Here is a 71,379-nt window from a genome sequence, read left to right on the forward strand (position 1 = left end):
TATCACAGCTGACTTGCAAACCCAGAGGTTAAGAGAATGATCTTGTTTTGTGGAGGGCACTGTAGTGATCACAGAGGGTGATTTCTGAAGGGCCTGCCTATCCTAAAGCACCTGCAAGTCCTCTTGTGGCTCTGCTGGAAGACCCATAGGCGATGGCTCCTTAGAGAGACAGAGCACATACTCTCTGCCATTGGAATGCTATGGGAGATAACTGGCCATTATTTTAGTAATGGGGTCTCAGCTCAGTTATTTAGACAGTGACTTCTCACATCTGATTCTTCCCCACACGCAGAGCCCGCTTTGCAGCAATTAGGAATCTGGCATTAGCGTTCTGACATTAGGAGGTGAGGGTGCAGAGTGACAGAAGTCCTTCACTCTGGACTCCCCAGTAGCTGTTGTGACAACCCATAGAAACAGCCAGCTGCCTACAGTGTGGCAACAGAAATTAGGGCTACCGAGCTATCTGGCTTTGAGGAGCAGGAACATGAAGATTCTCAAGGCAAAAAGAATCCTCCAACAACTCTAACCAAGCAGTTCAAGACTTCCCTATCATTGGCCATTTCGATAAATATTCTCCCATAGAAACCACCCACAACCTTCTCTTTGGCAACACGTGCTTGTTACAGCAAAAGAACAGGAGAGTTTGCAAAAGACAAAAGGTAAAATCAACTTGCTGAAATGCAGTTGGTTTGGCTGCTGGTTTCCAGCTGCTGTATCTGTACTTTCCCCCTCGCTGCTGGGAGTACTTTAAGTTCAGCAACAGTAAATCTCTCCAACGCTTTCTTGTGTCTCAAGAGAGCTTTATTAGTGGTATTATGGTAGCAGCTGGAGGGCCTTGTGATGGACCTGGGCCCCACTGTGCTTGGCACAGAAAAGTCTCTGCTCCAACGAGCTTACAGTCGAGTGAATTTGTTCCCCTTGTACTTTCAGTCATGGCATCATCTGAAAACTGGAGGCCTGTTGAAACTGCAAAAAAGCCACCATGGAAGGATGCTGATTTGCTTTGTTTAAAATCCAGTTGGTCTAAAGCTTCTGGCTAGCCACAGAGTCCTTACCTGGGGCTACGACAAACAGGAAACATCACGGCTTTATGACCAGTAAAGGCTTCACCATTGTAACAGTATAAAGTGCTGTCCTCACCTTTACAGCTGCAAAAACTGTGGAGATCAAAAAGCATGTACAATTAGCAGCAGCTCAGGCAATGGCTGTTGTAGAGCCTCAGCCTGTTTGAGGAACAAGCTTGAGTAGGAGTCGGGACTTGCACATGTTAACAAGCCACAGAAACTTGAGTGGGGGGAGAGCTTTCAGTATGTGTTAGACCAAGCAAGGACCTGCCCACCCTTACTTTCTGAAACCAGAACGAGCAAGGTCTTTACAACACACTCACCTCTGAAATTTCTTTACAAATGATGTGGTCTTTTTGTCTTCAGAACCGCATGCATGAGTCTCTGCATCTGTTCAACAGTATATGCAACCACAAGTTCTTTGCTGCCACCTCCATTATTCTGTTCCTCAACAAGAAGGACCTCTTTGAGGAAAAGATCAAGAAAGTCCACCTCAGCATTTGCTTCCCAGATTACGATGGTGAGTTGGTCTAAAAACTTTACCTCCCCCTTCCCCACTTTGTGCTAGTGTTTAGGCCGAGTCTAAAAACAAAACAAAACAAAAAAATCAAATCAGAGTAACGGGTGGGAAGAAGTGTGTAGCACAAAAGCCACGAAGGAATAAAAAATGGTTGTCTTGGGAAAAGTCATTAGGATCAAGCTAGGCCTCTGCAGCTAGGAAAAGGAGAGGATCTGTATTAAGCATTACCACCTTGGGATGATTTGGTAGGAACAAAGAGGTTTTGACTCAAGGCTGAACCACCCCAAGAGAAGGTCTGCTTGCTCTTCACCTCTTGTGTAGAAAGCACGTCACTGCCCAGGGCAGTCACTCCAATCCTGTTCTTTGCCATGTTTTGGGAGAATTAAATGCACATTAAAGGATCACATTTCCTCTGCTGGCCACAGATCCAGCCAAATCACAATGGGCTTTGAGGAGTTTCTAATTAGTGCAGTCTACCTAATCAGCAGCACTTAGCAGCAGTTATTTCCTTCCCCAAAATAGGTCCCAATACATTTGAAGATGCAGGAAATTACATCAAGAATCAGTTCCTTGATCTCAACATGCGAAAAGATGTGAAAGAAATCTACAGTCATATGACCTGCGCCACAGACACACAGAACGTTAAATTTGTGTTTGACGCAGTCACGGATGTCATCATCAAAGAGAACCTCAAGGACTGTGGTCTCTTCTAGAACTCCAACTTTTGCAGGTACTGTAACTTCAAGCAGAGAACTAAATACCTATTGTAAGTCACAATTTAGCCACTTTAGTAGTAAACGGGCATTGTGAGGGATAGAAGACAACTGGTCTGACTCCTCACCGATAGTTAGGGCCCTTTCAAATTCACAGCTGTGAAAAACAGGTCACGGACCGTGAAATCGGATCTCCCCTGTGGAATCTGGCTATTGTAGAGGGGACCAGATTTCACAGCACAGGGTGGCTGGAGAGCAGCGGCTGCTGGCCAAGAGCCCAGCTTTGAAGGCAGAGCTGCCACCACCACCAGAGCTGGGCGCCTGACCAAAAGCTGCCCTCCAGCTGCCCAGCTCTGAAGGCAGCAGCACAGAAGGGTGTCAATATCGTGACCCCCCTACAGTAGTCGTGTGACATCCCCCCCCGCCCCCCACGACCCCGTTTTGGGTCAGGACCCCTGAGTTACAATACTGTGAAATTTCGGATTTAAATATCTGAAACTGAAATTTATTATTTTTAAAATCCTATGACCATGAAATTGACCAAAATGGATTGTGAATTTGATAGGGCCCTACTGATAGAGCAGATTTTCCAGAGTGCTCGGTGCACTTTTTGCCCTTGTAAGCAGCTATATTACCACTAAACCACTGGTTCTTAACCTTTTCCCCTCCCCTGTCTTGGCAGTATCCTCCTCCTCCTCCATAGAATGGGAAGGGCTGGGTGATTGCAAGCACTAGCCACCCTCTTGAAGAGCCCATGAAACAAACTACTTAAACCCTGCCAGCCCCAGCAGTGGTTGATTTCCCTACTCAGTGTGTAGAAGGGGTTTTTAGCTGAATCTGGTATGCCAAAGTGGGCTAGAGGGTCCATTTGGGTAGTAAAGTATTGTTTTAAGGCACTATATTACAAAACTGTTCAGCCTTGTCCGTGGAGATATGGTGCCTATTGTAATACAGACCTGGCCCTGTGAGTCAGGCAAGATCAGGGCATTACACTGTCACAACACAGTATCCTTGCTAGTCTGAGGCAGTCTTATAACCTAGTCCATAAATTATCACTGCTCAGGGAAACTGGTCCCGAATCCTGCTCGCACTAGAGCTTAAACAGAACCTAGCATGAGTAGCGTGCTAGTGTGGGCAGGACCCAGGAGATGAGTTATGCGGTGTTCTGCTTTAGACAGCCTTTTAGCTATAGCCACCATGCTGTTTTTAACAAACATGAACGTTATTTTCAGTTTGTACCAACTGCCCAGAAAATCTCTGAGTGATTCTCTGCCCATCTCCTACCTCCAAAACATCCAGCCAGCATCCTCCAACAGTTTGTTTCCTGGGGAGCAAAATGAGCGGTCTTGGAGCTTTCACTCTCCATGCACATGCATAAGAAAGCAGGGAAATTAAAGGCAACCAGCCAGCTTCTCTGCAGGCACAAAATAGCTTGCAGAAGGGCCGAGGGACAAAAACCACTTTGATTTCACCTCTGCATTGTTCGCTGCAAAACAAAACAACTTTCCAATCAGAGCACACAGCAGTCTGTGAATGCAGGAACGCTCACTTTAAGCATAAAGGAAGATATTGTGTCATGACAGTAGCTTGGAGGGTTTAGCACTGTACTGGCGTTACAAGCACCAATGAACACAGCTCTTCTAGTAGCGGTTGATTAGATGAAGAATAATTCTTGTAAACTTTACCACCATTGTATTTTCACACTTTGTTTGCTACGGAGTCAGATTCTCATTTAGATCAAGGCATGTTTATACAGCTCTGGCGTTTGCATAAATCAGAATCTGGCCCCTCAATACTGATATTCAGCAGGGAATTATGCAATAGATTTATGCATTGCATTTTAATTCTTAAAATGTCCTCCTAATTTTAAAGTTGTAAAAGTATTTAACTTCCTTTTCTCTCCCCTGATACCTCCCTCAAGAAAAGAAAATGACTTCCACTTAGCATCACTGTTCTGCAGAGCAGAGCCAGAGGACTAAGCAAAAATTACTCAGAGTCCACACTCTTAACACCTGCCCAGCACACGGCTGCACATCTCCAAGAACAAGCCATCCAGCGAGGCTAAACTTACTGCAGCCCAGCTGTCTTCCAGGGTAATTTCCTCATTTTTAATAAAATAGTTTCTTTGCAGTCTGTGTGCGCTTTAAAACTGCTGCTTACAAGAGATTCAATGTGATCGGAACCCAAAGAGTCATCAGGACACCAAATGGATAACTGATACTGAAGTTTCACATCTCTGCACAGCTGCATGTAAAAAACGTATTACAAACCTACATGGAAAAAGGTGAAAGCAATGTTTTGTGGAATTCTAGAGAAAACAACCCCTCCATTATATTTTGTGGAAATCAAAACAATTCCGTAAGTGGTGTGAACTGAAAGGTATTGCTGAAAGCGGACAATGGAACTGATTTAATTTTAACTCAAACGTAACTAATCCCTCTTTCCTTATGTTTTAGAAACTAACCAATTACCAGTTGTAAATAAGCCCTCAAGAATTGTGAAATTTTCAAACCTTCCATTGGAAAAAATAACATTTGCAGTTCCCTGCAACTGGTGCAATTTGTCCCCACAGCCTTAAGTGGCCGATTGACTATTTCTGGTATCCAACTTTCTCTCTGTATTAGATAGCCTGGAAGGCTTATGAGTCTAGACCTGTTCTCTCTATCCATAAGTGTAGCAGTACTGATCCCAGCTCACTGGGTACCTGCAGCTGCTGAGACTTTTGCACATGCTGTCTCATTGATGCCTACTGTAGAAGATCACAGGACAGTGAGACAGCGTTGAATTTATTAGAGTTTGGCAAACATTTCACATCTGGGGCGGGGGAGAGAACAGGTCAGATACGAAGAGGAAATGGTTACTTGAAAAGATTCTCATTCTGCTATTTAGAGCTGTATCTGCTCTCATTTGTAAATAAGTCTATGCTATTACTGTAGACAAGAAGGTTTCTTGTATCTTCTCAATGTTTACTGCAGAGAATCACGTATATGGCTTCAATTAAACTGTAGTAAAACCAAAATAAAGAAATGTGCATGGAATGGCTGGCTGTCATTTGTTCTGGGCTAGCTCGTTTTAAAATGATGATTCCTCAAAGCACGAAAACATGAACCATAGAGCTCAGAAGCAGCAGCCATACTGGCCCTTGTCCTGTAGCAGCTGCACACACAGACCTCCTACTGCAGCCAACAAGCGCTCCATGTGCACAGTGGCCACAGAGTCAAGCCAAGTGACTAGTCTGGCCATGCTTCCAGTCAGTCTGGCCACTTCCAGTCAGTGCTGTCTTGGCTGGTTGCATGGGTGCCATTTGCAGTCAAGTTCCCCCCGACCTCACTTCACCTGTAATAGTCTGAGGCTGCAAAGTGCTGAGCATCCTTGGTCTCACTTAAAGAAGAAATAAGCATTTATAGGCACAGCCCCTTGCAGGATCAGGCCCTAACGCCAGCTTCGGCAGTTCCTTCAGGTGGCACAATGTTGGCATACAATGTTACTGGAGGGGTCAGCATGCACGTATGCTTTAAGAACGGAGTGAGCTACTCCTGGCATCACTGTGAAGCTGTAATGATTCCTACAAGGTTTGGTTAAAAGGAAAGTGTGAGATATACACTGACAGTTGAAGGGGATTTCCAGGTGAAAACAAGTTGTTTACAGCTACTGAATGCTGCCACTTGTTGGGAATGTTATGCAAGGCATAGAGTATGGGGTAATGACAACTTGGACCAGCTGAGGTTTTTCCCCCAGAGTCTGAAGTGCTAGCAGGGTAGTGGTGCTGTACTTCCAGGCAAACATTCTTCAAGCTGACATGTATCCACCTATTGTAACAGGCTGGCTTTGGACATTTTTTCCATTGCATTCAAGTGAGGAACTAGGACTCTAGCAAGAGACTTGCCACCAGATGTGATGAGCGACATAGGATGTCTGCTGATCTCTATCCAAGCCACTGGCAGCAGAAGACAGCACTGTACAAGACACCAGTAGGTCTAGAGGTCCTGTAGTCAAGCGTTAGTAGATCTCTGCTTAGTCCCACCTTATTCGTTACTAGCTGCGCATCTTATTTGTGCAAACAGACCGATGTGGACAGACCACATAATATGGGAGCACATTTCCAGAAATAGTTGGAATAAACTAGAGAAAAAGGCTAAACCGTTTACTCACCATTTTAATACTGCCAACAACTATAACAGGTTGAAACTGTACACATGACAAATTGGGAAAAGTCTCATAATGCAATAGTTTCAGCAAAGGAATGCACTGACTTGTTAAGAATATTACTACAGTAAAAACAAATGGCAAACAGGAATTTGGCACCACATTTACAAAGTAAAGGCATGCTGTCAATACAGTTTAGAAGTCTCTGAACAGAAAAGGCCATGGTAAAATGCAGAACAAGGTGCATCTTTTACAAGATTCCCCACTGCTTTAGACCAAGAAAAAAACAAACATACAAGGATCTAAGTGGTTGATTTAGTAGCTTTGTAGCAGCATGTATGCTCCATCCAGTTTGGAATTTAGCAATTTGTCCCTTCAGATGGAAGCATTCCTAGGTAAATTGTCACCCAGGAAGCTGTCTTTAAAGCTTACTACCCCAGTACAAATCTCAGTAATCTGGTGACCAGCATAGCCCAGGTAAACCCCAACCACAAGTTAAGACGTGTTATCCTGCTGCAGAAACCTCCACTACCTCTTTTAAAAGCCTTAAGGTATTTGTAGCAGGATGGTAACAAGTTACACATCAGAAGAAACTGAAGCTATAGTCATAAGAATTCTATGGATCTTTTAAATAGTTGCAGAAATATTAAACTCTGACCATACCAAGCATTAAAAACAAAGAGTTCCTACTAAGAGGAATACTTTCTGCATGATCTGGTCACATCATGTGCATAGTTAAGTGATTTTTTGTTTTTTAAAACAAGATTCATTTGCAAATAAAGAAATAAAATTTAGTAAAGTTATATAGTTTTCTTGATGGAAAAAATCTTAAAAACAGACTAGTGGTGGCTTGTTAATCAAAGAAAGAGAAAAGCTACATACTGAAGTTCTGGAATCCAGCACCTCAGTTTCACAACAGCTGTACACACTTGAGATTATGCAATCTGACTGCTGCCTGAATGATCAAATCACACTTAACAGTTGTTCCATTTTGAGATCTTTAACTTCAACATCCCAGATCAATAAAAAGGTCCTAATAAAAGAAGATTGTGCTAAGGAATGCAAGAATTTTGCATGCTGTTTTCATTCCCCTGGTCCTGTTCATGCTTGCAGCTGTCCGTGAGGCAGCAAAGAAACAGTCTGCTTCTCAAAACGCCACATCTTAAAAACTGAAAGAAGAACACCAAGTGTTAGCGAAAGCACATTCCAGCCCCACTCTGAGTTGTCAGTGTAATACTAGAACTCAAAGCAGTTAGATAGCTCAGTGTTACCTTCCTCCTTAATAGAGTCCACATTCCTTCAGGTTGTTTTTAATGATAACATCTGTAACGGCATCAAACACAAACTGCACGTTCTTTGTGTCAGTGGCACAGGTGAAGTGGGTGTAGATCTCCTTGGTGTCTTTTCTTCGGTTCAGATCTTCAAACTGACACTGAATGTATGCAGCTGCCTCCTCGTATGTATTAGAGCCTGGAAAATAGGACACCTGACTTTAGCCAGCAGCTTGCAGGAGAGAGCTTGATTCAAATCTTTCAAGCAGAAGTTAAGCTTCTTGCAACCATATGCTTTAGCAAGCTACAATCTTACCTTTAGCCCCTTCATGTCAATGGTCACTAGTACTTAATACCAGTACAGCTTCACCCACTAGATTAAACTACTAAATTGAAGTAGGGGATGAAACAAATGACAGGTATGAATGGAAGCCCCATCAGTTGGGCTATGACTAGACATAACCCCAAGAGGATCACACTAAAGGGCAGATGTGGGTCTGACCTTTAAAAGACTAGGCACAGAGGGATAGATTAGGGAGAATGATCTGCCTGCACACCATTTGGAATAGGGAGGTGGCTGCAAAGGGTACTCTAGTGGAGGAAATGGGGACTTTCATTGCTAGGGCAAATGAATGCTCTAGCATTCACCCAGATTCCTTTTATAGTGTCTCCAGAATTTCCATTGAGCTGAAACACAGTTATCCTTACGCCACCAGTGAGATGCAAAGGACCCAGCTTTGGGGAGCACATGAATGGGTCAGACATCTGTTCTATCCATATGCCAAGTCATATGAAAATGTGGACAAGGGTTCCACGTGGAGCCAAAGCTGCTCAGAAGAGAACCAGTGCTGACCATGCCCCAGATGGGCTAGCTCTTGCCCCTTCTGACCACCTTTAAATCATTAGACATGTACTGGCCCAGCACAGGACAGAACCCTCTCCTTGCCTGTATTGGAAGTCCAGAGGATGGGAATGACAAGGAAAAAACAGGCTTAAGTGAGCTTGGATTTCCTGAGCATTTTAGCTGCCTGGCTCTAGGAGACACCTTCATTCTATTTCTTCATTCCTGTTAGCCCAGCTCACCTGTGTACTCTGGGTAGCAGATCGTTAATGGGCTCCTCTTAATCTTTTCCTCAAACAGGTCTTTCTTGTTCAGGAAGAGAATGATTGAGGTGTCTGTAAACCATTTGTTGTTACAAATGCTGTCAAACAGTTTCATACTCTCATGCATTCGGTTCTGAAAAGTAATTAGAAAAACAATGCATCATTCCAGCAGTAAGTTGGGAGAAGGGTTTTTCTTTGATGAGCTTTAGAACAAAGCTACTAGTGTTCACAATGTGGTGTGTCACTGCTACGCAACCACACAAATGTTAGTGGTGCTGCATCAGGCAGAGGTCAGGTAATTCTGCACTGTGCTTGACCCTGATCAGAGGTCTGTCCAGGAAAGGTTGAAACTCCCCATGTCTTAATTTTCCTCAGCGTTTCCCCACCCCATAATCCTTCTCTGAGATTGTCAGGGAGGCACGGGTTCCGAAGATAGCGTGTATTTGTAGTGGTTGTCACAGCAATTGATAGGTCCTGGAGAAAAATTTCACTTCCTACAGTAACAAGAAAAGGAGTCTGGTGGCACCTTAAAGACTAACAGATTTGGGCATAAGCTTTTGTGGGTAAAAAACCCTCACTTCAGGTGCATCTGAAGAAGTGAGGTTTTTTTACCCATGAAAGCTTATGCCCAAATAAATCTGTTGGTCTTTAAGGTGCCACTGGACTCCTTGTTGTTTTTGTGGATACAGACTAACACGGCTACCCCCGATACTTGACTTCCCACAGTGTTTGTTATTATGTGCTCTTGTAGAGGAAGAGGCTAGAGGCTGCTCTTGAGAAGCTCATTCCCTGCACAGTACTACTGCCATATGACTTAGGGGAGAGACTGCTTTCTAACACCCTCTCAAAACACACTACTAGCACAGAACAAGTTATGGTTAGAGTCCCATAAACTTAGATACAAAGTCTGTCAGGCAGCTTGAAGCTAACTTCCACGTTAGTAATGACAGTGACATACCATTTCTTCATCTTCTGCAAGGACAAGGTCATAATCACTGAGGGCTACACAAAATATGATCGCTGTCACGCCTTCAAAGCAGTGGATCCATTTCTTTCGTTCTGATCGCTGGCCACCAACATCAAACATCCTGGAAGAATGAAGGGAAAGTGGCTCAGATATCATGCAGCACTCACCTTCCTACTCACAGGAAATTGTGAAGAAAAACTTTTCAAGTACTTTCAGCAAGCAGATTGCAAGGGAAATGTAGAGAGATACAAAGCCTTTCCATCGATAAGGCCAGAAGAAACTCAAATCCTCCAATTTAGGGGATTTGAATTATTTTTTCTAATGAACTCAAGTTTTAATTTAAAATATGACGATTCTATGCCTCCCAGTTGGAAATAACCCTCAACAGTAACTCCAGTGGAAAAAATAGAACCTGCTGCTTCACCTTGGCACTCTTGTTTGTTATCTCACATTCCCTGCAGCAATAACCCATTGGCTTCACTGGATGCAAAGCACCCACTCTGCATAGGTCAGTTGTTCCAATTACCTGTGCTTGGTTCTCTGAGGTAACATGACCTGGACCTACTATTGGGATGCTGACGGAACTTTTAAGAAATTGGGTGTTGCAGCAGTTTAATATATAGTTAATGAGCTACAGCGGTTTGAAAGTTTGGGGCAAAACATTTCTAAATTTTGCTGGAAGATTTCTGGCTATAAAACAAAGATATGCAAGTTTATTGGAAAGTTACAATGCCCTCCTCTCCAAAGCGTTTTGAAGAGAGGCAGTATTCTCTGGTTTCCCGCAATCATTAATTAAATTGGGTCAGATACAAGTCAATATCCAAGAGGTACAAAACCAAAATTCAAGTTGACAATCAGAGCAAACAGGCAGTCAGACAAAGAGAGGCACTATTCAGTGTGTGCCAACAAGAACACAATTTAATGATTCTGATCAAAAGGGCCAGAATTGTGGCTCAGCAACTCCATGCTTTTATTTAAAACACACTGTCCCAGTGGACCACACTACGAAAGAGGGAATTTTGTATAAAGATATAGGTTATTTCGTTTGTAAAGCTCTCCATTACCTTTAGTGTTATTGCAAAGATATCTGAAAAAAGAACAGTGCCTCTCAACCCCACTTCTCCAAGTTGATCCTGAATTCAGTCATGCCTTTAGAACATCTCAGCCCAGTAGGGAAGTGTAATCCCAGACTCAACATTGTGACTTCATTGCAGGATGAAAGGAAGATACAGTAGGTTGCAAGAGAGAAGACTGATGCTTTGTGTTTAAAATCTATTTAAGCATTTCCCTAAGCAGGCCCATCCCTTTGAAATGAGACACCTTGTGTCTCAGTTTCTATGGATGCCCAATTAGTCTAAGCAGGCCTTGTTAGCCCTGTATAAGCCAGTCTCCTAAAGAGAGGTATGAATGCTCAGCCTTAATCATCTAATTTAAAAAATAAATTAATTAATTAAAAAAAACACAAAAAAAACCCCCAAAACTTATTTAGCAATATAACAACTCTCTCTACCCAAGCCCATATGATCTGAAATTGCCTCTTAGCCAAATCTTGGCTGGGCCCTTCTACCCTCATCATGTACCTACTCTCACATCTATATCCCATTCATATGGATACACAGAGGGATATAGTCGTGATTGTAGGCCCCAACAGGAAGTTGGGTGAGGGCTGCAGAGCCTTAGATAACATCTGCTGCACAGCAGATAGCTGGAAACTTTTCCTATTCATAGAAATGGTGAAAATAGATGTCTGCTATGCTGATCTCAGTTTCCCAGGAGTCAGAAACAAGTGGCTTTTTAAAACAAGCACTGCACAGCATAGCAATGTTAATCCCAGTACATAGTGATGGAAGACGACAAGTTTCCCCTGAGCTTACCAATAGCCATAAAAATAGCTCTGATGCAAAGTGCACAAGCATTTTCTGCTAACAAGTCACCGGTTAGACACCTCAGAAGCCAAGGTGCCACTATACCCCCAGAAATGTGCAATGAGTCAGATTTCATACACAAGTGTTTAGATTGTTCCTATGTCCCATTCAAACCTGGTTACACAGAATGATCAAAATCATAGCTGGCAAATTAATGCTTATTTAAAGATCTTATGTAACTAAAACTTGACAACAGAATTCCAGACAGGGAAGAACCTGGTCCATAATACAAACAGCAGTTTCCTATGACAATGTTACACAGCACTAGTGTCCACCACACAGAATTCTTGCTTGTGTGACAGTGAACACGCTCAGAATCCAAAGCAAGGGTTAGCTAGAAGAGTAAATAGCAAGCTGGGGAAGCCTGTGCTAACCCTACCCTTCCCCCCCCCCCCCCCCAACAGCTTGCATGGAGGATAAAGAGGGAACTCTGATTCATCATACTTCAAGGAACACTGTCAAGGCTAGGCTCAGTATCTGTACCACTTCAAAAGGTTTTACTTGTATTACAATAGAGGGCAAGTCCCTGCCCCTGCACTCTTGCACAATAAAGGCAGCCATTTTTGCCAACACTTATGCATGCCCCCTGCTGTACTACTGTATCTTGAGTTTTGCTAACAATGCCATGCAGGCCAGTCAGAGCCAAATTAATTTCAGCTCCCTTAGAAACAGGAAAACAATGCACTGCAAATGACAGGAGACCAAGGCTATAGGGAAGGGCTCTTATCTTATCAAATGAAGCGGTTAATTGCAAACTAAAACCAGTAGCCAACAGTGTCCTTTTAGTAGTTTTTGATCCTGTAAGCAAGCATTCAGTACCTGTGTTTGCGATTCCAACAGAAAAGCAGCTGAAAAGAACAAGAGAATGTAAATAAAAAGTCAGCAGTCCCCCAAGTGAGCAACTCCAGTAAGAACAGAGTAATTAACAGGTCTAGTCACAATTTACTTGAAAGTGCTGAATGAGAACAAGGCTCCACAATATGTGCATGAGGGAAAACTGGATACCAACCATCACCAAGCACCAGTGCACTTAGCAGAAGAAGGTAGTGCAATCTGCAGGGAGGAATGACATCCTGCAGTAGCCTGCACCATACTCACTTGAAGTACAGGTCCTTGAAGGTGAAGTGAGTTTCCACAATGCCTGTAGTCTTCACTCTGGTCCGCAGAACGTCTTGCTGAGTTGGAATGTAGGTCTGCTGGGATATTCTATCCAAGTCATTTAGGTAACTAAATGAAAGAGACAATCCAAGACATGCTTTTTTTAGTCTGCTTCCTTCCTATGAATCTTTTATAAACTGTGGAAGAAAGTCATGGTGAAGTGCATTAGTTCTGTTAGCATAGCCCAGACCTCCAACATACACCTCTATTCTAGGGTTTCCTATAGCCGTATACTATCCAGGCTAACATAGCATCGGTCAGTACCAGATGGTGCTCAGCTAGTCATAAGCTCAAGCTGGGCTATAGAATAAGAGTGTGGAAGACAGAGTGTAGAAACAATGATCACAGAACTCCCACTGTAATTAATACCCTTTGCTAAAGACTAACACTAACGTACCAGAAGAGAAGTGAATAAAGCCCAAGTTTCTGCTCATTGTAAAGCGTAAAAGGCAGAATGTGGCAAAACAGTAAGCCACGTTCATAGCTCTATCCAAAGCATGACAAATCCAGCCATCCACTCAGGCAAGAGCAAGCAGGAATCTTTCCCTGACAACTTGGGGCCCCTTACCCACCAATGTCTGGAGAACAAACTCTCAATCTCTAGCTATTATGGGGCAAAAATACTTATGTGACCTGATGCACTTCTACCTTCCTGTGCCTCCAGGCCCTCTGAGACCAGAATTCTGAACTGCCCAAGGTCCATCTCTTTGCTCAAGCACCCCTCCCATATAGCTGGGCTATGCACCGGAGCTCCCCAGAGGAATCCTTTCCTGTCTGCAGTATCACAGCCACTCTGCAGCAGCATCACCACTGAGACCACCTTCAACTCCCAGCTTCATACAAATATCCCCTTTAGAGCTCCAAGACATGTAATGGGTGCATCTCTTCTAGTCTGGACCCACAAATCCTGCTCCTGCCTTTCATCCATTTCAGAGGAGGTGTTAACCGCAAGCTCCTCTCTTTGGCAACCTGAGAGTAATCTGTAACTGTGGGTTTTGAACTGGCAGGCTTTAGCCTTTGCCTCCACTTCTAGCCCTGCCAGTTCTTGGACTATTGGTAGATAAATTTTCTGGCTAGACCCTCCCTCCTCCCCGCACTGGATAATTTGTCAATTTGGTTCTACACAGTCCTTCTTTCCACTCAGTACCATAACAGACAAGTTGCCAACTAGTTCAAAGAGTAAACTTCTCAGCTGTCTACAAGATATGCCAGGGCACAGAATAGGGTATTTTTAATGAGGTTTTAGAAAAAACTATATAACTGCATTTGGTGTAGGTAGTGTTACCTTTAACAGACTTGTGATAAAAGTGTATTTCTGATGAGAAATAAAGATCCTGGGAATTTCTAGTCCAGATTAGCCTAACACCACAGGAAAATGCAACTGCTCTAATCACACACACCAAAACACAGCTAATTTAGCAGCAAAGCACTAATGGAAAAGAAGCTACACAAACCAGACAGCAGAGCCAAGTGAATTAAGTAACAGCACTGGCAATAAGTATTAAACTCTAAACAAGCTGTGTCCTGTTGGTAGAAGAATGCAAGTGCTACCTCAAGAACTGGCACTGTAACAGCTTGGCTTTGATAACAAGCATGTGACTAACTAGTGAATTATTTAAACAGATGCTCTGCTTCCTCCATTAGTACACTTGTAATCTACTCACTACATTGTTAGGTTTCAGCACAAGACCTATTGGAAGCAAAACTGGTTTAGTTCTCTCATCAGCTCTTTCTACAGCAGATGGAGGAGTTAAATAACTTCAGTCAATATCTACCACCAAATGAATTGAGAAATCCCACACACATGCTTACAACAAAAAGCTACTTTAGTCCAGTAAGCACCTTGTTTCCATTAGTGATTGAAGTGTGACTCTTATAATGATCAAACAAACCTGGTCCAACTGACTGGGGAGAGAATCTACAAAATACTATATTAAGACTCCATGAAAGATCTTAACTAACTCATTCAAAAAGGTGGAAATGAACAATGCTACAGGCCATTACTCATCTGAACCTCCCTGGTCGGCAGAAATGCATTTTAAAATGATCAGAACACTGGCAGCATCAAAAGGACTCTCCTGACACCAGGAAGTAAGCCTTCGCTTTTCAGTTTTCCCCATACGCACGTAGCAACAAAAGCTCCCTCATCGCACTTCCTTATCCGGCATCAGCTGCCCATGACTTGACAGATGCGGTTTGCTCTCTGTGGGAAGTGGCTGCAACCACACCCATGCAGCACTGTCCTGCAAAGAAGTGCTTTCTACAGAGGGAAGCTGCAGAATCCTAGTCAGTTACAAGCTGCTACTAGATCTGTGTGTGCACAGCTTCTGTATAGCACACCAAGTAAAAAATCTGTCAGCGTGAAAAAAAAAGTAGAAATGCAAGAAGAGAAAGTGGGAGACGAGAGAACGATGCAGAGACCACATTAATAATCCAGTTTTCCCACTACTATGTGGGTAAAAGTTAAGACAAACTAAGACAAGACAAATTTATCTACCATTCAAAGAACAGATGTGTTTATCCTAATATGAGAGAGTCTTTCTATATCCTACCTGGTTTAACAATGTTCCCTTCCTGGGTGAGCGACCAGGGCTTTCCTGCACCTTGTTAGATAATTTCTTCACTATTTTTGACACAAACATTTGCTCCCTACCCCACATCCTCTCTTGTGGAGGAAGCTTGTTTTCATGCTTCAACTATCCCCTGTAAAACTGGATGTCCTAAAATTAAGATTTCAGCTACAGAGGGGGTGAAGTTTTCATAATTAAGCCCAGGACTTGGCTCACCATTGAAGTTTCCCAGGAGAACCCATACTAGTTTTGGGGCAGCTCCCCAATGCTCGCATGTCCAGAGATTTATAGTTCCAACTTGAAATCAAATAAAATCTGGCAGCTTCAGGTTACTCTGAATCCAAAACTCAGGAGGAACCTCACAGTACAAAGCAGAACATTGATTTCTCAGAGCTTCTCAGGAGACAGGCAGGTTTTGGCAGACGATGTCAATGAGTTGGACAAGATTCAGTTGGTGGCTACAATAGGCTCTCCCTCTTCCACATGTTCACATGAGCACCAGGGTGGTATTTTCCTAACAATGCAGTCATGTTTCCTTTAACTACTGGGAAGAACAGTTACAAGGCCAAACAAATAGCTAAAATCTCAAAGATTCATACAAAGCATTTATTATGAAGAGGCTGTAGGATACTTAGTAGTCACAACTTGAGCTAAGGGAGGAGTTGTCACTAATAGATCTCTAGGGAAAAGCAGAGAACACAGAAGACTGCCTTCTGACTCCACACTGAGGAGAGGGTATAAGAGGGCATGAAATCCCCATGACAGTATTCAGCCAGTTCTGTATTTGGGACCATTGAACTACAAGCTTTCTAGAAAGGCTGTACCAAAAGGCCAACACCCATAAGACGAGAGAACCAGGGAGGTACAATATCTTTCAGTGCCTGGGTAGAAGCTCTTCTTCACAGAAGTCCTAGATATGGTCTAGTTATAGCTCTTCTTACTCACAACCAAAGAATATCCATTCATCCCTTCCTATGCGGTCCTCGGGAGCCAGTCCTTCCTGAACTGAAGATAAAAGTCAGGGAAAACAGCCCCATGACAAAGTTCTGATGAGCCAGGCATTGAGATAGGAGACTGAATTCCCTGTATGCAGAAATAGCCTGTGCCCTCCCTGCTGTGGTTAGCTGAAGTTAGGAAGCTGTTGTGGCTAGGTAAAAGTAGAAATGGATGCACCAAACTGAACATGACCTTCAGCACCCACAATGAAGGAAAAGGCAGATTTTATTTAATTAGTTTTGTCAAACTGACTATGTCCCTTCAACTATCAGGCCCAGCTGGGATGGGGTCAGGTCCCTATAAAGGGCTGGGACAGCTCAGGTGAGAGGAGCTGCAGGAGGGAGGAAGGGTTCCTGAAGTACGCCCTGCAGCAAGGGGAACGAAGGGAAGGTGTGTTCTCCTTTCAGCACCAAGGGGGAAAGCCCCTGGGAGCTGGGTGGAGGATCTGCTTTTGTTTCACCTACATTTTCTGTATGAAGAATAAAACTGTGTGACAAAAAGGATTTGGATGTGGCAGCGAGTCCTTCCTAGGAAGGTAAGGTGCATGAGTGAGGGGAAGCCGAGGCAGTGAATAACCTCGTCGGGCGCCAGGCAAGGAGATGTTGCTTCAATGGGCCTTTACACAATACAAAGTCCACTGTACACGAAGCACAACAGCACAAGTGGAAAGGTAGGAACGTGCGATTAGCAACCACCTCTGAAAAGCCTGGGTTAAGTGACTTGCCCAGGGACTCACATAGGGACTCAGACACAGCGAGGGACACAATCCAGTTCCCCAGGAGCCCATCCTTTCTCTTCCTGCAATCCCCTGCCTCATTCACTACACATCTTCCAACTTCTGCAACAACTGAAGCAGAGGGCATTACAGACAACACCCACCTTTTGCTGGAAAGACTGATTCTGTAAACTGAATGAGACTGAAGTGTAGAAAATAATACCATGTGATCACATAATTAGATTGTACCATAATGCATATGCACAATGAGGCTGGATTCAGACTGCACAGGTAATCTTAATTCCGACATTTCCCAGTTTTGGGGTGATTAACTTTGCAACATAAGCATTCGTTTCTTGTAATTTTTCTGTGTAATTTCCTTTTTTTTTTTTTAAATGAAAGAACAGAAATACCATCACATGGGATCATACTGACACCCACAGAGGTCATCAGCAGGGTTGGAACCATTAGATCCACCACACAGATTTCTGACACTTGATAACTAAATTGTCATCAGCTAAGCCGACCAGCGCTAGAGAAGAATGGGACACTGCCATTTAGAGGGCTTCCAGATATTTACTGATAGCAGATGAATGGTGAGACTCAGGAGGGAAGTGTGAGACTTCAGCTCATTTCCTCTGCTCCCACCCCATCCCGGCCCTGTCCTCTAGTTCTGTCTCTTCCCCACCTCGGCCCATCCTACTACTCCCCACACCTCGGCTCCTCAGCCAATTTCTCCTCCCCTACCCCCATCTCCCTTCCCAGACTTCTCGTCTACTCTCATAGTAGTCATCACCCTCCCAGCTCCTTGTCCCGCTCTTTGCCCAGCCAATCCCAGTTGACCCCTAGCAACCTGGCTCCTCAACAGATCAGTGTCAACCCTTTCCCCCTCTCTCCAAAAACACACACTTCTTCCCCTGCCCTCTCAGTCCCAGTCACTTCTAATCACCACCCCCCTCAGCGACTCAATCTCAGTGTCTCCCCCGCCCCCACCCAAAATACCGACTCAGTTCCCTTGCCTTCATCATCTGTCTTCCCCTCCACCCTAATTCCAAGTCTATATCCACCCCACCTCTTTGTCCCAACCTACTTCCCTGCCATTCCACCCTCCCACAAATCCAGCTCTAGCCTTTGAATCAGGCAGCTTCTTCCATGGTACACTGGCCCTGAAGAGGAGGTCAGTGAGCACAGGAGAGAGGCGCTCCCCTGCTCACAGGAGCCAAGCATGATCCCCAGCAGCCCAAAACTGCAACTTCAGGGAAGCTTCTACTCAGCATGGACAGAATCTTCAGGGAATTTGGCTGCCAGAAAGGAGTCTCTAGTGAGCATGTGCAAACTGCAATTTTTCCAAAGGTTTATAATTTGGTGGATTTTCGATGCATTTTCACAGGGCTGGCAAAAGCTACATCCCTGACACAAAGGCCAGACCCCTGCCAAATTTCAAGCCCCTGCAAAAAGCAAGGGGGCAATAGAGCTTTCCAAAGAAAAGGTCACCAAAAATTCCAGGCACCCAGGATGGAAAACTTAAACCCAAACAGTTAAAGTTTGGCAAAGTTGTAAGCAATCGAAAACAGGTTCTCCTAATGGGAAGCATCGGGGCTGCCAGACCGGGCTAAAAATCAGGCAAAAGGGGTAGTTCTGTAATTGTTTCCCATCTGGTGCAACACCAGAAGAAACCTGGTAAAAATTACTAAAATGAAGAATTGCAAGAAAATGGTTTTTCCTATATGGTTTTAGGTCCTCACAGTTAAACGTTGTTCATTACATATTTGGTAGCTTAATTATGAATCTAGTTTCCAGGAAATACTAATCCTTACATTAATACTGAGGAGATCTCAAGTCACCTTCCAGATAAGCTACAACAACTTGTCTCACTACACTGACGTTTACAAACAGACTAAGCTACTTTTACACTAGGAAGGCAAACCGACAAGTTAATTTATTCATGACGTTAGAAATACAAGTAAGTTTTTCATGTGATAAGGGGAAGACAGCAATAAATTCTATAATGGAGGCAGTCAATCCCTTTCCTTTTCATTGCAAGATCTACTTTGATCAGCTAAAGCATGGAGCCACAGAATCAGACATGTAGGACTGGAAGAGCTCTCAACAGAGCAGGCAACTGGACTAGGTGACCTGAGGCAGGACTAAGTATTTAGAGCCAATCCCCTCCTGTCCCAGCATATCCCATCCTGCCAATCTACCCATTTTAGGTAAACACCTCCTGAAGTGCGACTTGTACTCCCATTAAATGCTTTCTGACTGTCCTTTAGAGGAGCACCTAGGCACTGGAAGTACCCATTGCTCTGACCACAACACAGTCATAAGTGGCGTGGTTCCTACACAAAACACTGCCAGTAAAGGTCTCTTACTAGGATGCTGAGTCATTAAGTTGATACTCTCTTGATCTGCTGAAGCAGGCTTGGACCCCAGCATCTCGCCATAATCGTTTAATCACTCCAGCTAGCTCAGGAGTCATCACTCCTTCCTCGGCACTTCCAGCCAACACAAACAACTGACGGGCATCGTCCTGCAGGAAGAGAGCGAAAGAAAGATTCAGTCAAACACCACTACAAGCTAAAATGAGCCTTCACCACCACAAACGCCTGCAGTGGCGCCAGTGATAGGTTCCCGAATGGCATAGCTAGATTCCCCTCCCCCTGCTGTCTACACACTCTGTTAAATCAATATTCCTCCTTCAACCAGAAACAAATGGACCGAGCAAGAGGCAAACTGCTCAAGAGCATGTGGTTTCAGGCAAGCAGGATGTGTTAATCAGAGGGAGGTGGTGGTCATCTGTGGCATACAGAATGCCCATAGCACTGCAAACCCTCTCTTCTGAGAGGAGGATCATAGTTCCAACTTAACAGGCAATGTTTAGCCGTTTTAATGAGGTAAGAACATAAGAAAGGCCGTACCGGGTCAGACCAAAGGTCCATCTAGCCCAGTATCTGTCTACCGACAGTGGCCAATGCCAGGTGCCCCAGAGGGAGTGAATCTAACAGGCAATGATCAAGTGATCTCTCTCCTGCCATCCATCTCCATCCTCTGACGAACAGAGGCTAGGGACACCATTCTTACCCATTCTGGCTAATAGCCATTTATGGACTTAGCCACCATGAATTTATCCAGTCCCCTTTTAAACATTGTTATAGTCCTAGCCTTCACAACCTCCTCAGGTAAGGAGTTCCACAAGTTGACTGTGCGCTGCGTGAAGAAGAACTTCCTTTTATTTGTTTTAAACCTGCATGGTACATGGGACAATATGAACCTTCAGCATTGCATCTTGTGCCTGGGACATTTCCTCAGACGTGCTGCTGGCTTTCGAAAGAATACCAGTTCTGTACAACAAGCTACTGAAGGAATTAAAGCTTTTCCTGTCTAAAACAAGTTACTGTTTATTAGAGGCCATAATGTATAATACCCCAGCAGGGAAAACCTCAGTATCAAAAAGCAAATACTGGGTGATTGAAGGTTTTAGAGCTTTGAAGAATTGCCATCTCCCTTAAGGGCTGTCAAAAGAAAGGGGAATTCCAATTTCTTATTGGGAACATTTCACAGGGAGGAAGGATAGGGACCACTCAGGATTCCAGTGTTTGTTTGCATTGGATTACATGAAACACTTGTCAGAAAAATTATAGGCTCTCGCTTTTCAATACGGAAATTATCAGCCAGATTTGCAACTGAGAAATAGGCTGACCTACTTTGAGGTTTCTGTGATGATGCAACTTGTATCAGCTCTATTTAAGGGGTAATGTTACAAGGCCCTTTTACTCTCCCAGCAAGACCCCCAACTTGAAGAGCCAGTCTGCTCCCAATACTTACTTTCTCCTGAAATCAGTCCTTAAAATGCTGCTGCAGGGCATAGAGTCAACAAAGACCCAAGGTAGCCTGTAGGATAATGCCCAGGTGCCGACTCTAAGGGTATGTCACTGCAGAGTTAGCCCGACTGATCAATATCTGGCCTGGGTTTATGCAACCACAATGCAAATCCCTACCCGCGTTAGAGACTTCATTCGTGCAGCACTCCTCTGCGTCTTGCTAAGACAGCTGGGGGCATAGCCCAGGGCTCTATGGGCTGCTGTACACTGAGCTGCTCTAGGATTCTTTCCCAGTAAGTTGTGGAAGGAACTGCCTGTCCTTCTGGGCACATAGGAGAACTGTACGAAGGCACTGGAGTACTATCAGCACTCGAATGCTTTAGCCTGGATCACCCCTGCAGAATGGACAGGATACCAGCCATAGTGAAAGCAGAACCAGGGCTCTAACCTCACTCCCAGCCATGCCAGCTAGCCCAGGTTGAAAGCACAACTGGACTAAGGAGAGCAGCTTGTGTTTGTGGACAGGGACATTCTGGGGGGCTTAATCCCACAATTACACTGTTTACTTCCTGCTCTTTTGTATTTGTGCCACCTTTTCAAGTGTCTCCTGGGATTTCCCTCATTCGGTCTCATTCTTTCTTGACTTTTGTGGGTGGGGAAAGCAGAGAAGAAATGCCAGGAAGTTTGCTAGATAGGAGGGACTCAGAGGGGGGGAATTTTAGTGATATCACAGAGGATTTGGATTTGGAAAGGAGAAAGTCAAAGAGTTATCTTTGCGATGCTCTTAATCATTTTTAAGTTGTGAAAACTCGTTAGAATCTGATTTAGATTAAAAATTTGAAGGGGCATAACTTTCTGAACTACAACTGAACACTGATGCAAGAGGCCAAATATTTTAAATTAATCCATAAGAGTATTTCGTTAAAAATGTAGTAACTTGAGCGGAACCCAAATATTTTGTATTAGAAATAAGTTCAAAAAGTTGTCAAGGGCTCCTTTTTGTATCTGCAAAAAGATACTCCATGCAGGGTGTTACTAATACTTTACAGATTATCAGATGTACTCCACTACTGCTATCTTGTGGCTTAAAAATATTTCCACCACATGTTCCATGGACTGAACTTCAGATCTTCATTAATATGATCTACATTACAGAAGCAAGCTAAAGGAAATGAGCGAAATACTCACTGCTCTGGCAACTTCCCCAAAGTCTATCTTTAGCCTTCCCATGGCTCTTATTATTGCAATGATGGACTGAATGGTATTGCTGTAGACAACCACTTTATACTGTTTGCATTCTTCCTCTGAATAGCCATCCTCATGGATGATCCTGAAACAAAAGCAAGCCATAATCACAAGCTAAATCAGGACAATAATGTTGATTTCTTATTTTGTCTAATACAGAAATGCAATTTATACCAATTTAAATATTTAGGCTTCTACTTACTTCATCTGCTTCACAATGGTGCTTTTACCAGACTCTCCTGCACCTGAAAAGTACATACAAACTCATGTTAGTTTTAATTTGAAGTTAAAACTAAGAGCCAAAGTGAGTGTAGCCCCACATCTAGATGTTGATTGGGATTGAAGTGAAGAACTTAATTGTGCAAACTCAACAGTTAAACAGCTATTCCCAGCAGTGATCCGCCTCTGACAGTGGCTCCCTGGAGAGACCAGGCACCAGTACACAATGCTCAGTTTGTATCCTCAGCTTGTTTATGAATGCTGACAACCAAGTGTTCATCTGTTCACAGAACAAGGAAGGTTATACTTCTGAATTTCCAAAGTTCTGACTACTCATTTACTCTCCATCTTCCAGGCAGATAGAACTGTAAAATGGGGGGGAGGAGGAGGGCGCAAAGGTACTTCAGTTTGTACACCGGCTGATCCATCACCTCTTCCTGCAATACACTAATGATCTCCCAAGGCAGTGCTCCCATTACACACGAATTTGAAGGATACAGAGCAGTGTAAGTAACAGGCATTAACACATTGAACTGCTAAGATACCATTCAGCCAGTGATCTCAAAGCACTTTATGAACAGTAAGCCTCAACCACCTAGTGAGGTAGATCACTATCTTAGGGTATGGCTACACTTACAAATCTGCAGCGCTGGTCGTCCAGCTGTGCAGGGCCAGCGCTGGTGTGTGGCCACACTCACAGCTACCTGCGCTGGTGTGTGGCCACATTTGCAGCGCTGTTGGGAGTGATGCATTATGGGCAGCTATCCCAGTGTTCAAGTGGCAGCAACGTGCTTTTCAAAAGAGGGGGGTGGGGTGGGGTGTAGTGTGACAGGGAGCGGGCGAGAGAGAGGGGGAGGATTTTTGGAGCCAACACTGTGTGTTACCTTCCTGCCTTGAAAAATCGGAACATGTTCCCGCTCCCTTACCCTTAACTGCAAACAGCCTGCAGCCAACTGACTCCCTCTCTCCCCTCTGCCCCATTTCTGTCAAGCAAACACTCACTCCCTGCCTGCCTCATTATCTCATTTGATTGTTCACAGATTGATCACAGCAAACAGGAGCTGTGTTTGTAGATAAGCAGCTCCGGGATCAACCGATCAACGGAGCTACGGAGCTCGAGTTCACAACAAAACAAAGAGAGGCTGCATAACAAAACAAAGAGAGTAATTTATAAAAGCATTCTGGGATATCTGCTAATACCCTGGAGGCCAATCACAGCGCTGGTGTGTGGCCACACTTGATGACCAGCGCTGCAGCACCAGCGCTGCAATCTTTATTCCCCATGCTGAGCCAGGTGTATGGCCAGCGCTGCAGCCAGGGAGTTGCAGCGCTGGATGTGCCCTGCGGGTGTGGACACTTTGGGTACGTCTACACTACGGGACTATTCCGAATTTGCATAAACCGGTTTTGTAAAACAGATTGTATAAAATCGAGCGCGCGCGGCCACACTAAACACATTAAATCGGTGGTGTGCGTCCACGGTCTGAGGCTAGCATTGACTTCTGGAGCGTTGCACTGTGGGTAGCTATTCCGTAGCTATCCCATAGTTCCCGCAGCCTCCTCCGCCCCTTGGAATTTCCGGGTTGAGATCCCAGTGCCTGATGGGGCAAAAATCATTGTCGCGGGTGGTTCTGGATAAATGTCGTCAGTCACTCCTTCCTCTGGGAAAGCAACGGCAGACAAGCATTTCGCGGCTTTTTTCCCTGGATTGCCCTGGCAGATGCCATAGCATGGCAATCATGGAGCCTGTTTTGCCTTTTGTGACTGTCACCGTATGTGTACTAGATGCCGCTGACAGAGGCGATTCAGCAGCGCTACACAGCAGCATGCTTTTGCATGACAGCAGAGATGGTTACCAGCCATACTGTACCATCTACCAATCCATAAATTGGTAAAAAGATGATCATGGTTACCAGTCCTTTTGCACTGCACCATCTGTTGCTGTCATAAGTGCCCCGGCTGCTCTTAGCCAGGGGCGCAAAAGCCAAAATTGGGAATGACTCCCTGAGTCAATCCCTCCTTTTTGGGATCTAAAAATAGAATCAGTCCTTCTAGAATTTGGGCAAGTGTACTAGAGAACCACTGTATCATAGAACCAGAGAGCACAGCTGCTCTGTGTCAGATCCAGCAGAAATTATGAGCTGTATGCTATTCACAGGGGGTGCTCCTGCAACAACCCCACCTGTTGATTCCATTCTTCCCCCAGCCTTCCTGGGCTACCGTAGCATTGTCCTCCCACTTGTGTGATGAAGTAATAAAGAATGCAGGAATAAGACACAGTGACTTGTTAGTGAGAAATGAGTGGAAGGCAGCCTCCAGCTGCTATGATAGTCCAGACAGGACATTAAGAAGTGTGGAGGAGAGGAGCCCAGCATCGCGCTGCTAGTCCAGGGGCAACTGAATCTTTTCTTTACACATGAAGGGTGGGGGCTGATGGAGCTCAGCCCCCTGTTGCTATGATGAGGATGGTTACCAGCCATACTGCACCATCTACCAGGAAAAATTAGGGCCAGGTGCCCTTGATAGACCTAACGGATGCTAGTCGGCATGGTTACCAGTCCTTTTGCACTGCCCCATGTGCCAATAGGCTGATGATGACGATGGGTATCAGTCTTACTGCACCATCAGCCACCCATGGCAGGGGGGGGGAGCAAGGATGTTGGTGTTGAGTGCTGCAGCATCGTGTCTATCTGCAGCATTCAGTAAAGATAGGGTGACATGTAAAAGAGTCAAGAGAGGATTGTTTTCCCTTTCACTTCTGGGGGTGGGTGCGTAAATTGCCGAGCTATGCCCTGACCCACCGCGGACACTGTTTTTGACCCTAGAAGCATTTGGAGCTCAGCCAAGAATGCAAATGCTTTTCGGATACTGCAGGAACTGTGGGATAGCTTGAGTCCTCCAGTCCATGAGCGTCCATTTGATTCTTTGGCTTTCCGTTACGCTTGTCACGCAGCAGTGCGCTGAGTCCCTGCTATGGCGTCTGTCTGGAGATTTTTTAAAAATGATTTTGAATTTTGTCTTCTGTAACGGAGCGCTGATAGAACAGATTTGCCTGCCCTTACTGCGATCACATCCACATGGTCCATGCTGGAGCTCTTTTTTTATTTTGATTTCGGACTGCATCGCCACCCATGCTGATCGGAGCTCCACACTGGGCAAACAGGAAATATTCAAAAGTTCGCGGGGCTTTTCCTGTCTACCTGGCCACTGCATCCGAGTTCAGATTGCTGTCCAGAGCGGTCAGTGGTGCACTGTGGGATATCGCCCGGAGGCCAATACTGTCGATTTGCGGCCACACTAAACCTAATCCGATATGGTAATACCGATACTAGCGCTACTCCTCTCGTTAGGGAGGAGTACAGAAACCGGTTTAAAGAGCCCTTTATATCGATATAAAGGGCCTCTCAGTGTGGACGGGTGTGGCTTTAAATCGGTTTTACGCTCCTAAAACCGGTTTAAACGCCTAGTGTAGACCAGGCCTTACTAATTGCAGCGCTGGAAAGCCTCCACCAGCACTGCAACTCGCAAGTGTAGCCATACCCTTACTATTTTAAAGGATGAGGAAGCCTGGGACAGAAGTTAAGTGATGACCTAGGTGTCTCAGCAAACTGGCAACAGAGGTGATTTGACTCCTAGGCCCCTGCTCTAGCCATCTAACTATTAGTCGATACAGTTTCCATGTGCAAATGGCACCCCAAGGAAGTTCAAGATTTTCACCATGGCAAATATACCTGCACCTTCCCATTATGTACAGAATATGAGACAGCAAAGTTTGAAATGTTTGTATTTGCTTTAATTTCCCACGCCGCTCTGGGCCATAGGTTTCAAGCAGCGTGATCTTCTGTGATTCAGAAGCATTGGCATGCACAAGATGACTGTACTCTGACTTTACTACACTTGGTCTTGAGGATAATTCCTAGCAGAGCAAGTGGGCGAGGAAAAAAACTGCCGCACCAAGGGAAATCAGATGGCGAACACCCGCCACAGTAATATTCCAACGTGCTAACTTGCATTTACACATTGTCTAATTTTAAAATCAATGCCTAGGTTCTTTGTTTGCTAGTTCTGAAACATCAAAATGATGGATCATAAGCAAGATATGATAGAAACCCAGTCTACTGACAAGTTCCAGCAGCCCCACCTTCTGCACCAGCAGTCTGTCTTCCTGGAAGTGGAAGAGTCTACTGAAGCCCAGATTCTATTCTGCAGCAGTTTATGGAAACCTAATCTAAAATAGCAACAACACTATGTTTGTTGTAATGATAGGATAGGACTGGACTAAAGAACTCCTTACATGTCAGATCATAATCTCAAGCAAGGAAGGCTCTTCCCCATTTTAGGACAGCAGTCTGGGAAACTTAGGACAGAAGGTTCCAAAGATAATGAGAAGTGAAAGTTTGCCTCAAGATGATCTTCTTGGCTAGATACCAGGCCTCCCAGCTGTACCATTTGGCACACACCCCTCCTCAAGCATTTGTCTTCAGGTGGAATCATTTTGCTGATTACAGAAGGGTGAAGACTACTCACCTTCCCAGAAGTTCACAGACCCAGCCCAGAGTCATCTTAACTATTTGCCTCTAGAATGTTCTACCTTTAGATACTTTGCTTTTCATTCTGGAGCATCCCACAGTGCTTTACAAGTGACATACACACCCTGCAGAAAGGCAGTCCCCCCGCCCCCTCCCCGCGGGGAGTGGAGGTGATAACCAACTCTCAGAGCAAAGAGCACAGAAGTGGGGTGGCAGGTAAGTTTTAGACAAACATTCTGGAGCAAACAATACTCTTCAATAAAAAGTGCCAAGGGTTCTAATTTTCACCCAGAGCTAACAGGACATCTGTTTAAGGTCTCATCTAAAAGCAGCACTCAGTAAATTAGAATTCTATTATCCACAGAAGGCTGAAGAGAGGCATGCCTAGGTTTGGACTTGTGGCTCATGGGATTCTCAGTATTTTAAGACTGATGATTATATGACCCAACCTCCTGTTCGCTTCTAGCATACGTATGCCAGAGCATCTGGTCTCTAGAATCTTGGTAATTATGTCAAGTGAAATCTGTGCTTTTGTATATGTTCTTGTCACTATTGATATAGCAGAAGCTTCTAATGCTTCCTCTGGGAGGCATGTCCTCCGGAATAAAGTTCCAAAAATCTTTTGCTAGATTCAAATAGAAATAAAGAGGACAGCCATTGGTAGAGAAACTGCTGTATTCAAGTTTAGTTATTACATCATTAAGATGTCAGGAAAGCTGAACTCCCAGAGAGAACCATGAACAAGGTTTGAAAGAGTCATTTGGTACATTCCGTCTGTTCTTGGTACTTGATGTCACATGCTGCCGGAGAAACCAGGAAATCTGCAGCTTGGATTTCTGAAGATTAGAGAGGTGCCTTTGTTATAACAACTTTTGTATAACAGATAAAAATTACTTTGTATTGAATTTTACAGATGTGTTTCAACTTTGCTGAACTTTTTCCAGTTCCTTTATCATTTTGAACAGTTTTTTAATCCAGGATAAAATGTTCGGCTAGTATGGAAGAGAATTAAGAGCACTTGCATGAGAATGTTAAGTCTCAAGGTACAAATGGCGATTAGAGAGAAATGGAAAGAGCAAACATAACTACCTGATGTTCTAAACACTTACGCAATAGCCAAATACAAGCAGCTATTCATTAGTTATGGAAATATTGTGCAAACTTGAACAGGGAAAACTGTTGTCGCCCTGGAAGCAGGATAACACAATAACAATGTCAGAAATTGAACTGGACAATACCTGCAGTCTTTCTAGATGAGAAAAAAAAATTATATTTTTTCTGCCATGTTTGCCCTTGGCAACAGGACAAACTGAAATTTATCCCTGGATTCAACCGCTTTATGAAAGTCTACCATAGGTAATATAACAGCAATTCGTTACAAAATTAAGTTTCCCATTATCTGCCAGGGTAACTTTATACTCAAGTTTATATTTCCCAATTGTAGTTTAGATTGTTTTGGATTAAACAAGTGGTCATAGTATTGCCTGAAAACCTTTGGTGGCCAAACACAGTAGGTACAGACCAGCTTCTACATGCCTCAGTGTATTTGACAGTAGGTTGATTCAGTGCCTCAAGCTTTAATTAATGGTGTTTAAAATTATCAAGAGGAAGAATGGCTTTTGTGGTTAAGGCACTGAGCTTCCAGAGATCTTGTTCAATCTGCAGCTCTGCTACAGAGCTCGTGTCCCCGTTGGCAAGTCGCTTCATCTTTGTGCCTCAGTTCCCCACCTGCAAAATGGTCATACCACTTCCTTTTCCCACTCTTTGGGAAACTGGGGCTCATCTATTGCTATGCATTACACAGTGCCTTGCACAACAGAGCCTCTAGGCACCTCTGTAATACAAAACCACGGCGTTTCAAAGGGTAAGGCTTAATCCATATGGTAGTTCAGGTACATGTGTTCTTTATGAGTTCTGCTATTGAGCACATATGTTGATTTAATTCAGATTTACTGCCTGAGGCCATACCAAGTTAGAGTGTAAACTCCCTAAAATGCTCAGAGCTGATCGAAAGATGCTACTTGTTTACCTGCCTCAGAATCCCCATCCGGATAGTAATGCTGATAGCTGTCCCACAGGACAGAAAGTTTGCTTTCAAGGCAGCGTGGGTAGTACAATCAGAATCAATTAGTCATTAGTTTGGGGGTGAGGGGAAATGCTGACTCAGATGTATTTCATCATGAGCAGCTCTGTGCTGTGGAGGCAAAGTACCAGTAATGAGTTTTCAGCTGTTCTGTCTTTGACCCAACCCAAGGCATGAAGTAATGAAAGGCAGCTCAATATTTTAAACAGTATTTCATGTGGCTCAGCCTCATTCATCACTTACACATCAAATACTGAGATACTTCCGGTTCAGTCTCAGACAGTACAGGATATCTATCTGGATCCTGCTGCTAAGGCAAACAATAAATGGCAAACAATGGGAACAGAATGAGGACTTTACACCAGGTCTCAAAGCATGTTTGTTCTCTCCAAGATTATGAGCAGACATCTGCTACAAAAGAAGATACTGCAAGACTGAAAAGCACTGAGGCTAATGAAACACTCAAAAACTTCAGCTTTCACAGATGACTTTAGTAATGCTCCTTTAAGGATCAATGTGATTTTTCCTTTAAAAAAATATCTTCCATTTAGTAAGCTAGCTTTCTTGTTCTCTTCCCCCTGTACTGCCAAAATGGCTGTCCATCATTTCTGAGCAGTGTGCATTTCAACAGGAACATCTATTGCGCTGAGAACTTTGTTGTGTGCTTCTTCCACTGCGCCTCATGCTTTTAATAAAGAAAAATATTTAAGGTTAGGCCTAAGAATTTAGTGGTTCCAATATTCTATATATTCCCTTTTGGAATTTCCACACTGGGGGCAAGGGGACACAGATTCATTTTATTTTGACAGTGATCCTCTAAATTCCCCTTACAAATAGAGGGGATATTTGAAGAATAGCGTCAACGTATTTTGAGCAGCAGAGTATACAGTTTTGTAAAAAAAAGACTATCCCCATCACAAAAAGCTCTGGCGGTAGGAATTTTCATGCAGACTACTTTCAGATGCATTCTCAAATGACACTCATTTCTCATTGCTATGTTTGCTATTGAAGTTTCCTCAATTTATCTTAAAGCTATTTATTTTCTGCAGCGCAGTCAATGCTGAATGTGTGATACCGGTTATTTCACTGACAAAGTGGCATAAAATTACGCTATCAATAACTGCACTATAGGGCCAAGAAAGGCTGTAAGGATATTCTAATTAAAAAAATAATGTATATTTCCTTTTGTTTAAATCTTTCCCTCTGATCCACCAAATCAGCCCCAATGTATCTCAAAAGGGGGAAAAAAAAAGTAGTCCTCAAACTGTATCAGATGAGAGAGCATCTGTCATTTGACTCCTTCTAAAAAAGTAGTTAGAGAAAACATTTTAGGCCATCTGGTCCTCTCCTCCTGCCAGGGGCAGGATTGTCTCCTACACCACACTAGGTAAGTCAGTCTAGCTTCAAAATTTCACAAGTGACTGGGCTTCTACCACCTTCTCTGGGATATTGTTCCCCTGAAGGAGTCTTTCCTGATATTTAGTCCAAGTTCTCCCTCTCAATTTCACCTCAGCACCCGTAACAGCCACTCTGTGCCAAAAGAACAGGAGTACTTGTGGCACCTTAAAGACTAACAAATTTATTTTGTTATTGTGCCAAGTATCACAATAACCATTTTAAACCTGCCCTCAAGACAACCTTCCAGACCCCTAGTGAGTTTTTGCTTTGTGTGCTCCTTCCAATGTGGCAGTCCAGTCTTCCTGGTAATGAGATGTCCAGCACCAGATGCAATACTGCAGGTGAATAAAGAGGGCCTATTTGTGCTCTGCTTTATAACTTGAGTTTCTGTACACAGCATAAAACTGTACAGGTTGTTTCAGGTTTCTCTCTCACTTTGAATATCTGTGCTTTAGATTGTTCTTGTCTCCCCTACAACCCCAACCAAGATGTATTAGCTTGCATTTTCTCAACTTAATCACATTTTCCGCATACGTTTCCAATCTCTCTAGGTCCCTGTGTTATTTTTGTTTTCAGGGGCATTCACAACTCCTTCTAGATAGATATCTGCAAAGATTAGCATTCTTCTCACATTTCAATTTTCCTTCTTTTTCCAGATCACTTACAAGTGGACCCAATTCTGTACCAAGACTGTCCTAACCAACTCAATAAATTGATGTTTAATTTTTTTTAATTTACTTTATTGCTTTCAGCCAGCTTCAGTCATTATGATGTATATTCTGGTTAAACATGACTTGAAAAACTTAACCCTAAAGTACAAGACAACCACCTCTAGATTACTAACAAAGTAGGAATTTAAATACAACAGAAAAAACTTTTCCACTGTGATTTCTCATGACAAATATCAGTTTTCCAAGTAGGCTAGTCTGATTGGATAACATTACATCTGATGTTCTTGTGGGTCCTGCATGCATCCTCTTACTTAGGGATAAGAGGCAGATCCTGACCAGATGTAAAAATTATAAAGCTTTCAAAAGCTTAGAGCTCAGGAAATAAGAGTCTGTATTTTACTGGGCTAAAAAATAACTGGAATTCAGAAGCATTATTTAGACATTTTCATTAGCAAAAATATAAGTGAGGCTGTTCCTTTTGCTTTGATTAGAACAGCTACCCAGAAGATCGCATTTCAGCATGAGAAATCTAAGCTGACTCTAGTTAACCAGTTTCAGATCAGGGATGTTGTAATTATGTGGAGAATAGAAGTCTCAATTCACTTCTTCAAAATTAGCAGTATGAGGACAATGAACCCCAGGGCTCTGTTCGCATATATGCAAAAGTACAAAGAAGAGGTGATTGAAAAAATGAGACAGAACTCAATTTACCAAACAATGGGGGGAAAAAAAGCCACCATAGCAATAGGTTCACATCAAAGGGTAGCTTGTTTAGAACCAGTGTCATCACTGCTAGGTTATTAGGTAATCAGGAAGCCCATGACAGAATTGCTTTAGCTCCCTATGGAAATCAGGCCAAAACCTCGGGTGCTCCCACAGGCTCTACCCACAAAAAACCTCTACCCACAAAAAACCTAAGAGCTTGTACCAAGGTCTTTAATGGGGGTATTTTATACACATTCAACTATTAGAATTTGTATTGTAGGGCTTCTTTCACCATTATGCTGAGGGGTAGAACAGCAAGTCTACCTCTAGTTACACATTTCTTTAACAGCTATTTAAGATCTCACAGGGTATGTATATACTGCAATTAAAAACCCATGGCTGTCTCATGCCAGCTGACTCAGGCAAGCTTGTGGGGCTTGGGCTAAGAGGCTGTTTAATTGTGGTGTAGATATCCAGGTTCTAGAACCCTGCAAAGTGGGAGGGTCCCAGACGGGCTTCAGCCCAAGCTTGTACATCTACACCGTAATTAAACTGGCCTGCAGCCCAAGCCAGCAGGAGGTATCTAATTGCAGTGCACCCATAGAGGCTAAACAAAGGCCCATGCACAGAACTCCCATTGGCTTCAGTGGGGAGCATTATACACTGCAGCTTCGTGGTCAGCCCCATATTAGTAATAGCACCAGTAGGTGCATTTATGCAAAGGAGAACATCATCAACCAACCACTTCCTTAAAGGAAGCCAGATGCCTTCCTGAAACATGAAGAAAAATCCAACCCTCACAAGAAGCCAAAATTGATCAGTTTACTGATTGGCTGTCGCTTCCCAGTTAACTGCCAAGAAACCACTTTGGATAGAAATTAGATGATTGGGTGTTTCAATATTCTGGGTACAGAAAATTAAATGAATGCAATAGTATCAAAAATATTTGAAACCACCCTATTGTCCTGGACCAGAAATTAAATATGCCTTTTAGATACTGGCACTTTTTACCCAGTAAACATCATTATTGCTTTGGAAGCAGTGACCAACCATTAGTCTAAAATCCTTGTTTGGAAACCAACTCAATACTGCATTAACCTGGGCTGCGAAAGGAGTGGGCAAAGCTGGACAGGGTTGGAAAATTTCTACAGAGAAATCTGGTCCTTGTTGAGACCACTTCCTCCTAGAAGCTGCAAAGACACCTGGAATACCTGAGAGTGGATTTGGGGGGGGGGGGGGGGGTGGCGGCGCTGGCTGGCTAGACTTTTTAAAAAGTTCATGATATCATTTTTCCTCTAAGGCCCATAGGTGAGAAACAGCTTATTTGATTCACCTCAAATTATGCCAAATTCTCCTGCTTTGGTCACAGGCCATATGTGTGATCTAAAATGCACAATTTTTCTTCTGGTATGCTAACAGAGACCAAAGTCAGCCTTATATTGCTGTAACAAGATTTCTAATTACTCTGGAGAGTCTAATGTGTGTCTTTCTACAGTATCTGGAGAAAAATTACAAGTGAGGAGTTGGAGTGACTTAAGTCATCAGACCCAAAGGGATGTTATCTCCCTTTCTCATGCCTTATTTCGATGTTTCTCCCTAGCAAGCCAACTTGAATAGTTCTCTTCACGCAAAGAAAGGCTTACACTTCCAGTACACTACTTTCCTGGTTTAAAATCCCCAAAGTACTTGAAGGTTTAGAAGCAGCATTCTTTTCTCTAAATCAGGGATCAGCAACCTTTGGCACACATCCCGCCAGGGTAAGCACCCTGGTGGGCAGGGCCAGTTTGTTTACCTGCTGCGTCTGCAGGTTCACTGGCCACGGTTCGCCGCTCCAGGCCAATGTGGGTGGCGGGAAGCGGTGGCCAGCACATCCCTCGTCCTGCGCCACTTCCCGCAGCGTTTCCGCGAACTGCAGCCAGTGGAAGCCATGATTGGCCGAACCTGCGTACACAGCAGGTAAACAAACCAGTCTGCCAGGGTGCTTACTCCAGTGAGCCGGGTGCCAAAGGTTGCTGATCCCTGCTCTAAATCAACTACAGCATTTAGAATCAGTGACACTTGCAAAAGACTGTTCTGTGACAAAACTAGAAACCATGTGCTACTTAAGGACTGCTGCTAAAGCAGATAAGGTTGAGGGCAGAGGAAGTGAGGCCATCAGGAGGAGAGCAAAGCAGGTCAGACAGCCAGATCTACTGTCAAATAAGAAAGGGGCTGTCATAAACAGATAGTTAAGGGTTAAGGTCTGTTTTACCTGTAAAGGGTTAACATGTAGTACCTGGTGACCACCTGACCAAAGGACCAATCAGAGATGAGATAATTTCAAATCTCTGTGGAGGGAAGCCTTTGTCTGGGTGAGAACTGTTTTTGGATTTAACAGAGGACAGTCATGTCCCCAAGTTCTCCTGGAGTAGTTTCTACTAATTAATAGTGAGTATTAATTAGAAAGGCGAATTAGTCTTATGATTTGATTTCTATATTTGCAATTGTGTGTTTGCTAAAGGAAATGCTTTATTCCTGTTTGCTGATATTGCTTTTACTGAGAAAAGGGGGAGAGGGGATTCTCTCCAGAGATTGATAAGGTTATACCCTATGAGTGTCCAGCTTGGGCTCATAGAGATTCTGTATTTTTCTTTTTATTCTTTAATAAATTCTTTTCTTTTCTTTGGACTTGGTTAATTCCTTCCCTTGGGGAAATTCAGGGGAAGGGGAGGGGGAAGTGGGCTGCTTCCCTGTGTGTGTAAGATTCAAGGAGTTGAATCAGGGGGGAGGGGGGAGGTTCCTCCTCTGTGAATTGATCTGTGTTCCCAAAGGGGGAAACAGGGGTGTCCCGGCCCACGGAATTGACCGGGTGGTGGCAGCCGAAGGGGAGACCTACCCTAGGATTTTGGGGTGGGGGAAGACATGCGGGTCCTCACTTTGAAACCGCCCAGTTTCAAGTGAGGGTAGACTCTGACATGGTGGCAGCGGAGTTTCGAACCCATAGTTACAAGGAGTTTTTTTCAGCTAGGCTACGCTGAAGGGAGCTATTCTCTTCTTCTATAGCAGGAAAGCAACCTGACAGAAGAGGGAGTTTACAGTTTCAGCCAGGTTGGCTGGAGGAAATTAAGTTTCCAGCAGGCTTTGTTGGGAAACAGATTTTCTTTCTTGAAGCAGTTTTCAGGGTTAGGAGTTTTTTTTTTCTCTGCTGGCTATGCTGAGGAAAAACTCTTCCCTACAGGTGTGTCCTTCCTTTGTGATATCAGGTATCACTCAGGATTCCTAAGGTGGGGGGAAGTGCTCGCCAAAGTACATTCCCATCCAACAGGGAAAACAGGTTTGGGGGGGGGGGGAGACAGAAACCCTCCAGCCAGATTTTTTTTCCCTGTGTCTTTTCAAATCCTCTGGAGCCAGGGAATACAAATCTCTGAGAGGATTTACTACACTTTTCTGCAGGTACTAAGTAGCACCAGCCGGTCAGCTGGGCTTATTAGGAAGATTGTTTTTTTGGAAACAGATTTTCAGCTGGGTTTAGCTGAGGCATAAGGTTTCTAACAGGCTGTGTTAGAAAAGGATTTTTTTCCTTCTTCTTTTCTTTTTTCTCCTTTTTTTTCTTTCTGTCTGCTTAAAAACAGCTAGGAAAGAGGTGCAAGTTTTTCTAGGAGGCTTGTTAGAAAGGACCCCCACTGTGAGGTACTTAGCAAGTGCTAGAAACAGGACAAACCAGTTTTTTTGGGTCTTCTCAGTATATCAGCAAACAGCAACTACACATTTGCAAATGAAAAGGTTTTGTTTCTTTTCTATTCAGTCTCTCGGAAATAGAGAGGGTTAGGAATTGGGGAAACCAATTCCCTGACTGCAAAGGGGTGTGGCCAGCACCAAAAAGCAACACCAGCAAGCCACACATAAAATTCACTGACTGCAGAGGGGTGTGGCCAGCACCAAAAAGCAACACCAGCAAGCCACACATAAAATTCACTGACTGCAGAGGGGTGTGGCCAGCACCAGAAGGCACTGTTCCCCATCCCAAGAAATTTCCCACCTACATGGCAGGTGAGGACACTAAGGCCTTCTTCAAAAAGGTTAAAAGGACCTGCCATGGGTACAGCATCCCTGAAGACCAGTACAAGGACTGGTCAGGAAAAAGGACTTTTGCTGTCTATTACAATTATTCCATCCCCATGCTACTGGGGGAAGACTTGGCCAACCATGTGCAGCTGGCCAAGAGTGGGGGAGTGGTCACCTGCGGCCAGGCCAAACAAGCAGGCACTCCCATCCCTGTTCCTGAGCCATCCACCAGGACCCTGTCTGTGTTACCAGAGACCCAGACAGAGGTGGTGGAACCGGATCCCATGCCAACAACTACAGCAGCCATAGTACATCCAGTCCCAGGACCGGAACTGGAAAAGCAACCAGCGGCAGAACCAGCGCCAGCACTGACGCCAGCGCTTGCAACTCCACCGCCAGGGGGCGCCAATGGGCCTAAACTGGCAGAAGCAGCAAACAACTCTACCCAAGAGGCTCAGCCAGAGCCTGAAATATCACCTTGTGCACCAGCGGAGAGCGGTCCACAGTCAATGGAAACAACCTCATCACCTACATCGCTCCCAGAGGAACTGGTGTCTCCCGCCTCAAGGGAACAGTTCCAGACTGAGCAGGAAGCCGATGACAGCCTTAAAAAAGCTTTGGGCGGCGGCACGAAGCAACCCACCGCCTCTCAGCTCTTCTACCCAATTCCAGTTTGTTGTAAAACAAGGACTTGTATATAAGGACATTCTTTCTGGTGGACACCAGGAAGGCCAGCATCCTCAAAGACAGTTGGTAGTTCCAACTAAGTACTGGGACAAGCTCTTAAGCTTGGGCCCTGACATCCCAGTGGGCATTCTGGGATCAACAAAGCAAAAACAGGTTAAAAACATTCCTTCCACTGGGAGGGGATGGGCAAGGACAATGCCAAGTATGTCCGCTCAAATGCATACAAAGTGTTCTTCAGTGTCAAATATCTTGTTGTTTACATACTTAGTAGTATATGTAATAGTGCATGTGTTTTGTTTATCTGTTTATTTTACAGTTCTAGGAGGAAATCACCACCAGTAGTTCCCACTGTTGGCGATTTGGGGGGCGTGTCATAAACAGATAGTTAAGGGTTAAGGTCTGTTTTACCTGTAAAGGGTTAACATGTAGTACCTGGTGACCACCTGACCAAAGGACCAATCAGAGATGAGATAATTTCAAATCTCTGTGGAGGGAAGCCTTTGTCTGGGTGAGAACTGTTTTTGGATTTAACAGAGGACAGTCATGTCCCCAAGTTCTCCTGGAGTAGTTTCTACTAATTAATAGTGAGTATTAATTAGAAAGGCGAATTAGTCTTATGATTTGATTTCTATATTTGCAATTGTGTGTTTGCTAAAGGAAATGCTTTATTCCTGTTTGCTGATATTGCTTTTACTGAGAAAAGGGGGAGAGGGGATTCTCTCCAGAGATTGATAAGGTTATACCCTATGAGTGTCCAGCTTGGGCTCATAGAGATTCTGTATTTTTCTTTTTATTCTTTAATAAATTCTTTTCTTTTCTTTGGACTTGGTTAATTCCTTCCCTTGGGGAAATTCAGGGGAAGGGGAGGGGGAAGTGGGCTGCTTCCCTGTGTGTGTAAGATTCAAGGAGTTGAATCAGGGGGGAGGGGGGAGGTTCCTCCTCTGTGAATTGATCTGTGTTCCCAAAGGGGGAAACAGGGGTGTCCCGGCCCACGGAATTGACCGGGTGGTGGCAGCCGAAGGGGAGACCTACCCTAGGATTTTGGGGTGGGGGAAGACATGCGGGTCCTCACTTTGAAACCGCCCAGTTTCAAGTGAGGGTAGACTCTGACAGGGGCTAATCAGATAGTTTGTCTGACAGAGTGGCCAGCACCCACATTGCTCCATTAAAAGCTGAGGTTGTTAGGAAGGAAGGAAGTTAATCACAATATGACAGGATGCATTCATCACACCACCATCTCTCTAAGTCAGATAGGATCTCAAGTCAGAGGCCAAAGGCAAAAATATTACATCTACCCAGTGCGGCATAACAAGACACCATCTCCTCTTCTGTAAAAGTGTTAGGTTAAAAAATGGCCCCATGCAAACACTAACTGTTGGAGCAGATAAACTAACAGGGGAGATGCACAATCATGTGCGTTTATTTCTGCAGGAAAGATTTATTTTTCAGAGATGGGAAATTAAATACAATAATTTAAGTTCATATAACACTGATTGAAAATTCACAGCATCCAAGTAATTAGAGTTAATATTAGGCAAAGAAATTAAATATAGCAATATAGTATTAGGTCATCCAACCTATCTCAATTTTAATTGCACAATCCAGGTTATGGGACCATTACACTGTATATGTATCAAAGACATTAAAGTTAACATTCAAAATACTGTTACTTTTGACTTTGGGGCATTTAAAAATTTTCATGGTACTGTTGTATTATACATTCAATCCCTTAAGTAAAAAATAGGTTAACAACTGCCTCAAGGCTTTTGAAATTATACTTGAGAGGCTGTCCTGCAGGAAGATTTGGAAGTATTTGGAAATTATTGTGTATTGTACTTGAGCGCAATGGTCATGCCTGCCAATCAATCAACAAACAAATTAAGTAGAACAAGAGCCAATTTGTCCATGCCAGCATAAAAACAGGCTAGAAACTTAAGAGTTCCATATAATACTATTTCACAAATGAGGTCACTAAGGCAGGATGGCCAACAGGAAGCTGAAAAATGCAGAATTCAAAGATATAGATAAAAATTACACTTTGTATGTGGTGAAAAATATTACACCCTTGTGACCTTTCATAATGTTTAAGTAAAATCCAAAGCAGCCTTTCAAAAAAGGATCCAGACATATCAGGACATTACAGATTAGGAAACTTGATTTAGCAATTAGAAACTACTAGGGTTGACTAGACAACATACTCTCTAATTAAAGGTCACTCAGAGAAATGCTGATTATGGAATCATTATAAATAGATTTTTAGATAAAAACTGCAGAACAGGAAACTAATTATTTGGGGGGAGGGGGATGTCTAAACAAGATAGATTTGAATTAAGGATAATTAATACAACAGTCTTCTGTGGAACTGCTTTAACCAACTCTGGGAACTGGGTCAGAACAGTCATCCCCAGATTCAGCTATAAAAGCACTAAAAGTTGTAGCCTAGAGGTTTCAACATGGTTACAGGGATGAAGTAAGGTCTCAGCTGCATTACAACTTGTTGGCCATGTTGTAATGGGGTTAAGGAACAATTGTGTTGTAACCAGTTCAGCTTTATAGTTTTACAGTTAAAACAGGGTCTCCGATGAGGATACTCTGCCATGATTCTCTGAGGATCTTATTCTACTCTAAAGCTCTGCATCATAGTAAAGTTGCTTATTCCCTTTATAGCCTATGAGCATATCAGCAAAAACAGGATATTTGATTATGCCAGAAAGCTCTCTGCATTCAAAAACTATGTGCAATAATATTCAAATTGCAGCATTCATCATGGAAGCAGTTTGAACTTGTTACTAACCATCACTAGCTACAAAACCGTAATGATTAGTTATGGGCAGCAAGATGATGGAATCCAACAGAAAGTACCAGAAAATAGATAAAACTTGATTTATAGCAGAACTGTCAGTTTTCATATTACACATGAATACTGACAATGGAGCACATCTCTAGCACACAAAATTAACCCCAAGTGCAAAGAATGGCCTTCGCAAACCTGACAGATTGCTCAAAGCCTTGTTACTCAAGTGTGTGGGATTTCAGGGCCTTGTCCACACCAGGGTTTGCTCTAATTCCAGCCATCAATGGCCAACTGGTGTAAGCTCCACCAGTGCAAATACTAGCTGTACCTATCTATACTAGGGGCTTGCACCAGCGCAGCTACATCCATGGTCGATAACAGAGCAAATCCATAAGATCGCAAAAGCTCAGCAGGGTCTCATTTCCTCTCCAGAGAAAGATTTTTTAATACACCTAAAGCATAAGAGACTATTTCTATGCATCTTGAACTATGCATACTACCACCACCATCCTCGCCTTTTTGTATTGTAGTTGTTTTTGCAGCACTTCACACTGCAGCCTTGGGAGCATTTAAAAGCTAATTAAACCAAGGTTACCAACATGAAGCACAAGACATCTATTGATACTAATCATGAAAAGCACTAAACAGATTGTTTGACAAAAGATCAAACAAACATCTCCCAGGTAAACTGCTTTAGCTGCCTCTTTCTCACCTACACAGGTTTACATCAAGCCCTGCTGTCAAACTTAGGGCTTGGCTACACTTACAAGTTGCAGCGCTGGTGGAGGCTTTCCAGCGCTGCAATTACACCCCGTCCACACTTGCAGGGCACAACCAGCGCTGCAACTCCCTGGTTGCAGCGCTGGCTGAAAACCCGTCAGGGTTGGGGTATAAGGAGTGCAGCGCTGGTGATCCAGCGCTGCTCAGCAGGTGTGGACACTCACCAGCGCTTTAATTGTCCTCCAGGGAATAAGGAGTTATCCCAGAATTCCTGTTCAGCCACTCTGCTCATCAGTTTGCACTCTACTGCTCTTGCCTCAGGTGACCCGCCCTTTAAATGCCCCGGGAATTTTAAAAATCTCCTTCCTGTTTGCTGCAGCCAGGTGTGTGTGGAGTGCAATCAGTTAATCTTTACAGGTGACCATGCCTCCACGTGGCAAACAAGCCCCAGCATGGAGCACTGGCGAATTGCAGGACCTCATTAGTGTTTGGGGGGAGGAAGCTGTGCAGTCCCAGCTGCGCTCCAGCCGTAGGAATTACGATATCTTTGAGCAGGTATCAAGGTCCATGCTGGATAGGGGCCATGATCGGGACGCACTACAATGCAGGGTGAAAGTTAAAGAGTTGCGGAGTGCCTATTACAAAGCCCGCGAGTGTAATCGCCGATCCGGAGCTGCCCCCACGACCTGCCGTTTTTACAGGGAGATGGACGCGATACTTGGGGGTGACCCCACTGCCAATCCCAGACCACGATGGACACTTCTGAGCCGGGTGGGGGACAGGAGGAGGAGGAGGAGGCGGAGGCGGGGGGGGGGGAGGAATACGCGAGTGACACCCCAGAAGACACCCCAGAGTCCCTTGAGGCATGCAGCCAGGAGCTCTTCTCAAGCCAGGAGGAAAGTACCCAATCGCAGCAGCCAGCAGTTGCAGAAGGACAAGCAGAGCAGCGGGTTACCGGTAAGCGGCTTTTATTTTCTGGGTGGAAATGTTTCTGGAGAGGAAGGGGGGTTCGGGCTGTATGCATGCCAGCCTAGATGTGGAATAGCCCATTGATGTGGTCTATCACGTCGCGGTAATCATCTGCAGTTATCTCAGCAAAAGTTTCAGCCAGAGCGTGGGCAATATGCCTGCGCAGGTTTATAGGGAGAGCCACTGTTGTCCTTGTCCCAGTCAGGCTAACGCGTCCGCGCCACTGTGCCGCGAGGGGGGGGACGACCATCGCTGAACACAGGCAACCCGCATAGGGTCCAGGGCGGAATCCACATTGCTGTAGAAGAGCCTCCCGCTGTTCCCTAGTGACTCGCAGCAAGGAGATATCTTCCAGGATTAACTCCTGTGAAAAATGTTGGGAGACTCTTTAGTGAAGCTAGTGATAGAGATAGGGAGATAGTGAAGATCACCCCTGCAGCTGCATCTTCACTCAAACCCTCTATCACTGAAGCTTACCCAAAGCAACCAGCACCCCTCTATCACTCAAGCCCCACTTCTCCCTCTATAAGCACCCCTCACTCACCATTTTGTGGCTTCTGCTGTGTTATGTGTGTGGTAAAAGAATGCTAAACTGAGGACTAAGAACGTCTTCAGTGTGTGGGAATTTCAGTCTTGAGATAATGAACACAATGCTTCCCTGTTAAATGTTGTCAATTCTTTTTTTCTAAAGTGACCTTGACTGCTGGACTGACCAGATGTACCACAGCACAGAAGCTGCAGAATTTGAGAAAAAATCCCCGAAAGAGCAAGGAAGACATGCTAAGGACTGTTATTGCTCACTCTGCTAGAGAGAGTAAAAACTTGCAGGAGTGGAGAGACAAGGAAAGCAGGATCCACAAGAGAAATGCAGTGGCCAAGAGGAAAAGCACAGAGAAGCTGCTAAGCATCCTGTCGCGCCAAGCGGACTCTATCGAGTCACTCGTTGCCATGCAAGCAGAGCACTACCGTGCTACGCCCCCCCCCCCCCGTCCCAAAGCTTTTTGCCTTGTGCACCAATGTCAGTTCAAACCCCCCTTCCCCAGCATCCAGGTTCTTACCACCACCAGCTGCCTCCAACACCTGTACGTTCACCAACCAGCCCTGCTAACTACAACCCTTACCCTCTGCACTCAACCCCCATCACCATGCAGTTTATGCACCCTGAAGTGTAGGATTCATTGCACAGCACTCCAGACAGGACGTATGCAAACTTGTGACTGTGCAGTTCACCAACCCACACCCCTGCCCTCTTGTGTTCATGAAATGTTGTGTTTCTGTCTGTCAAGGAAGTTTTTTTCTTTTCAATAAAGCAATTCTTGGCTTTGAAAACAGTCTTTATTATAGCAGATAGTGAAAGATACCTTAGCCCAGTAAAGAAAGAGGCACTGCAAATCATTTTAGGGATAATAGAATAACAGTGTAAACAGTGCAATTCACTCCCATGCAAGGCAGCAAACATTACTGTTGGCTTTCAGCCTCAAATTCTTCCCTCAAGGCATCCCTAATCCTTGTAGCCCTGTGCTGGGCCTCTCTATTAGCCCTGCTCTCTGGCTGTGCATATTCAGCCTCCAGGACTTGAACCTCGGTGGTCCATGCCTGACTGAATGTTTCACCCTTCCCTTCACAAATATTATGGAGGGTACAGCAAGCGGATATAACCGCGGGGATGCTGCTTTCCCCCAAGTCTAGCTTCCCATACAAGGAACGCCAGCGGGCTTTTAAACGCCCAAAAGCACACTCCACAGTCATTCGGCACCGGCTCAGCCTGTAGTTGAACCGGTCCTTGCTCCTGTCAAGCTTCCCTGTATAGGGTTTCATGAGCCAAGGCAGTAACGGGTAAGCGGGGTCTCCAAGTATCACAATGGGCATTTCGACGTCCCCTACTGTGATCTTCCTGTCTGGGAAAAAAGTCCCTGCCTGCATCTTCCTGAACAGGCCACTGTTCCGAAAGATGCGTGCATCATGCACCTTTCCAGGCCAGCCTGTGTAAATGTCAATGAAACGCCCACGGTGATCCACAAGCGCCTGGATAGAGAACCATAGAGAAATACCCCTTACGATTAACGTACTCTGATGCCAGGTGGGGGGGGGCAGAATAGGAATATGCGTCCCATCTATTGCCCCTCCACAGTTAGGGAAACCCATTTGTGCAAAGCCATCCACAATGTCCTGCACGCTCCCCAGAGTCACGGTCTTTCTTAGCAGGATGCGATTAATTGCCTTGCAAACTTGCATCAAAACGATTCCAACGGTCGACTTTCCCACTCCAAACTGGTTCCCGACCGACCGGTAGCTGTCTGGAGTTGCCAGCTTCCAGATTGCAATAGCCACCCGCTTTTCCACTGTCAGGGCAGCTCTCAATCTTGTGTCCTTGTGCCGCAGGGTGGGGGCGAGCTCAGCACACAGTCCCATGAAAGTGGCTTTTCTCATACGAAAGTTCTGCAGCCACTGCTCGTCATCCCAGACTTCCATGACGATGTGATCCCACCAGTCAGTGTTTGTTTCCCGAGCCCAAAAGCGGCGTTCAACGGTGCTGAGCATTTCCGTGAATGCCACAAGCACTGTAGTGTCACACGCGGCAGGCAAATCCATATCGATATCATCGTCAGACTCCTCACTGTCACTTTGGAGCTGAAGGAATAGCTCGACTGCCAAACGTGTTGTGCTGGCAACACTCATCAGCACAGTCCTCAGCAGCTCGGGCTCCATTTCCCACAGAAATCGCGATTCACACACAGAGCAGAAAGACACTCACAATGGCGCCAAACGTTGCCAGAAAGACAGAATGATGGGATGTGAAGCGATGCACCACGGGGCGTTGGAACAGGAAGCGGAATGACCCACACACTTCCTTCCCCTTCCCACAATATTCAGCGCCAAAACGGCGCCAAAACGGGACGAGGTGCTCTGTGGGATAGCTGCCCACAATGCACCTCTCAATACAGCGCTGGAAAGTGCTGCAAGTGTGGCCACACTGCAGCGCTGGTAGCTGTCAGTGTGGCCACACTGCAGCGCTGGCCCTACACAGCTGCAGGACCAGCGCTGTAACTCCCAGCGCTGCAACTTGTAAGTGTAGCCAAGCCCTTAAATGTGCAGGAGAATGAAAGGGACTAAAATGTTGCAGCATTCCTGAGTCAGTCATTTAGTTGGAAGTACTTCAAACATCTATCCCATCACATGACTAAAGTCTTCCTCTTAATGTCCTTTCACAACGGCTTTTTTCTATTGAATGACATAAGTACTAAGTTGAAAATATTCATTCTTGAAATAACTTAAACATGTCATATGTAGTAGTCATATACACTCATCCTCTGACAGCCAGATCAAATACGGCAGTTATTCTCAACCTTTTCAAGTGGGCAACCCCTTATCTGAAGTAAAAAAAATAATAATAATCACAAGCCCCTTACCATTTACAGTACTATAAAAAGAGTAAAAAAGTAACATCAATGCATTGCTAAGCCTATATAATTTGTGTCTGTTATAAGAGCAGACAGAATACTTGATCTTAAAAAGGTAACGGGGCGTGGGGTGAAAAGGAGGGAGATTTTCTTCACCTTAGGCCATGTATATGCTAGCACTTATGTTGACAACATTTTTGTCACTCAGGGGTGTAAAAAAAAACAACCAAACAACATATCCTTGAGTGACATGTTTTGCTGGCATAAGCGCTCGTATGCACAGTGCTACGTCGGCAAGAAACACTCTCCTGCTGACGTAAAACCAGGTCAATGAGTGGTGGTAGCTATTATGTCATCAGGAGAGCGCTCTCCCATCAGCATAACGTGGCTACATGAGCACTCTTACAGCAGCCCAGTTGTATCCGTACAGCTGTGCCACTGTAAGCTTGTAAGTGTAGACATGGCCACAGACTAACGAAGCATTCAGTGTTTGTGACCTCCCACTCCTAGATTGTCTTTCATGAGCCAACCTGGGGGTTGTGACCAGTTTAACCACTGAAATAAGATTAGAAATCAGATGCATACAACTGCTAATTTCAATACTGGAATCAGCAGAAAGTTATGACATTAAAAACTGAGGAAGTTGGATGTAACAGGAATGTCCCCATTCTACTTCTTATGAAATGAGACATAGCAAAGTCACTATAGAACAAAATGCATAACTATTTGTAAATATTTAAATTGTAGACACTTACAAAATCATTACGAGATTGCTTTTGAATCATACATACACGAGGAATATAAAATGCTTTCTGCCAAGGGATTAACTTGGTAGTGACTTGTTTAACTTACAGAGAAGAGGACTTGTCTTTGGGGCACCCGTTTCTAGTTGGACAAAACTTGTTTGATGCTATGCCATGAAGATTAATCGAACAAGCATGCCCAGAAAGCTTCTGAAGGGCAGGAAATATAGATCCACCAATGGTTAAGCAGTACTTCATAAGTTGTTTGTCCTCAGCTATTAATATGATAACGACCCCAAAAATGTCTCTTAGCTCTTCCACACAAATGGTTTACAGATGACCTAAGACACAAGAAGCAAGAGAGAAGACTGCAAAGCACCACGGCACAAGTCTCATTCCAAAGCTCACAGACTTCACCACATTTTTATTCTTATGCCATAAAGTCTGACAGTGGATTTACTCTGATTGGCAGATAGCCTGATGGATCAGGGTTGTCTCCTCAACCTCTAGAAAATTAAAGCCTTTCACATTGTGATGACTGATTAAATGTTTTGTAGGTATATACTTCAGCTCTTTTTTTTTTGGGGGGGGGGGGGGAGTAGAAAGCAGAGGGAGTATAGAATAAGATGGCAATATGGAGGGGACATGATGTTTCCCTGTGTCACCCAATGAAGTTCTGGAGGTGTAATAACTTGTAATTCATGAATCAGAATGCCTTAGACAAGCCTCCTCACAATCTGGGTTGAGATTTAGGTACTGTATAGAAACCCAACTTGTATTAGATGACTGTTACATTAGTGCACTGTAATTTCCACTGTCTGCCCTCCAGTTTTATGCAGAGTTTGAGAATTTTGCCCTATGAAACCCTAGATATCCTGTTTTTGAGATACTGTCCAGAGCTGATCAGCTGTGGCACTAAAGCACTTGACTTCCTAGTTTACAAGGAAGTAGTGGCAAGGCATTTTCAATGAATGGCCCTCACCCCTGGAATTCATCCTCCAGCCCTTTGGTCAGAAATAGTCAAAACCGTTGACCTTCATGGCACAACACAAAGCCTATTATCTTGAGCTCAGGGAAGGGCTAAGAAATAACTGGTGGATCAGGTCTCTAGAGAAGGTGGGGAGTGTTCTTTGTAGAATGTCTCTTGGGTTAACTGGTTACATAGGTCAGGGTTGTTTTAGGATGGGCTTCTGTTTCAATTATTTTGTATGGATTATGGTTTTGAATTATGTTCAAGTACCACAGAACTAGGGAGTGAAAGAATGGTAAAATGCACGTTATGCATGAACGGTTCAAACAGGGGAAAGATGCGTCGGAAAAGATGCCATCTAGCAGAATGTTCCATACAAAGGAGTGATACTGACTGGATTCAACAATAGAACTGCCTTCTACAGCCAACAACATATTGGTCACTTGATATGACGTGAACTTTTTTTTTTTTTTAAAAGCAGCAATACAGTAAATTTATATTGTATGGCATAACTTACAGCTAAGCCCCTTCATTTTTAGTTTTAACTCATTTTTACGAAAAATTTCCCAGGTTTTACAAAAAGTATTATTCAGTTTTTTTCCAATTTTCACCCTACTTTTGTATCATTCAAATATAAAAAAACTTGTTTTATTAGGAAAATATAATATATTGCATGAGATATCTGCATTACGATAATACATTAGTCTGTGCGTATATGCAAAGCTGCCTGTTGAAGGAAGGTTATGATTAGCCTAGAAGATGCACACAGGCAGGCATGCAAGCTCTGAAGTGCGTGCGCATCTGAAAGTACAGATGAATCTCACGTCCACCACATCCATATTTCAAGCTGTTAGCAGATAATGGTTTAAAGATCTGACACACTAAAAACGGGAAGAAAACAAAAAATCTACTGGAATACGTTTCAGAACACAAGGAATTATTCAAAAGTTTTAAAAACACAAAAAGAGGAAAAAAGGACGAAGTTGAGTGCATGCGCTGCAAATGGTGTGGCCCAATTATTAAATGTAAATATTTATAGACGTATTAGACTAAGTCTATAACAGTAAACTGTTTATTCAAATGAAAAGTTTTATTTGGGGATTAGAGATACATTGTTTTCTTAACTCAGAGGTGGCATTGTGTATAGAGTTCTGCTTCAGTTCTGCAGCAAACCACATTGATGAACGGAATTCAAAGCATTAATCTCCTGAATACTTTATTCCAGTCTATCCATCAAAATAAACCTAGATATTTACCCCAAAAAATAAATAGTTTTGCACATGCATTTTCACCTGTTTTTGTTGTGGTGGTAATAAACACTGATAAATTCCCAGGAAAAATTAAATAAAACAAAAACTGAAAACAAAGGGCCCTACTTATAGCACTGGTAAGAGTTAAAATGAACAGGCAAAAATCATACAGTTTCCATACCCTCCCACACTTTGCTGCTCACCATAACAGGAAAATCCCACAGAATTATACATCAGCTAAATTGCGTGTCTGTTCCTGCACAGTAGCATTTTCCTGGAGGCACTGGTAACAAATGAATAGAAAGGAGGGAGTATTGTCTAGAGCAGAGGTCTGAGCAAGAATTCCTGGGTTCTATTCCCTGCTCTCCCACAGGTTTTCCATAGCCTCCCATATGCTAGGAGATTGACCTGCTTCTGACAATAGCTGTCAACAATGTTTTCTATAATGTTGCTGAAGACTGGTATCCATCACCAGTTAAAGCCATTTTCAGCACTGGTTCAAAGAGACCCATGAACAGCAGTCAGCAACAGGACAATTACTTACTGCAGACAAGGTCTTGTGAGATCTTGGGCAAGTCACTACTCTCTTCTTATGTTTCCTTATGTCTAAAATTGGTGTAACACTTTGCTACCTAGCAGGCAGAGTCGTGAAACAAGTATTATTTGTAAAGTAATTTGTATGAAAGGTGCTACAGAAATGCAAATATGGTTATATAATTCATCAGGTTACACTGATGACCCAAGAGCCATGAAAGGGCTTAGTGAGCAAGACCAGACAACCTAGCACCCTATTTTTCTTCCACTTCTGGGGGTATGGCTACACTGGCGAGTTGCAGCGCTGGAAAGCCTCCACCAGTGCTGCAATTAGTAAGTGGCCACACCTGCAGGGCACTTCCAGCGCTGCAACTCCCTGGCTGCAGCGCTGGCCGTACACCTCACTCAGCATGGGGAATAAGGATTCCAGCGCTGGTCATCAAGTGTGGCCACACACCAGCGCTGTGATTGGCCTCCAGGGTATAAGGATGTATCCCAGAATGCTTTTATAAATTACTCTCTTTGTTTTGTTATGCAGCCTCTCTTTGTTTTGTTGTGAACTCCGAGCTCTGTTGATCCCGGAGCTGTTTATTTACAAACACAGCTCCTGTTTGCTGTGATCAATCTGTGAACAATCAAATGAGATAATGAGGCAGGCAGGGAGTGAGTGTTTGCTTGACAGAAACAGCGGGGGCAGAGGGGAGAAAGGGAGTCGTGTTGGCTGCAGGCTGTTTGCAGTTAAGAGTTAAGGGTAAGGGATCGGGAACATGTTCTGATTTTTCAAGTCAGGAAGCTAACACACAGTGTTGGCTCCAAAAATCCACCCTCTCTCTCTCTCCCCCCGCTCCCTGTCACACTACGCCCCACCCCACCCCACTCTTTTGAAAAGCACCGTTGCTGCCACTTGAATGCTGGAATAGCTGCCCATAATGCATCACTCCCAACAGCGCTGCAAATACTGCAAATGTGGCCACACACCAGCGCTGGTAGCTGTGAGTGTGGCCACACACCAGCGCTGGCCTGCACAGCTGGACGACCAGCGCTGCAACTACCAGCGCTGCAGATTTGTAAGTGTAGCCATACCCTGGGCTGCTCTCAATAAGTGCAAAACCAAATCAACTGCAAAAAAGAAAAGTAGAAACCCAGAGGAACAAAAACAGCCTGTAGTAACAGGATGTGTAGCTGAAATAAGGCTAGTCCAAAAATTCTAGAATCTCTCTCTTTTTAAAAGGGGCGGGGAAGAAGTCAAATGCAGTTAGAATCCTGAGATACGGTGTAACCCACACATTGAACGATGTAGCAATTTACAAGCGTCATAATATTGAACATTCTGTTAAAAGGCTGAGGCAGGGGAAAATGACTAGACCCTGCCTATGTGAGCTTTCCCAACCTACATAATTCTGCAGAGAAGTGCAAAACTAGGCCACTTATTTGAATAGATGCTGGGAAGATTTATATGGAGTCTTCTCACCTTCATTCAAAATATTCCTGAATTTTAAAAAGAGGATTACAGAGTGGGTTTGGACTTTAGAAGAAATGTATTGCTTTACGTAAACTACTTTGCATCAGCATTGAGTGGCTTGCTCCAGTTATTAAACACTCCAAAGGTCTTACAATTTAATTAACTGAGCTACTTTGCTTCAATCTAGACATTTGTAAAAGAAAAATGCTATCTCAAACTGTTTAAAATTCATGTGCTATTTGTCTAGCTTTTTGAAATGTTAATGAAATGACTAAAGCATGCATTTTATCCTAGCAATTGATTGTTGTTTTAGCTGTATGTTACCAAATATATAGAGAGCAAATATCTTTGTAGAATCCTTTAATTCAGAGATCTTACTAAGCTAGGATTTTTTAAAAAATATGAGTTATATGGAGACATTTTCAAAAGCACAAATGGCTGCTAGGCCAATTAACAGCCACCGAAAGACAAAAGTAGTTAGGTGCATAACCACCATTCATGCTTCTGAAAAGTCTCTCCCACTCTGTGTGAACATTGCTACATGTTTTTATTTGTACAGCTTTTCTGTATATTACTTAGGCCTCTTATGTACAGGCAAAACTGCTGACACAACTGCAAATTCCTTTCAAAGTGGCATTTCAGTGTTAGGTGCATTCCAGCATCATGGCACATTAAAAAAAACCCATGCACACAGTATCAAAAAGGTTACTAATCCCATTAGAAGTCTCTTCTCTACAGATTTTGCAACTCCTACTTACTAACAAAGGAACAAACTCTCAAGGAAGATGCTCTATCACCACATACAGCCAATCAAAATTTTTTCTATTCACACAAAGGACCAAGAACCTCAGTGCCTCAACACAGTACACACAGATGAAAAACAAGTTAAGCAATACACATATTGCTCTCGGGATTCCCATGGCTGTCTCCCCTTAGGAAACCAGAAATCTTAGTGTAACATTTCCTACACAAATGAGAGAAGCTCACTAGTATAACATACTTCTAAGTAGATCAATACCCACACTAGAGCTATATCATGTCTAACTAAAATTGCAAACTTCACAAAGCAACTGATGATGAAATATAGAAATCAGCTAATCCACCTTCCACCCCAATAAATGCAAGGTTGTTCCTGACACTTTATTCTGTAGCTCATTTTAAATGACTGGGACTGCCGCTGTTTCACTTGGGAATCTATTACGATTTAACAGATTTCACTCTTCAGCAATTTTCCCTAATAGGCCATCTTTAATTTCATTTGCTTCTTTTTATCTCAGTATTCTTCATTAAACTGCTATGCGCACGTCTCCAACAGGGTTAATAAAAAACAGACAGAACATGGCAATTTATTTGTAGCCCCAAAATATTTATCTGTTCAAAAAACTATATTGAAAAAACACAAGTCAGCAGTCTTCAATAAGTAAATCCTGGATTGCAGGCAAATATTCTTGCAGCACCTTAAAATGTTACCATCAGAAAAGTGACCGTATATAAAAATAGCATCTCCTTACTCAGAGGATATGCTTCCTGCACATGTCCAGAGATCTGACTTTTGTGACAATAAAACATTATACTTCACTCCTGCAAGCACTGTGGAGACCACTTAGGCCATGTCTGCACTACGGACCTTACTGTGGCATAGCTGTGCCACTGCAAGATCTCTTGTGTAGCCATTCTATGCCGACAGGAAAGAGAGCTCTCCTACCAGCATAATTAAAACACCCCCAATGAGCAGCATTTAGCTATGTTGACAGAAGATGCTCTCCAAGCAACATAGTACTGTCCACATCGGCACTTTTGTTGGTGAAAGTTATGTTGGTCAGGAAGATTTTTTTTTCACACCCCTGACTGGGCAAAGTGTTGCCGATAAAAGCACTAGTGTAGACATAGCCTTAGTCATTAAAGGAGCCGGATTCTATTTTGGCTGGGGCATCGAGCTCCTATCACAACGGCTGGTGAACCTAGTCTGACCACCAGCTACCAGGCACGAGCACCTTTGCTTGTGAAAAGGAGCCGCTCTCACCTGGAGAAGAGGCTCACACAAGGCCACTTCCGGGGAGTCACTTTCAGAGCAGACCCACACGAAGGATCAGTGCCCGTTTCTGAAATCCTCCCTCTCCAACAGAGAGCTCAGCTGAGTGCCCAGAGAGCTATTCCCGGCCAGCAGCCCCGCCGGGAGCTTCCGGGGGGGGAGCCCCGCGCCACCGCCCATCCCAGCAGGGACAGCCGGGGGAGGCCCTAGAGCCATTTGGCCCTGTCTGAGCTGCCCCCTAACCGGGAGCGGGCCGGGGGGGGGGGGGGGGAACAACCAGCCCCGGCAGCTGCGCCCCGGGTGGCCCGTTCGACCGGCCGCAGTCCGAGGGCTGTGCGCGGCGGCGACCCCCCGTCCCGGGACCGCGCGGCGCCCCTCCCCCTCCCGCGGCGACAGGGTCCGGCCCGAGCCCCCCGCCCCCCCTCCGGCCCCTCCTCACCGAGCAGCAGCAGCTTCACCTCCTTGGACGCCTTCTCGCCGTCCTCCCGCAGGTTGCGGTCGATCATCTTGCTCCGCTCCACCGCCGCCTTGTCCTCGGCGCTCAGCGTGCAGCCCATGGCGGGGCCGGGCCGCGCCGCGCGGGGCTCGAGGGGTCGGCGGGGATCCGGGACGCGGCTCTCGCTCTCCTCAGCCCGGCGGCCCGAGAGCGGCTGTGTGTGAGGCGGGGCCGGATATCCGCTCCGGGGCCTCCTGCCCGCTAGGCGCGTCTGGGAGCGCGGCGCACCCTGGGAAATGTAGTTCTGCAGACACGGCCCATGGGCTTAGAGCGTTGTATGCTGGGATCTGTCCGGAGACGCCCCCGCCGCATTGCATGTTGGAACTTGTAGTCTTATGTGCTGAATGGAGGCATCGCATGGTTGGGCCTGTGGGCAGCAGTGGGAGGCTGCGTGCATGGCAAAGGATTGCAGCAGGGGGCTGCGATCCCCTGTGGGCTGGTGTCTCTCGTGGGACTAGGTTTCCACTATACTCGCCTGCACTATTCAATGGGGTGCACGCAGGGCCAGCGAAGGAAGCAGGTGCTTGGGGTGGCCAATAGAAAAGGGAAGCAAGTCTGGGTCTTCGGCGGCAATTCAACAGCGGGTCCCTTAGTCCCTATCTTTCTCTTTGAGCTGCTGCCGAAGAATGAAGTAGCGCAATTAAACTGCCGCCAAGGTGTTGCCGATTGGCTTTTCTTTGCTTTTTTTTCCCCCACCATTTGGGGCAGCAAAAAAGCTGGAGCCGGCCCTGGGTCCACATGCACCCTGATCCTTCATGGGCATGACCTACCCCCCAGTGCCTAGCCAGGTGCCCCAGGCCTGGCTTGCGTAAACCTTTGCTGCTGACAGTATTGTGTGCCGTGGGACACTCCGGGCACCAGGACCTCACCAGTGGCTCTGTGCTGCATGTCACTCCCACTTGGAGCGGGGCAGTGACAGTGGGGCTAGAACCCCAGCTCTTCTAACTGCAAAAATCCAAGTCCCTGCAGCTTGAGCTAATAGCAAATTGCTCTTAGCTGCTGGCAGCATGGAGCTTATGGCAAATAGTGTGTCAGTTCTGATTCCATCTTGCAAATGGCAGTATTAAATGTATCTCACTCTAGTACATGCACCCACCTCAGTTCATTACAATGATTACAGCACCACTAGGGGATGGGTGTAAAATGCAGCTGATGTGTGCACAAATAATGGGCTCTTCCATGTAGCAGAGAGCGGTCTAACACCAGGGATTCTCAAACTGGGGGTTGGGACCCCTCAGAAGGTTGCGAGGTTATTGCATGGGGGGTTGCAAGCTGTCGGCCTCCATCCTAAACCCTGCTTTGCATCCAGCATTTATAATGGTGTTAAATATATAAAAAGATGTTTTTAATTTACCGGGGGGTTCCGCACTCAGAGGCTTGCTATGTGAAAGGAGTCACCAGTACAAAAGTTTGAGAATCACTGTCTAACACCATCCAATGGCTGAAAGTTGAAACTAGACAATTCAGACTGGAAATAAGGTACACATTTTGAGAGTAATTAACCAGTGGAGCAATTTACCAAGGGTCATGGTAGATTCTCTATCACTGCCCATTTTTAAATTGAGATGGGCTATTTTTTCCTAAAAGCTCTGCTCTAGGAATTATTTGGGGGCAGTTCTCTGGCCTGGGTTATACAGGAGGTCAGATGAGACAATCACAGTGGTCCCTTCTGGCCTTGGAATCTATGAAGTCTCCAGCTACACAGCTGGCAAGGGATATGCATTAGCCCTTTTACATAAGATGCCAACATGAGCCATGGACTCAGCGCAAAGTAGGGCTCTGAGCTACAAAACATCATCTGCTGCTTGCTCTTTGTCTGCCCAGCTCATTGTGCTCCTCACATGTTTCCCTTTGGAGTGTGTGACAAGGGTATACAAACCCCACACTGGTAAAGCAGGGGTTAAGCAGGTGCTCTGGGCTCAGATGGCCCAGGATTAGTGCAAGCCAATTTAGCAGGCAGTGGAGGTTAAGTGACCTAGGCCCTGAGCTTGTTGAATGGAATACACCAGGGGTCCTGCTGCCTGCAACTCTGTTTGTAGAGACTTTCCCAGACCAAGGAGAGACTCGGGAGATCAGAGACTTCACCTTTGATTTAAGTTATTTGATGAAAAAAACAAGGATCTACAACCTATCCTGGAGGACAATCCCTCACTCTCACAGACCTTGGGAGACAGGCCAGTCCTCACTTACAGACAGCCCCCCAACCTGAAGCAAATACTCACCAGCAACTACACACCACACAACAGAAACACTAACACAGGAACCAATCCCTGCAACAAACCCTGTTACCAACTCTGTCCACATATCTATTCAAAGGACACCATCATAGGACCTAACCACATCAGCCACACCATCAGGGGCTCGTTTACCTGCACATCTACCAATGTGATATATGCCATCATGTGCCAGCAATGCCCCCTGCCATATACATTGGCCAAACTGGACAGTCTCTACGCAAAACAATAAATGGACACAAATCAGACATCACAAATTGTAACATTCAAAAACCAGTAGGAGAGCTCTTCAATCTCCCTGGACGCTCAATGACAGACTTAAAAGTCGCCATTCTTCAACAACAAAACTTCAAAAACAGACTTCAATGAGAAACTGCAGAACTGGAATTAATTTGCAAACTTTACACCATCAAATTAGGCCTGAATAAAAACCTAATGTGGCTGGGTCACTACAAAAAGTAATTTTCCCTCTGTTGATACTCACACCTTCTTGTCAACTGTTGGGAATGGGCCACATCCACCCTGATTGAATTGGCTGTGTTAGCACTGACCCCCTACTTGGTAAGGCTACTCCCATCTTTTCATGTGCTGTATATTTATACCTGCCTACTGTATTTTTAACTCCATGCAGCTGATGAAGTGGGTTATAGCCCACGAAAGCTTAGGCCCAAATAAATTTGTTAATCTCTAAGGTGCCACAAGGACTCTTTGTTGTTTTTGCTGATTCCGACTAACACAGCTACTCCTCTGAAACCAGATATTTGAGGGTTATTGTTTTATCATTGGGAAATGGGACTGGTGAGGAAGCGACCCAGGGAGGCAGCAGAGTAGCACTTTGGGCACAGGATTTAGCTGCCACCCTGGATTGGAACCTGTTGAAGAGGGCTGGCATGGCCTGGGTTCCCCTGCGAACCCCAAGGTCGGGGAAGTGAAGCAGACATAAACCCTTCCCATGAACAGGGAAGAATCTGAGCAAGGGAAGACCCTGAAGGCCCTTCTCCTAATCTACAGTGCTACTCCATTGCAGGATTCTATGTGCCCTGAAAAGGGTGGACAGAAAGGAGTGACCAAGCTGGATCGGGGGGACGAGATGGGCAGACTACTGCAGGGCCAGAGCAGCTGTCCCAGGGCTGCCACGAGGGGGCTTTTTTGCCTTTGTGCTGGGCCCAGCCTCCCAACAGCACTAGGGGCTGACGGCACATTGGCTGCTATTCAGGACCCCATTTGTGGCAGTCTAGCTAAGCTCCTATAGCGTACCCCTCACAGCCAGAGCCTTACCAACAGTGAAGAGGGAGCAGGCTGCAAATGCGTCTGGAGGACTGGGGGGTGGCAGTGGGGACCATGTGCCCAGAGAAGGTAGAATTGTCTTCTCCCACTTTTAAACTTGTGGAGGGTTCAGGTAACATGCTGCAGATGTTACATCTTGGAGGGACTCTTATATTGTTGGTATGAATTTGATGCCCAGCCTGAAAGCTCTTGGCAATAGGATCCTCAATGCCCTGGCAGTTCCAGAACATGCTACTCTCCCACAGTGCCTCCTGCTCATGTCTCAGTCCTAACCAGGGCTGGCTCTAGGCACCAGCATTCCAAGCATGTGCTCGGGGCAGCCCTTTTCGAGGGGTGGCATTCCGGCCCTTTGCGGGCAGCTCTTTTCAAGGGGCGGCACTCCGGCCTTTTGTTTTGGCTTGGGGCGGCAAAAAACCTGGAGCCGGCCCTGGTCCTAACCCAAAGGACACCCTCAAAAGGAGTATTCAGTCTCTATTAAGTCCTTGGTGGTTGTGCCAAGGTTGCCACCCATTAGTGCCAAGCCTAGTGCCAACTTTTGTGATGAAGATGCCTGTCTGTGGGGAGCCAGCCTGAGACTCACCAAACTCACCTCTCCTGGGGAAAAGAACCACCCTGTCGTAGTGGCACCTCTGAGTCACTGCCAAATGGGTGCATTCCAGTCAGTGACCTTGAGGTGAACGGCTCTTCATTACCCAGCCCCGAGCCACGTGCTCTCCCAAGCAAGGAGCCCAATGCCCCTTGCCAACAGCTAGCACGGATGGCGTATGCCCACCAAACCAGGATGGCAAGAACATCTAACTCTTCCCCAGCCCTGATGTATAAATCCACCCGGCTCCGTATTAGGGGACAGAACGTAGCCCCTGTCTCTCTTCCCCAGACAGAGGGATTCTTGCAGCTGCTCCTAGAACAACCACCAAACACAGGAAATATTGTGGCTGCCACTGGCCTTCCCCAATCTGTTCACCAAATAAAAAGTCGTCACCATAAAAGGGCATTCTGCTGCCCTCTTGTGCCTGTTACTCTCCATAACACCCAGCGCCGTTGGAAGAAAACCCCAAGCCGGTCTCTGGATTCCATCAGAGGCAAGAGAATGGGGTGCTGTTTAGGGGTGCACCAACAATGGGCCTGGTGCATCCCTGGTGTAACTGGATGGGAACTGGGAGTGTGCAGCCCCTCTGATAACCAGGCATTTGTGTAGAGGCTTAACCATAGGCCCACTGGTTTGGCCGTGTCCAGTAAAATCCCAGCCCAGGAGGGGCGTATTGGCTGGGGATGCGTGTGCCAGGTGGAGTGCTGTGGGAGGCCTTCGGCTCAGGTAGCCAGGGAGAGAGCCGGAGGCTGCAGGAGAGTTGGGGAGGGTGGGAGAGGGAAGGAACGTAACCTGTGTTTGCACCTTGTCAGTACTAGAAGGGTTAAGCAGCACATGGAGCAACAACCATGTGTGAAGGACGGGGCGGGGGTGTTTAGTTTTAACCCTTGACGTGATGGCCCACTCTGTGCTTCAGCAAAGCAGAGGTAAGTGGCCCAGGGGGCAGCCCTGACATCCCTTTTGCCCCTGTGGGCTCAGTAATGAAGTGGTTAACTCCCATTTCCTCCCTGATTCAGAAAGCTGCCAGCAGCCCTGGTACTGGGAGGTGGGTTTCAAATGCATTTTACACCCGAGCGGGCAATGCCAGCCCTGGCTTACACCCTTCCGAGCCTCACTGAACTCAATTGGACACAGCCGGGGGGTGCTACAGGGCTTGGGGGACTGGCCATGGGCTTATATCCAGTAGGTTCCAGTCTGTGGGCTAGTGAAATACATTGAGGGGCTCAGGGACACTCCCCGTGGCACTCAGCAGTCTCAGTTCAGATGGGCCCAGACCTGGCTGGACTCCCGCTCACTCCATGGCAGGGAGGTGCTGGGGGTCAGGGTGGGGGTGGGGCAGGGGGTATTGCTCTTGCTGCTCCTGCTCTAGGAATGAGCAAAATTCCAGTCTCCAAGGCAGGAATATCACATGGCGAGATGGGGATGGAGAGCGAGCTGTGGCCACGCAGGGCTCAGGCAGGCTGTCAGAGGACAGGGACCAAATGACTTTCCAGTTGGAGCTCCTCTTATATTACAGGAGCCAACCCTTCCTCCGTGTCTGAGCCAGGATCCCCCGGGGAGGAGGAAAGGGCAGAGGGTCTAAACTCCACAGCCATCCCAAGAGAAGCTGCTCCATCCAGATTCGAGGTCACCAGCATCTCTCCCTTGCACCTGCAGAGCCTGGTGCTGCCGTGGCTCCTATGTCCCTTCTCCGTTACCCATAGAGCAGCTTAGCACACCGATTGCAAGACACAAGCTGCTCTGCCCTGCCCAGGTGTGGGGGAAGCGCTCTTCAAAGCAGAGCTATTTCTGGAGGCTCCAGGCTCCAAGGGACGAGCGCGTGAGCCAGCGCGCACAGGGAGGCTCTGAAGAGCATGAAAGGTCAGAACTGCTGGATCCTGCAGGAGAACGAGAGGGAAGTGGGGAGGATGGACTGTGCAGGAGGTGCTGGGAGCATGTGCATGAGATCACATGCGTATGTGTACAGTGCCTGGGTTGGTGCATCCAGAGCCACGCTCCATTCAGGAAGGACTCACTTGTATGTAGGGTGGCTCGGCCTGCAGGCCCTAGGGAGACTCCCTAGGAGGGATCCCAAGAGCAGGGTTGCCAGGACATTTGATTTATCACAAGGCGGTTGGGCTTCAGCTTTCTGGCTGCAAACACCGTGCTTGCTGAGTGCATTCCCAGCCAGGGGGCTTGATCCCAGAGGGGCGGAACTGAGCCGGCTGCCTCAGAGCCTGACTGTGCACCATGATGCCTTGTGGCTCAGAACCTGACCGTGTTCCAGGGCCAAAGGCACCTTCTACCAGAAATACCCAGCAAGGCTAGCCTGGGGAGGAGAACAAAAGGCTCCAGGGGTGTATGGGGAACACGTGGGACTCAGGCCCCCCAGATGGAGCTGCCCCCACTGAGCAAAAATGGGCAAAGACTGGTTTTTGAAAAGGCCACTTGCCCAGGCTGCAGCCAACAACAGGAGATGAAAGCTGCATCCCTCAAACGTCTTCCTTCTCTGGGATCCCCAGCTGGGCATGGAGGGCTTCTGCTGGCAGTGTGTCTGCTGGTGCAGCACAGTCACAACTCAAGCCCTGCAGCTCCCTAGAGTTATTATTCATCATACAGTGAAACAAGGAGGCCTTGAGCAAGGCCGCAGCCCCTTTGTGCTGGGCGCTGCACATACAGCCCCTGCCTCAAACAGCATGTACGGGGGGGAAGGGAGCGGAAGAGTGAGCCAGTAGCAGAGCCGTGGCTAGAACACAGCTGTCCTGCATCCCCAGGCCCGGGCTGCCTCTCACGGTGTTTCTGTCTGTCTGCACTATCTGCTGGCACAATCATTCGCACCAGCCCAATGCCTGTTTCCTGGGGATCTCAAAGCACTTCACACTCATTAGCACCCATGTCACTCCTAGGTGCTAGACCAACTGGCTGAATCGTACAGCACTCTGGGGAAGAGTGTAAATGAGTCATAGAGTTCTTAGGGTCATGGCACTCCAGGCCAGAGGGGACCCCCAGATCACTGTCCAACCGCCTGTATCACAGCCCAATGCCCAAAACGAGACCCAGCTATTACAGCCGAGGCCCCTGTAGTGGCACTGCCCATTGTTACAGAGACACAGAGAGGGCCATGACTCACCCAGAGAGACTCGGGCAGTGTTCCCCTGCTCTAACCACTAGACCCTACTGCCTTCCCTCATGATTATCCCATTTGTGGCTATTGGACACTGGCTACCAAGCATGCAGGTGCCAGTTGCCAAATTCCCCTTCCAAAGGCAGGACCTAGCTCCTAGGTGCCCTGTGCAGTCACAGCCCCCAGGTTCCCTGAACAACGAGTGCTTGGGGAGGGAGCCTCAGAAACTAGCATGCTGAGCGGGGAGCTGCCTAAGCCAGCTGAGGTGACATGCAGAAGGGAGGGGCAGGGCTTAAGCCCAGATTCACACTTCCAATTCATCTGGGCCTTGGGTGCTTGACTGAGGAGCCAAAGGGAGGAGCCCCTCTCTGCTCTGGATCCCCAGCTGTAGCCCCCTCTGGGAGTTAAACATGCCAGCAAGTCAAGCCTTTCTTAGGAACAAGCAGAGACCCCACCCCGTTCCAGCCCGGGCACTCACCTGTCTTCACATCTCGTCTCCGCTTGATTGGAAGCTGGGACTTGAGCCCAACTTAGGTCTGCCAGCTGGCTGGTGAGTGCCCCAGTCCTGTCTGCTGCTCCACTGTGTATAAATAGTGTTCACTGGGCCAGAGACTGACAATATAGCCCAGTGGTTCGGGCCCTCAGCTAGGCTGGGGAAGGGTCTGGGTCAAGTGCCTGCAGGTGAGCTAGGTGGAGAACGCCTAGTCTGAGACTCCTGCCAGGGCTCTGAGCAGCTCATTCGCTGTGGGACAGTGCCGGGACTCGGGCAGGTCTGTGCATGCCTACAGAGGCACCTAAGTCCCTTTGTGAATCTGGGCAAAGGGCTGCAGCTCTTCCTCTGCCCTGGGGCTCTAGCCCCTGGCACATTTCAGTGGGGTGGTCTCAAGGGAGCCCAGCAGCCTTCCTGCCAGGAAACATCACTGAATCCCACTGCTCCAGGAAGAGCAAGGGCCAGAGCTCACGGCCCACTAGCAGCCCTCTGCCCGCCAGGGTCCTGCGCATAGGCGGCTAGGTGAATGGGTGAGGAGGCAGGACTCCTGAGTCCCATTCTCAGCTCTGCTATGAGCTCGCTGTCACGTCACCAATTCTGTGTCTTTGTTGCCCCAGCTGTAACGGGACCGATACTAGCACTTAACCACCTCTGTGATGTGCTTTGAGATCTCTGGAGAAAGGGCCCCGGCTAGTCAGGGTGCTGCCTGCTCTGCCAGCCTGCTCCGCCCAAGGATTGCATCTGAGTTCAGACTCCAAGCCTGCGGCGAGGCAGGTCAGTATCCTCATCCCTGGTACGCAAAGGAGGAAACTGAAGCATGGAGCAGTCTTGAGCCTAATTTTCTCAGGTGCTGAGCACCCAAATCTCGAACGGGGGTCAAGGGGAGCTGCTGGGCGCTCAGTACCATGGGACAATCAGGCTGCTTCCTTAAGTGCCTCAATGTGGATTTGGGAGTCTAGCTTCATGCCCATTTGCGGGGCTTTTGGCTAGTTACAGGCACAGAATGCAGTTCATCTGACTCCGGATTTGTGACCAGAGCCCTGTGCTGAAATCACTGCCCCTGCCCCGTCCTGAGCTCAGCTACAGCTGACAAGGCCAGGAGAGAGAGAGAGACTAGTTTCCATTAGAGCAAGACCCACCTGGCCACGGCTAAAAGCCCCATCGGAGCAGGATGACATTCCAGGCATTCTGTTCAAGACCCTTTGTTCTGAGCGGCAGGGCTCAGAGCCCGCCAGCTCCCACGCAGGCAGGGAGCCATGTTTCGTAATAAAGAATTTTATTTGGTGCTCGGGGTTGGAACCATCCTACATGAACATCCTTGAGTCCTAGCCCTTGGGAAGCGGTGACTGAGCTCAGACGGTGCTGCTCAGCTGGGTGTGCTGGCTTGCCAGCTTGGCGCGCAGGACCCGCCTGGAGAGAGTGCTCCCAGCCAGAGCGAGCCCCTGCAGGCTCTGAGATCAGGATACCCTGCAGCGGAGGTTAGTGCATAATCCCATGGCAAAGGTGGCTGGGCCTCTTCTCCTGGCTATTTCCCATTCTCCAGCCCAGGTGGGAAAGGCTACTGATTACATGGGGCCCTGTCCCCGTTCTGTCCATGCCCCGGGGCAGTTTTGCCAGAGATCCCAGCAGGCTGAGGCTGGTTGGCTGAGCAGATCTTTGTTCACGGACTGAGATGTGAATGCCATTCTCCTCTCCAGCTCTCTAGAGAACCAGAACCCCTCTCCCCCTCCCCCCGCCCCATTGCCCTGCACTGAACTGCCTGGGGGTGGGGGAGGGTCAAATAAATAGGACCGGGATTGGAACCACTCCCTTGTTCGGCAAGCCCAAAGCTTGACCACTGAGGTCTTGCCAGACCCCAACTCTTCCCCCACAGTTTTGTTTGACAGAGAAGGGCAGGGTCAGATCCAAGCAGAAAAGGTGTTTGGATAAATGCAGCTTGGATCCCACTCGCCCCTAGCTTGGGCCGTGTGACGGGCGAAGGCTCAGGTTCAGCCTGGCTCTGATCACGGTTCCTAAGTCTCTGTCAGTGATCAAAGATCCCATGAGGGGGCCAACCAGCAGGGATGACTTAGCAGGGATGACTGCGGCTGCCCCACTCGCGTCACATGGGCTCCTTGCGTTAGAGTCCCTTCTGCCAGGGGCAGACAGACCAGAGGGGGCGGTTCTGGAAGGGAAAAGATGATTAATGTCAATACAAACAAATCATTATCGCTGTTCCCTTCCCCCTACCCAGCGCTCAGGACAGCCTGCCCTGGGGCACTGCTTCCCATGTAGCAGAGGCTCTGTTCTCTGGGGCGAAGGCTGTATCTAGTGTCTGAGCTGGGCCATGCATGGGCGGGGGCTCCCCTGGGGTTCCAGGGCAGGAGATCCAATCCCAGGCCATGGAGCAGCACTGGGGGACAGGGTGGGAGAAGAGTGCGGGTTGGGGGGAGCGTAGGGCCCAGCACTTGAGGTGCTGGGGAGGGGGGAAGAGACCCACAGCCTACCTCCTGCTGGGCAGGTGTCATCAGTCATCACCTTTGGAGGAGCTTGAGACAGAGCAAGGGGCCTGGGCCAAGCTGGGGAGGGGTTGCTGGAAGACCACGGGGTAGGGAGGGAGATTGTGCTGGAGCCTGTGCTTGTGGGGAGGCTGTGTTGGAGTCTGGGGGCTGGGTGGGAGGAGATGGGTCTGGCTCCTAGGAAACCCCGTCTCATGGCCTGATCAAAGGTCACTAGTTCAGCTTCATTTCCTTGAACAGGATCGCCTGAGTCTCCACCTGCTCCTTCCACAGACACGTGGCTCTGCCGTGCCTTGTCCAAGGCCCAGCCAGGAGCTTCCTAGCCCAAGCTTGTGCTCTCCCTCTTCCTCAAAGGGATCTCAGGGGGGCAAATCAGGGAAGTGGCATGGTGGTGATGGTGGTGGGGATCCCAGCTGTCCCCCTTTTCCTACTGGGATTAGGGTGGCGAGGTGCTCAGTTTTCGACCAGAAAGTCTAGTAAAAAAGGGGACCTGACGGTGTCCAGTCAGATCTACTGACTGGACACCCAAAGTCTGGTTACTGTGGGTGGGGGAGGCGCTGGGTCATCACCTGCACCAACCCCTACTCAGCCGGGGCCGCCTCCTACCTGTGTCAGATGGCTGAAGCTTCCATTATGAAGCTTAAGGTCAGGCTTGACAAAACCCAGGCTGGGATGATTTAGTTGGTGTTGGTCCTGCTTTGAGCAGGGGGTTGGACTAGATGACCTCCTGAGTTCCCTTCCAACTCTGATCTTGTATTCTATTCCAGACTCTGCAGGCAAGTCCCTCCTGACCCTTGGGGAGGTGGAGGGAAGGTGGGAGGGGAAAAGCAGCGAGCGATGGGAGGGAGGGAGAAAGAGGAGTGAATGAGGGCAGAGGAGGGCAGGGGCAGGGTTTGGGGGGAATAGGCAGAGCAGGGGTGGGGCCTTGGGGGGAAGAGGCAGGGCAGGGGAGGTTCCAGCATTCCTGCTGGAGTGTCTATTTTTTAAATATTACCAAGGTGGTAACCCTAACTGGGACGGAGGTAGGTTCACACAGTTAAGAACATAACATAAGAACATAAGAATGGACACACTGGGTCAGACCAAAGGTCCATCCAGCCCAGTATCCTGTCTGCTGACAGTGGCCAATGCCAGAGGGAGTGAACCTAACAGGTAATGATCAAGTGATCTCTCTCCTGCCATCCATCTCCACCCTCTGACAAACAGAGGCTAGGGACACCACACAGTTGAGGGGTAGGAATCAGATCAGAATGGGTTAAGAGGATATTGAATTAGAGACCAAAAAAAAAAAAAAATATATCAATGCTCTTTTCATAGACTCATAGAAACATAGAGCTGAAGGGACCTCAAGAGATCAGCGAGCCCAGCCCCCCGCACTGAGCCAGGGCATTTTGGAAACTTACAAGGGACAAATTGGAAATTCCAGGGAATTTTTAACACAAGGAGGCTGTTTCTGCTCTTAGTGGAAAAAGGACAAATCATAGAAATGCTACGATATTGATCTTAGCCAGCCAAAATGACTCAGCCACCAGAACCAGCTGCTTGTCAGCGTGGGCGCTCAGGTGGAGGGAGGACACGTCAGTTGCCACGGTTGTGTTTATTAGGAAATCATGCCCTGTCAACAGCTGGGTTCCACATTATTCCACACATCAGAAAGACTAGGTTGTCAAGTGCAAAGGTCTGCTACGGCTCGGGCTTGGGCACGGCCCGGATGTAGCTGTCAGAGACTGTGATGTGCTGGTCAAGGAACTCCGAGGTCTCCTCCGCAATCTGCCCGGGGATTCGGAAATCGATGCCGGGCGGCTCCCTTTTGGGAGAGGGGTGGGCAAGAACATTCCTGCTCTCTGTGTTGCAGCCAGTCCCCTGCAGGAACTGCAAGAAGTTCTCCTCAATGGACCCTTCGCGGCTGGGCAGCCGGAGGTCCTCTTCTGGCGGCTGCTTGAAGAAGCAGGTGAGGTGCCTGCTGAGCTCCCCACGGATCTGCCGGTTGAGGCACCCATAGAAGAAAGGGTTGGAAGTGAAGCAAAAGTAGCCAATCCAGGTGACTACACTCTCCACCTGCCGGCCAGGGAAGGACTGAGAGCTCAGCGCCGAATAGAGATGGAAGGAGAAATAGGGCATCCAGCAGAAGAGGAACTGCCCTCCAACTGCTAGGAGAATGATAGCAGCCTTCCCACCCCCAAACGTCCTCTGAGGGGTAGTCCGAGGGGCACCCGAGTTGGTCACCATGGTGGACCTGCTACTGAGGGATTCTGATCGCTGCCGCGGCGTATCCATCCAGGTGGGGAGTGGGCCATGGTGCATGGCAGCCACCCTGGCCACCTTGAACATGCTACAGTAGACCACTAGGATGATCAGGACGGGCAGGAGGAAGTAGAAGATGGCAAAGAAAACCACGAAGAACTTGCAGTAGGAGCTCTGGCTCCACTGCAGTGAGCAGCTCCGGCCGCTGTAGGCTGGGGAGGCACTGAAACGATCCAGGGAGAGCCAGCCCAGGACAGGGATGACAGACATGACCACCGCCTTGATCCACACCCCCACCAGGACACAGACCACCAGGCCAACGGTCATCTTGACCTCATAGCGCATGGGGTGCACCACATAGTAGTAGCGCTCCACGTTAATGGCCGAGATGGAGAGGATGCACATGCTGATGAAGCAGACGCTCAGGAAGAGGTAGACACGGCACATGGCCTCGCCGAAGATGGTGCTGTTGAAGAAGGCGGAGCTTGACAGTATGGCCAAAGGCATGAGGGTCAGGGCTGCCAAGAGGTCCACCAGACAGAGGTGGAAAACAAAGACAAACTTCCTCAGTGCTGGTGTCTTGATGATGACGGTCATCACAGCCACATTGCCCACGATGGCCGTCAGGTCAATCAAGAGCATGAAGAAGAGCCCAATGGATTCTGAGGCCACGTCCCTGGTCTTGGTGTCCAGGGTGGAATTGGGATGCATGGTGCTCTGGGACGTATGGAGCAGTCTTCCCGGCCTGGAGGAATTCCACGCCCACTGTGTAGGGAGTGAAGGCTCCATGGAGACTGGTGTCGACGCCCACGGCACCTCCCCTCACAGGTCCATCATCCATCCTATTCTGGGTCCCCTAGAGTAATCAGAGAGAATTAGCCAGCGGAGAGGGAGCAATCCCAGTCCACAGACTCACATTCTGGCTGTCTCCTTCACCAGCTGCCAAGTCCCAAAGGACATGTCCATGCTCCAAGGGCATTTACACTTCCCGATGCCGCTGGGTTACACTGGCCATCCTGCTGCTCAGCTGCACTGAATTTCGCACCCTTGTCTCTGTCCTGCTGGATTGTGCTTGGGTCAGGGATGCCCGCTGGTCCAGAAAGGCCATGGGATTGCAGATGGGGCTGTGCGCTGGCTAAGGGTCTCCCACCTGTTTTCAGCCCTCTTGGGATCTCATCTTGCTGCTCGCTTTTCCCCAGCAAAGCTTAGCACCTACAAAGAAATGTAATTCCACGTTAATCACTGCATCAGCTAAGCCAAGAGCCAGGGCCAAACCCTGGGCTTGTGCTGACAATGGGAATTTTGCTGAAAGGACAGATACACCGGAGCACGTGCGTACACTCAAGCATGTTCGTAAGTGCTTTGCTGAATCAGGGGCGCAGATCTGAGTAGACACCGAGGATGGTGCTCAGGTTCTGCCCCCCAGGGTCCTATCTGATGCTGCTAATCCATGAAACCAATTTGATTTTGGGAGGATTCCAGCCCCTCTGCTGCTCCAAGGGCTCCTCCCAGCTTTGGACCTTGGTTTCCAACTCCAGAGGCATCTCCTAAGCTCCCAAAATGGACAGGGTAAACCCTCTATCATTATTAGGGATTGAGTGAGATCTTCCTGGAGGGGGGGAGAGGGGGGACAGATTGCCCCATGTCTGCCTATTACTGTAGGTTTCCTGCACCCAGGACTGGCTCCAGGTTTTTTGCCGCCTCAAGCAAATAAAGAAAGAAAGAAGCCGGAGTGCTGCCGCTGAAGCAAAGGTGCTGCCCCAAAGGGCCGTAATGCTGCCCCTTGAAAAGTGCCGCCTCCAGCACATGCTTGGAATGCTGGTGCCTAGAGCTGGCCCTGCCTGCACCTTCCTCTGAAACAGCTGGCACTGGTCACTGTCCCAGACAGGATCCTGGACTAGATGGGCCCTCGGCCTGATCCAGTCTGGTGATCCCCAGGTCCCTACGTTCCCTTTCACCTCACCAGCGGGGCCTGCTGACTCTGCAATAATGTCATGGGAGTTTCAGGTTCTCTCGGGATTCTCCACTGACCACTGGGAGCTGCCTCGGAATAGTGCGTGGTTGCTCCATACCCCAGATCCCAGGAAAGGCAGAGGAAGGATGAGCTATGCTCACCCAGAGAAAGAAACCATCCACAGAGGGCCAGTGGCATATCCGGCTCATGGTGGCTGATGCCCCATCAACCTCCTCCAGCCATCCCCACCTCACTGCTCTCAACTAGCCAAGATCCTTGGCTGGTGTAATCAGCACCGCTCCACTGAAGGGCCATAGCTCTATATTGATCACTGGAGCAAAGTCGATTTATACCAGGTCCTAGCCCTGTGGCTCCAGCTCTCACTGGCCACTGTGCCGGCTGGGTCTGCGCCTGAGCTCGTCAGATCTCATCCAAGGGGTCTGTATGTTTCAGAGTGCTCAGGATTCCCTGGTGTATGAGCCTCCAGTGTATTGCCGGGGGTCTGTGATGTTGGGGATGTTTGGCGTATTCTAGGGGATCTCCTGTTTCTCGGGCATCTATTATATTTGAGAGGTAGCCTCATTATTGGGGGTCTGGGGTGTTCCATACCCCCTGCCTACCATCCTCAGGGAAGCAGGAATCTTGGGAGTCCCCCATTATCTAGCATATTTCATGGGCTTGTGTATGTCAGCAGGTTCCCATTCCTGGCCATCCCAGCGTTGGGGAGTTTCCTGTCACTCAGAAACTGGCAGGTGTTGTCCTCACACAGGGAGTGGAAGTGTCCTCTGTGGAGCCTCCGCCCAGTTTACAAAGTATACCAGAAAAATAACCTCCCTGAAAGGACAGGAGTTGGGATTGTTCCCTGTCAGATGGGGAACTAGTAACTTACAATCACACAGCACCTTCCATCCCAAGGGAATGCCAAAGCACTTCACAGGCTTTAGCTAGGTAGGAGTGACTTTGCTCACAGCTGAAATGCAAACACTTCTGGAGTGGAGCACAGCAGCTGTTTAACAGCACACCACAACACTGCCCAGTTGCTGAGGACAGAGAGTGAAGAAGACCAGGTCCACTTGAAACTACAAGGGGAATTTAGGCCATCCGAATGTAATTACCTAACCTGGAATTTGGCCAGGACATCAGGTTCACATCCTTACTTTTGGGAGAAAGCACGCTAAGTTCTTTCATGCTCACAACAGAGATCAGAGCCCCACTTTCCGAGAGGTATAAAACCCCACAGGACTCAGGGGATCTGATTCTTCAGTGCCCCATACTTGATACAGTTATTTCTACCAGTGCATCTTGCTGCTAGAGCTTCATAAATGGGCCTCAGTATCACTGAAAATCACAGTGCCGGGCACCTTACACGTCTCTGTAATAAGAATGGCTCACTGGCATGCTACCCCTCTGAATATAACAGCAATTCCTATCAATGGGTCATATGGGATAATCCATGTAGCTACCGCCACTTGGAAAGGTCAATTCTGTACAGTGATGGGAAAACCCCTTCCGTTGCCGTAGGAACCATCTACATCACAGTGCTACAGCGTCATAGCTACATCACTGCAGCACCAGTAGTGTAGACATGGCCTAAGCCTCAAGCTTAGGAGGGAACTTACTGCCACCAGCTGTGGAAACACATGTGACTCCAAAGGATCTGGGGAGAGCCAGTCGAAGGAACTTTGATGGAATCATATTCCCTGGAAAAATGCAGTTCCATTGAAATTGAAACACTCTGTGAAATCTGGTCAATTTTGCTGCAATTTTATTGTGGGGTGGGGAGTTGCAGCAATGTTGCAATGTTCCATTTTGACATTTTCAGAACAAAACATTTCAATATTTTGTTTTTAAAGAACTTTTCATTTTTGCTAGTTTTGGTTGGTACGATATTCTAACATCACACAAAGTTTAAAAAAATAAAAAATCAAAGCACAAGGGACTGGAAATGAATTTCTTTTCAGAATTTTCCTGAGTGGAGAATTTCAAAGTGTTCAGTTTTCACTCTGATTCGGAATGAAGCCAGATTTTGAAATCTCAAAATCCTTTGCAGCACAGAACTCCCATTCTCCACACAGATCTAGTTCTGGGTGCTCAGATGCCAGCTTCAGCAGAGCTATGTATCCTGAATCTAACGAACAGCAGAGAGGCAAACAGAAGGAGTTTGCCTGGGATCCCTCTGAGCAGAGGTATGCTAAGTGCTGCAGTAGGCGGACTGTGCTGGTGAGTATCTGAGTGTCTGTTGGGGGGGCAGTTTGGCAGTTTGACTGTGTGCTTGATTGTTTGATTGCTTGTTTGACCAGTTTGATTTGGGAGTGCTTTGTTCCAGCTGGGCCTGACTGTTATAAAAAGGCAGTCAGCTGCGAACCAGCTGAGCGGCAAACAGAAGGAGTTTGCCTGGGAGTTCGCCTGGAGGGAGCCTACTGAGGCCCCCTCTCCCAGGTTCCTCTGAGTAGTTTCTGCCACAAGTAAGGAAGCTCTTAGAAGGAAGAGACCATGGATGCTGAGCGATCTGCCGTTGTGACCTGCACAGGATGCGCCATGTTTGTCTTCCTTCCACAGGATAGAAGCGACTTTGTCTGTACAAAGTGCAAGCTGATCTCCATCTTGGAAGAGAAGATTCAAGGTCTGGAGAAACGAATAACAACCCTGTGTTCCATAAAAGAAAATGAGGATTTCCTGGATAGACGTCAGGATCAGCTTCAGCGGGCACAATGTTCTGAAGATTCAGAGCAGGCTACGCAGCGGGGACAGAAGGCCAGCGAGGATAATTGGCGGCATGTGACTTCCAGAAGGGGAAAGAGTACCAGAAACATCCATGTACCAGAAACACAGATGCAGGTGAGCAACCGTTTTCATGTTCTCTCCGCAGGTACTAGTGCAGAGAGTGGAGTGGATGATACACCTGAGGGAACAGAGCAGAAGGAGACTCCACTGATTGGAAGGCATGAGATGCGCCGTCCTAGGGATGGGGGTTCCACGACCACCACTCCCAAGAGGAGGAGGAGGAGGGTGGTGGTGGTCGGGGACTCTCTCCTCAGGGGGACTGAGTCATCTATCTGCCGCCCTGACCGGGAAAACCAAGAGGTGTGCTGCTTGCCAGGGGCTAGGATTCACGATGTGACGGAGAGACTGCCGAGACTCATCAAGCCCTCGGATCGCTACCCCTTCCTGCTTCTCCACATGAGCACCAATGATACTGCCAAGAATGACCTTGAGCGTATCACTGCAGACTACATGGCTCTGGGAAGAAGGATAAAGGAGTTTGAGGTACAAGTGGTGTTCTCGTCTATCCTCCCTGTGGCAGGAAAAGGCCAGGGTAGAGACCGTCGAATCATGGAAATCAATGAATGGCTACGCAGATGGTGTCGGAGAGAAGGGTTTGGATTCTTTGACCATGGGATGGTCTTCCAAGAAGAAGGATTGCTAGGCAGAGACAGGCTCCACCTCACGAAGAGGGGGAAGAGCATCTTTGCAAGCAGGCTGGCTAACCTAGTGAGGAGGGCTTTAAACTAGGTTCACCGGGGGAAGGAGACCAAAGCCCCGAGGTAAGTGGGGAAGTGGGATTCCGGGAGGAAGCACAAGCAGGAGACTGCAAGAGGGGAGGACTCCTGTCTCAGACCGAGAAAGCGGGACAATCAGTGAGTTATCTTACATGCCTATACACAAATGCAAGAAGCCTGGGGAACAAGCAGGGAGAACTAGAAGTCCTGGCACAGTCAAGGAATTATGATGTAATTGGAATAACAGAGACTTGGTGGGATAACTCACATGATTGGAGTACTGTCATGGATGGATATAAACTGTTCAGGAAGGATAGGCAGGGCAGAAAAGGTGGGGGAGTTGCGTTGTATGTAAGAGAGCAGTATGACTGCTCAGAGCTCCAGTATGAAACTGCAGAAAAACCTGAGTCTCTCTGGATTAAATTTAGAAGTATGAACAACAAGGGTGATGTCATGGTGGGAGTCTGCTACAGACCACCGGACCAGGGGGATGAGGTGGACGAGGCTTTCTTCCAGCAACTAACAGAAGTTGCTAGATCACAGGCCCTGGTTCTTATGGGTGACTTTAATCACCCCGATATCTGCTGGGAGAGCAATACAGCGGTGCACAGACAATCCAGGAAGTTTCTGGAAAGTGTAGGGGACAATTTCCTGGTGCAAGTGCTGGAGGAATCAACTAGGGGAAAAGCTCTTCTTGACCTACTGCTCACAAACAGGGAAGAAATAGTAGAGGAAGCAATAGTGGATGGGAACCTGGGAAGCAGTGACCATGAGATGGTCGAGTTCAGGATCCTGACACAAGGAAGAAAGGAGAGCAGTAGAACAGAGACCCTGGACTTCAGAAAAGCAGACTTCGACTCCCTCAGGGAACTGATGGGAAAGGTCCCCTGGGAGAATAACATGACGGGGAAAGGAGTCGAGGAAAGCTGGCTGTATTTTAAAGAAACCTTATTGAGGTTGCAGGAACAAACCATCCCGATGTGTAGGAAGAAAAGTAAATATGGCAGGCGACCAGCTTGGCTCAACAGTGAAATCCTTGCTCGTCTTAAACACAAAAAACCAGCTTATAAGAAGTGGAAGATTGGACAAATAACCAGGGAGGAGTATAAAAGTATTGCTCAGGCATGCAGGAGTGAAATTAGGAAGGCCAAATCACACTTGGAGTTGCAGCTAGCCGGAGATGTTAGGAGTAACAAGAAGGGTTTCTTCAGGTATGTTAGCAACAAGAAGAAAGTCAAGGAAAGTGTGGGCCCCTTGCTGAATGAGGGAGGGAACCTAGTGACAGAGGATGTGGAGAAAGCTAGTGTACTCAATGCTTTTTTTGCCTCTGTCTTCACAGACAAGGTCAGCTCCCAGACAGCTGCACTCTGCAGCACGGTATGGGGAGGAGGTGACCAGCTCTCTGTGGGGAAAGAATTAGTTCGGGACTATTTAGAAAAGCTGGACGAGCACAAGTCCATGGGGCCGGATGCGCTGCATCCGAGGGTGCTAAAGGAGTTGGCCGATGAGATTGAAGAGCCATTGGCCATTATCTTTGAAAAATCATGGCGATCGGGGG

At 46.7% G+C, this 71,379-nt stretch overlaps 3 protein-coding genes across 13 annotated transcripts in view; 1 reads left to right on the forward strand and 2 right to left on the reverse strand.

The window, feature by feature from the left end:
* GNAT2 (G protein subunit alpha transducin 2) overlaps nt 1–2,314 on the forward strand; it is a 26,536-nt gene extending 24,222 nt beyond the window's left edge. Inside the window, exons 8-9 of the mRNA XM_045016467.1 lie at nt 1,431–1,584; nt 2,107–2,314. Of these exons, the coding sequence (XP_044872402.1) occupies nt 1,431–1,584; nt 2,107–2,297 (345 nt within the window). The 3' untranslated portion in view covers nt 2,298–2,314. The remainder of the gene's footprint in view (nt 1–1,430; nt 1,585–2,106) is intronic.
* A 4,121-nt stretch (nt 2,315–6,435) lies between these two features.
* On the reverse strand, nt 6,436–52,105 carry GNAI3 (G protein subunit alpha i3). The gene is made up of 9 exons (XM_045015447.1): nt 51,866–52,105; nt 22,418–22,460; nt 22,159–22,300; nt 19,522–19,679; nt 12,809–12,937; nt 9,777–9,906; nt 8,798–8,951; nt 7,715–7,913; nt 6,436–7,612 (listed from the first exon to the last, which is right to left on the reverse strand). Exons 1-8 carry the CDS (start codon nt 51,981–51,983, stop codon nt 7,723–7,725), a joined length of 1,065 nt encoding a protein of 354 aa, XP_044871382.1. The 5' UTR covers nt 51,984–52,105; the 3' UTR covers nt 6,436–7,612; nt 7,715–7,722.
* An 11,450-nt stretch (nt 52,106–63,555) lies between these two features.
* Nucleotides 63,556–71,379, reverse strand: part of GPR61 (G protein-coupled receptor 61) — a 12,269-nt gene continuing 4,445 nt past the window's right edge. For 5 of the 11 annotated variants that reach the window (XM_045012649.1, XM_045012650.1, XM_045012651.1 and 2 more), the window contains one exon: nt 63,556–65,579. In XM_045012649.1, the coding sequence (XP_044868584.1) occupies nt 63,807–65,156 (1,350 nt within the window). In that variant the 5' untranslated portion in view covers nt 65,157–65,579 and the 3' untranslated portion in view covers nt 63,556–63,806. The other 6 variants (XM_045012657.1, XM_045012656.1, XM_045012655.1 and 3 more) reach the window with 6 other exon arrangements.

The sequence above is a fragment of the Mauremys mutica genome, chromosome 4 (genome assembly GCF_020497125.1).
Source record: "Mauremys mutica isolate MM-2020 ecotype Southern chromosome 4, ASM2049712v1, whole genome shotgun sequence".
Classification (NCBI taxonomy): domain Eukaryota; kingdom Metazoa; phylum Chordata; order Testudines; family Geoemydidae; genus Mauremys; species Mauremys mutica.

Excerpts from the sequence above, each read along its gene's own strand:
- GNAI3 (XM_045015447.1), bottom strand. The coding sequence starts at position 51,983 with ATGGGCTGCACGCTGAGCGCCGAGGACAAGGCGGCGGTGGAGCGGAGC. Across the intron at positions 9,907-12,808 it reads TTCAAGGACCTGTACTTCAA|GATGTTTGATGTTGGTGGCC; the intron begins GTGAGTATGGTG and ends TCATTCTTCCAG. Across the intron at positions 7,914-8,797 it reads CTGCTACCCAGAGTACACAG|GCTCTAATACATACGAGGAG; the intron begins GTGAGCTGGGCT and ends CCTATTTTCCAG.